The sequence below is a fragment of the Hyperolius riggenbachi genome, chromosome 3 (genome assembly GCF_040937935.1).
Source record: "Hyperolius riggenbachi isolate aHypRig1 chromosome 3, aHypRig1.pri, whole genome shotgun sequence".
In the NCBI taxonomy this organism is placed as follows: domain Eukaryota; kingdom Metazoa; phylum Chordata; class Amphibia; order Anura; family Hyperoliidae; genus Hyperolius; species Hyperolius riggenbachi.
The window spans coordinates 112,605,200-112,677,288 of NC_090648.1; the positions used below are offsets into that span (position 1 = coordinate 112,605,200).

General features: G+C 44.6%; 1 protein-coding gene across 2 annotated transcripts; it reads right to left on the bottom strand.

Annotated features, from left to right (window-relative positions):
* Nucleotides 1-2,528: 2,528 nt before the first annotated feature.
* Nucleotides 2,529-33,175, bottom strand: LOC137561113 (gastrokine-1-like). 2 transcript variants are annotated; one of them, XM_068272369.1, is made up of 6 exons: nucleotides 33,112-33,175; nucleotides 31,149-31,190; nucleotides 28,749-28,886; nucleotides 27,969-28,079; nucleotides 22,847-22,979; nucleotides 2,529-2,675 (listed from the first exon to the last, which is right to left on the bottom strand). In XM_068272369.1, exons 1-6 carry the CDS (start codon nucleotides 33,121-33,123, stop codon nucleotides 2,575-2,577), a joined length of 537 nt encoding a protein of 178 aa, XP_068128470.1. In that variant the 5' UTR covers nucleotides 33,124-33,175; the 3' UTR covers nucleotides 2,529-2,574. The 2 variants fall into 2 exon arrangements, with proteins under 2 accessions (XP_068128470.1, XP_068128472.1); XM_068272371.1 differs by lacking the exon at nucleotides 2,529-2,675 and adding an exon at nucleotides 9,141-9,440.
* Nucleotides 33,176-72,089: the final 38,914 nt, after the last annotated feature.

Below are 72,089 nucleotides of genomic sequence, written 5' to 3' on the forward strand. Positions count from 1 at the left end.
TCCTTTAAGTTAAATTCAACGGATGAGATAAATAATTGTATCAATCCTCCCACTTCTAAAAATGACTTTTGGATATCTCACAAGTTTATGTTACTTTAAAAACGGAAAAAAAGCAGATTTAATGTCGTGTCTTGGCTCAATGAAACTGTCTGAAATGCCCCTTATCACTGAGTGCTAAAATATATGAACTATTGAACTTTTTATCTATACCCTATTCTCAGAGTAGGCCCAGTTCTCTGCCAGGAAAGCTGTCCCCATTGAGGGACTCTATAGTCCAACTGGGTCCCAATTGGAGAAAAACTGTCAGTTGCAATAGCTGAATAAACTCTTTCAGGCAGAGAAAAAATAAAAGGAACACAGCCTAGTTATTTGTGTGCTTGGCACTGTACATAAACATGTCTATCTCATTATGTCACATGGCACTTAGGCTGGTTTCACAATCTGCGTTTGCACAGCATTGCACCGCTAAAAGGCCTTCGTAAGGGCACGCATTGTGTTGCGTTAATGGTGAATTTGGGTGCCAATCCACACTATAAAAAGAGCTCTCTACTGCTCCCTTCCTGTGGCAGCAAGCTGTACTGCAATGAAAAATGTTTAGAAACAGCCATTGGGCCATTTATACCCCACAAACAGGATATGCATCATGACTTAACTGGCATCCGGGCATGTGCACCGCATCACAACCACAAACATATTTTAAAAAACTGTGCCACCATCAGTGGCGTAGCTAGAGATCATGGGGCCCCATAGCAAAACTTTCATGAGGACCTCAGATGGAGGCACGCTTCAACAATGTCACCTGCCCCTATCCTATGGATATGAGTTAATTGGGCAATTTACATTCTCATGCAATGAACACTGCACATAGTTTATGGGCACTGAGACAAAGTTTGAGGTTGGAGAACACAAGAAAGTTAATGGTGAATATATTAAGTACCACCAGGGCCACTTATGCTCTAGGACCCCATAGCAGCTGCTATGGCTATTGCTATGCCCCTGGCCACCATTTACTTACATGACTAACGGTATCGCTGCATCTTCGTTTAAAATGGATACTTCTGGCGCATCGCATTCAGTGTGCTAGACACCATTACACCATGGCTAAGCAGCATCTTGCGGCAGCCAAGAGAAACGCAACGCAGATTCCGACGCACAGTGTGAAAGGGGCCTTAACCACTTGAGGACCACAGTGTTAAACCCCCCTAACAACCAGGCTCTGTTTTGCTTTGCTGAGCTGTACAGTTTTTTTAGCCTCCTGCACAGCCCAGGCCACCTATGGAGCCCAGCGATCGGACTCAACTCCTTTTTTTGCCCCTAAGGGGACATGCCGCCGGAGTTGTCCGATCGCTGTGGCAGTTGTTTTTTTTTTTTTTTTATCAGTCTGTATAGGCCGTTTCTCCCTCCCTCCCCTTCCCTCCTCCCCTCCGTGTACTGTATTGAACAGTACGGCGATCCATCCTGTTCCGCCTCTCATAGGCATCAGCCTATGAGAGGCCGGCGATCCCCGGACAATCAGAGGCCGGAGATCGCCGATCTCGTACAGCGCTGCCGGGGACCGCAGCGATGTACGGATGTAAACAAAGGGGATTTCTTTCCCCTTTCGTTTACAAACAGCCTGTTAGCCGCGATCGGGGGCTAGCAGGCTAATCATGGAGCTCCGCTAAGTGAACTGTCAGGGAACGATTGTTCCCTGGGAAACTGCAGCTCCAGGACTTGATGCTAATTAGCATTAGGCGGTCCTGGGGCTGCCGCCGCGGCCACGCCCATTGGCGTGACGTGGTCGTTAAGTAGTTAAGCTTCCCTCTAAGTGACAACTGATGTTTCATATGAACCTAAGTGACAAACTCAGTTCTGCAGGGGCTTTAGTGACTTCTGTCCTGCTAGTGTGATGCGAGCTACATTACTAGCATGCCTGCGCACAGTCCTTTCACCATCTTTTTGTGATTATGCCCCTTTATGGTATATTTGTTAAACAGCAGTAAAAATAATGTTTGTACACAGTGCACAACATTTTTTTTCTGGGCATAACACAAACTTCTGAATGTACGTTATGTAATTTGCATAGCTTGCGTTATACACATAATGCATCCATTGCTCATTACCTTAGCAGTGTAGATGTTACCTGGATATCACGGGCTGCACTTATTGCACAATGGGCGCTACATAGTAGGTGTATGTATCAGTAAAATTGCAGTGCAATTCCTGCGCACAGAAGTTTTACAGCTATTTAGTGACTGTGGCCCATTATCACACATCCTAACAGGTGAGGGGGTAAAAACCCCTCAGTCAGATAGTTTTACTTCTTTTCTCAGGAAAAACAGGAGGCTTGGTTTATACTTGGCTACTTGCTAGGTCTATGTGTTAGTAGTAGAGGACATAATGTACATGTGTGTCTGCTTTATCCTATGTGGCTCTCGGGATACTGCCCTCAAAGGAAAAGAAACCCGCAGCGTTTTAATAAGCATTTTAATAGAGAAAAATGTCATTGATACAAGCTATTATTAAACAATAACATGTGAATGCCTGTTGGCAATGTAAACAAGAGAGTGGCATCAGAGAGAAAAGGGAAAGGCATTAGAAATTCTCTTGGCAGCTGACAGGTCCTCCGCAAATAGTAATGCCGAATATGTTGATAATTCCATTGGTGGAGCATCCGGTTCCATAGAAGCTGGAATCTGTAAAGCAATGCAAAGTCAGAGCGGATTTGTAATGGTAAACAACGTCAATCTATACATAGAAAAAAAATGAAAATACACACACACACACAACACACACACACATATATTTATAAAGCGCCAACATATGATGTGTCGCTGGACAATAAATATACAGTATATAAAGGCACAATGGTACATGATCTTGCGATATTGGGCTGGTTGGGTAGGCCTAGTAATACAAGTACGAGGCAGACATAGGAAAGGAGCAGAGGATCAGGAAGAATACACTAGGGAAGGGAGGACCCTGCCAAAGCCTTACAACCTAAGGGGAGGGGAGGTGGACACACTAGGTAGGGCTATAAATATATACTGTATGTATATGTATATGTGTATGTATATATATATATATATATATATATATATATATATATATATATATATACATATATATATATACATATACATATACTTGTTATATACTGTATATACTTGTTTGTTTTGTTCTTATCTACGTAAGCTTAGCACTTTTAGCTGCAAAGTTTTTTTTACACTGTGAAGTGCTGAGGAGACTATAGAGTGTCATCCATCTGTTATATCATTTCTGTTAGATTTTTCAATACTGTAGAAGAATTGTACTTATCTATCTGAATGATCTGAAATTGTGCAATTAGCAGAGTAATGCCGCCTGTCTTTTAAAACTGACCTGTAAAACTGCTGCAGAGTGCTCTTCGCCCCTCAGTACTAACAGTGTCAGTTGTGACAATTATTATTATTATTGTGTATTTATATAACACCCCCTGGAGTTGTGCAGCAGCGCCCATCCCATTCCATGTGCAGCCCCCTCTTCCATGTGTATCATCCATGTACATCAGTGCCCCTCCCATTCCATGTGCAGCCCCCTCTTCCATGTGTATCATCTATGTACAGCAGTGCCCCTCCCATTCCATGTGCAGCCCCCTCTTCCATGTGTATCATCCATGTGCAGCAGCGCCCATCCCATTCCATGTGCAGCCCCCTCTTCCATGTGTATCATCCATGTACAGCAGTGCCCCTCCCATTCCATGTGCAGCCCCCTCTTCCATGTGTATCATCCATGTACATCAGTGCCCCTCCCATTTCATGTGCAGCCCCCTCTTCCATGTGTATCATCCATGTACATCAGTGCCCCTCCCATTCCATGTGCAGCCCCCTCTTCTATGTGTATCATCCATGTACAGCAGCGTCCCTCCCATTCCATGTGCAGCCCCCTCTTCCATGTGTATCATCCATGTACAGCAGTGCCCCTCCCATTCCATGTGCAGCCCCCTCTTCCATGTGTATCATCCATGTACAGCAGTGCCCATCCCATTCCATGTGCAGCCCCCTCTTCCATGTGTATCATCCATGTGCAGCAGTACCCATCCCATTCCATGTGCAGCCCCCTCTTCCATGTGTATCATCCATGTACAGCAGTGCCCATCCCATTCCATGTGCAGCCCCCTCTTCCATGTGTATCATCCATGTGCAGCAGTGCCCATCCCATTCCATGTGCAGCCCCCTCTTCTATGTGTATCATCCATGTACAGCAGCGTCCCTCCCATTCCATGTGCAGCCCCCTCTTCCATGTGTATCATCCATGTACATCAGTGCCCCTCCCATTTCATGTGCAGCCCCCTCTTCCATGTGTATCATCCATGTACATCAGTGCCCCTCCCATTCCATGTGTAGCCCTCTCTTCCATGTGTATCATCCATGTGCAGCAGTGCCCATCCCATTACATGTACAGCCCCCTCTTCCATGTGTATCATCCATGTGCAGCAGTGCCCCTCCCATTACATGTGTAGCCCTCTCTTCCATGTGTATCATCCATGTGCAGCAGTGCCCATCCCATTCCATGTGCAGCCCCCTCTTCCATGTGTATCATCCATGTGCAGCAGTGCCCATCCCATTCCATGTGCAGCCCCCTCTTCCATGTGCATTTAGTGTAGCCCCTCTCTTTTATGAACATCTCCCTTGGACACCAGTATCTTTCTTTTCCATATGTTGCTCCCCATTTTCAGCCACTTCTTTCATATGTAGCAACTACTCCTTTATGTTCAGGCGCCCCCTTGGGATGCAGCTGCCCAAGGTCTGGGCCTTTGTGGCCTTTCCAGAAATCCAGATCTGCTTTTTGCCAATTGTTTTGGGGACCAATTAGCCTTTCTGTACATTTTTTAACTGTGGGAGGGAAATGGGGAACCCAGAGGAAGCCCACATAAACACGGGGAGAAAATGCAAACTCCATGCAGATAGCATCCAGGGCGAAGAGTGCTTTCCACCTTTATCTGGCAGCCTCCCTAGAAGCGCACCAGCGTGAAATGGCTGTAAGGCTCTTCACCCCCTGCACCCACCACATCTTTGCACAGTCTTTTCCGGTATGTGTAGATGAATTGTTAATATGTATGCACATATGCAGCAATGTAATGTTTCATGGAAGTTTTGAATGAAGCAAATGACAGCAGTGCCGGTGCTTTCTCTCTCCTTGTATATAGATCAATTTAAACTGCCTGCAGCCTGAGCACGCTGAAAAATTTGCATAACAATCGGGTCATCTGTGTTTCCACCAACCTCTCCCCCTCCCCGCATAGAGGATTATAGCTGTAGTGCCAGCATTTCCATTCTTTTTTTCTATGACATCTAAACCACCTTTATCTGCCCAGCTTCCCCTGATATTGTGCTCTGTGTATGTACAAAGTGTCTCTCCCTACCAGCATTAGGGCCACTTCACACTATGGGCTTCATTCACTAAAGTGTGATAACTGCTATCACAGCAGTTATCCCGGGAGCTGCCATGCGCAAAGGTTTGTGCGTGAGCAGTGTTACGTCGTGAGATAAGCGAAGGTTTGCACGCGATCACATGCGCTTTTCACGTGAAAAGGGCACATGATCGCTCACAAATCTTCGCTTATCACGCAAAGTAACATTGTGCAGAACTGGACCGCGTATGTGCAGTAAGCCCCAACTCATGAAGTTACTGTCCAGATTGCATAGGAATGAGGCGGGGGAGGAGGATGGCGCAGGACCAATCAGCATGAAGGGGGGTAGAGGAAGCCCCAGGTATGTATAAAACTTCTTTTATCCTTTTCTCAGGTTTACTTTAAGTGTAAGTTCACCTTCACATACTAACTGCCATCATCATATTCCAAACTAAAACCGCAACATGGCTAAGAGGGTGTCTTTATCTGCAGCCAGTAACATATGAAGAAAGAGGTTCCCAGGCTTATCAAACTTAATGTAATATGTCATGAAGTACTCTATTGGAAATCTTTCCTGATAGGAGGATTAATGGAAAATATCTGAAATTGTTATTCAATTTAGTTATTTTCTGCTATTACTGTCAATATCTTTGTGAAGCGCTGTTATTCTGTGTTTCCCCAGTCAGAGTTCAGCTTTCTTCACTTGTCAAAATTTCAGAGCATCATAATGTTAGTTTATCCCATCCTCGTATTTTTGGCTGGAACGCAAACTCCCTGCTTGTGCTGAATCAAAACTCTCGCGCACTGTCACTGTCACACCAGTGGGTGGCAACCGAACCTTCCATGACTCAACTCTCATCGCGTCCTTAGTTTTCTTCCTGAATATTTCTGAATAGTTTTACGAAGTAGTTCACCGAAAATAATTTTGTTTATAGCACGGAATCCAGTTATAGAAACTTCCATAAGTGGTCCAAATAAGGGGAAACATTTCTGCTTACTTGTAGTATTGCCACAAAAACATAACTATCAAACAGACCCCTTCTACAATCATTTTCTGGTTTGCTACTAAACAATGTAAAGGGACATGGTTATACCAAATAAGCCCACTCACTGACTAAATCCAGAGAGAGGAAGAAGCAAGCTGTATTGTAGTGACAAGGGCATCAATGCTCAATATTCTGCCCTCAAGTTGACTTCTACACACTGTTTGAATTCACTTATCACCATGAATGCTATTAATATTGGCTATGCTCAATTCTGGTCGTTAGTGCTCATAAAGGGGCATTCAACTTTATTCTTCAGTGACAGAGAAGGCCCTCTACTTTTCACTTTGACAGTTTACAGAGCCACAACCAGGGGTACAACTATAAGGGGCAACCTGAGACCACAGGGGATCCCAGAACTGCAGGGAAGCTGGAGGGGTGGTACTAACCTTCCCTTCCTCCAATACAAATTTCTGTGATTACATTTTTATTTCAGTTGATTGGGGGGGGGGGGGGGGGATCATCTTCATGGAGCTTCCCATATCGTTTTTTTATGGCTACACATTAGGGGTGTGAAGGTGATGATGGCATCTCTTGTTTTATGACCCTTGTAAGATGCGCCCCCAGGCTGTGAGAGTCACCAAGGCAACGGGTGGGAACATTCGGGGGTCCTTTCCAAGTTTAGCTGGAAGGACCCTTAATTTGTAGTTATGCCTCTGGCTACAACCCCACCATTATCAGATATAATGAGCATGATTTATTGTGGTGCTCCCTAACTGGGAGACTTTGAAGAACACAGTGGCTGGATAGCCAGAAGCCTGCTGTTCAGTAAGCTAGTAGCTATTCAGTAAGCAGTCTTTGTGCAAGACACTGCTGGATGTCCTATTAAGTGCCCCTTCTGGTTGCAGCTCTCTGAGTGTCTGTCTTTGACCCTGTCCGAAATAATATTTTCCTTCTGATTGTGCCACTAAACCTTTTCTGTTATGTCCAAATGAGCAAGAAGTTTTGATCAGACATTCACTTTTAATGGCAGCACTATGAAAGGACCACTGAACCTTTAAACCAAGCCTGTATGTAATTAAGTATCCTGTAACTAAGATGCTTTTCTTTCCTGTAAGGGTGCCCATACTTGACTTGGTAGGTGTGATACAGTAGAACTGTATTGTCAAAAAAAAACAAAACAAAAAAAAACACAGACAGTGGGAGCCCACATGGTGAATTACAATAGAGTGTGGTAATAAGTAAGTAAAACCAATAAATTAAATGGATGAGAGGTGGCAAAGAATTTTTAACGTACTCTACAGCAACGCATTTCATAAGTACATAGAACTAACTTCCTCAGGCCAAAAATCAGTGCCAGTTGTATCGTTAAGCCGAGCATCGAGCACTTTATGATGCTGGGCTTAGAGATACAGCTGGTACTGGTTTGAGGATGTGAATCCTATCTACTTTTGGGCACATCTTTCTCCCTGTTACCATACATAACTTGATTTTGTGGGTCAATCGACTTTTCAATTCAATAATTTTATTGAGCTGGAGGAGAATTGATGCCACAGCACGGTCACCCAATCAATCTTTTGATCTTGGTCGCAAGGGCTTGATCAGGTGTACAGGGGTAACGGCATTCAATTTCTGATCCCTGGCCATGGTGAAATCTATGTGAAATCGATGTACAATGTATGGGCAAGCATTAGATTTGATCATAGAGATATCTAGCTAATTATCTAGTTAATAATTGATCAAAAGCAGAAGCAGACAAATGCCAGCTGATAGCCTTGCTTTTCAACAAAGGACTGAACAGGAAGTGCATGTGGTACGCGTACCCCAGGGGTACTTCTGATGGTTCCAGGGGGTACTTGGGCTTGGTATACTTAACCAAGAATAACAAATTTAGAGTTTTAAAAAATGATAACTCTTATTTAAACAACACCAAATTAGTATTTTAGCTAATTCAAAGCAATAGTAAATGCTTGGAAATAGTTTAGAACCAATTATCATGTACTACGATTAAATATATATTTGTCAAGGAGTACTTGTGATAATGTTTACTATGCTAGGGGGTACTTGATGAGTACAGGGTTTTAAAGGGGGTACATACCAATAAAATGTTGAGAATTAATTTTCTACCATTCGTATAAGTTCCTTGAAGTGTAACTGTCGGGCATAAAATAAAAAATCAATTCTTTATTTTTATCTGGTAAAGAAGTAATATGGATGCTAACCAGGCAATTCAAAAGTAAAAATCACTATTACTTTTCTTGTTGATAAATGATCATTCCCCAGTTTACCTGACTCTTATTTGGTGCACACAAAAATGTGGTACACAAAAAGGAAGTTGCAGGGCATGCTGGGTTGTCCTTTTTTGCTTCTCTAGTAGAGAAGTAGAAGTAGAGAAGCAAAAGATGACAACATAGCATGCCCTGCAACTTCCTTTGTGCGTACCAAATTTTGTGTGTACCAAATAAGACTCAGGTAAACTGGGGAATGATCATTTATCAACAAGAAAAGTAATAGTGATTTAAACTTTTGGATTGCCTGATTAGCATCTTTATTTCTTGTTTACGAGATAAAAATAAAGAATTGATTTTTGATTTTATGCCCGACAGTTACACTTTAAACTGTTACGTATACCTATGCTTGTTTTGTAAATGTATTTTGTGAAACCATTCTATGAAAAACTATCTAATTTGGGAATACTGACACCATAGTAAATATTTGCACATCAAAATGTGTGAGAATTATATTCTGAAATGTAGTTTTCACCGGAATAAGAGCAGGGAGACATCTTTTTGTTTATGGTGGCCATTTATTTGGAAACACACCATATACCTTTATACATAAAAAAAACCTAAGCAAATTGAAAACACGGACAATCTGACCAGTGGACAAAGAGATGTGAGTTGAGCAGCGATGAGATGGAGGGTGGAGGGATAGAATCACAGCAGCCAGGCACAATCATTTTCATTAGGAGCAGGGAGAGTGGAGGCTTTAACATCCAACATTGCCACACAGAGAGATGCCCAAAAACCGCAGAATGCCGAGATTAGTGCAGCCTTGTAGAGCGAAAAACATGCCACCAGCACCACCTAAGAAAAAACCAAGAGGAAATGTAACACCAACATACAGCAAGTTGACTGATTATATAAAAGTAATAGAAAATAAAGGTGCAAACGCTTCACCTGATACAATGGAAGTGGATCCTTCCTAACTGCAGTTAGCAACAAAAACTCGTCCTCTCTCTTTATAGTTTGTACTTCGGAAGTAAAGTAAAAGCACAGAGCTGCCTTTATTGCCCAGAATCCAGCAGGCAGGCCATGCGAGAGCATCTAGTTGGAAAATGGCTACAGTGTGACTATTACTAACTACATTGCTACAGGATAAAAAATGTAAGCTGTAAGCTGAATGTAAGCTGTTAACAGCATACAGGATAATTATGACTTGGAACATAACCCAGGTGGTGCTATACCAGAGTAGCACACACAAGACAATCCGTGCACCGCCTCCTTGATACACTGTATTTATTTTCCCATGTAATACATCAGCAGATGGATAGGCAATATTCCAGTGACAGTGTTCACATATACATTTGCATTATGTCAATCTGACCTGTGCCGTGGACGGGTGCGGGGGGGTGACCAGGGGATGGGAGGACTGCGCGACAGCCGTTTCGCGCCGGTGTGGCGCTTGTTCACGTGCAGGTATCCTTGGGCGAATGGCGGCGTGTACGGGCTTCCGTGATGACACTCGGAAGCCCCGCCCATCACGCACGCCATTGGCTCCTGGGTGCTGGGTAGTGATTAGGTGCGAGGCTAGGGGGGAGGAGACCGGCCTGTGACATGGCATTGGTTAAGTGGTTGCTGTGTCAACAAAGACACGCGTATACAGTGATTACAGATCGCCGCAACATGGCGAATTTAAACTGTGCATACATTATAAACATCATACCGTGAATCGATCCAAAATATACAATTATTAGTGCCCTAACCCATTCATTATGGAACTTCAAACACTTGTGCTTTCTTTGTGTCTTATAAAAGACGCGCTCGCACTGGGCCAATGTGACTGCCTGAACCGTGCCTAAATCTCCACCTGCTTTTTACATAAAAAACATTTTATTAGAAACCTCATTTAAAAACACCCTGATTACCCCATTTTAAAATCACTATGAAGTTGGTGAGGGAAGTTAGTGAATAGGGAGACGCAAGCCTCCGGACCATTTACTTGAAGCTTTTACTATAAAGTCCCCTCCCCTTTCTTAGGTCATCCCCATTCCCTTCTGAAGTATACGGGAACACTCCAGCCGGCACCCTTTCATTCTCGGCGCCAACATTGGGGAATGGGGGGGGGAGGGAAAAGTTGGGGGGAGAGAAAGTTGGGGGGAAAAAAAGGTTGGGGGGAAAAGTTGGAGGGAAGAAAAGGGGCCCCCAGCCCAGCCCATTAAGAACGGGGAATATATACTTTGACGTATAAGGGTGTGGGGGTGCGGTGGATGTGCAGGCAGTGCACATATGTCCAGGGGAGGGGGGGGGGGGGGAAAGGGGAAACAGACGCCACCGGAACATGTATCATGTCCATGAGGCGTCACCCACCCCCCCATTTAGCATTAAGGACCATGAACGGGGGCATGGCCCCCCCCATTCTTTTGGCCACTAGGCCTATCACCATCCACAAACTAAATGCACCTACCTCACCCCAGCACATCCCCACCGGTGGTGTACCCAAAACCGTGTGCCTCAGGTCCATGGTATATTACCTTCTAAAACCGGGGGCACACTGTACGGGGGACGCTCCTAAATAGCTATACTCGCCATTCAGGACCCACTATTCCCGGGGGAGGAAGGCAGGGAAAGGGAAAGGAGGGAAGGAAGAAGGGAGGGAGGACCAAACGGGGCTCCCCACCCTCCAGGGACGGGGGAAACCTGAGGAACAGGCACGCGGACACCAGGAGAGTTGAGAGTGGGGGAATCACCTCCCGTCCATCACCTAGCCCCAAATAGATGGGAGAGTCCAGCCGTTACGGATCAAGGAAGCAAGATAGCTCCAGCCTGTCATTGAGGCCTACGGGCCCCATCGCCTCCGTGCGCAGGATTACACGTGATTCACGTCGGGTCAACTCCTGGTCCCTGTTGCCTCCTCTTCTAGAGTTCGCAACATGTAGGAGTCCCGCGAATTTCAGACATTTAGCTTGGCCCCCATGAGATTCCCTAACATGTTCAATAAGGCGTGGACACCCCTTCCCGGACTTGATGGACTTGAGGTGCTCCCCCACCCTCTCCCTCAAGGGCCTAGTTGTTTTGCCCACATAAAAGAACTGACAGGGACAAAAGATGACATAAGAGACAAACTTGGTCTGGCAGGTGATAAAAGCTCTCACCTCCCACTGTATTCCCCCCATCCTAAGATTCGTGCCCTCCAACATCTGCGGACAGTATTTGCATCTCCCGCATCTGTGATTGCCCTTTGGACGTTCCTCGGTCAGCCAGTTGGTTGGTGCTACAGAGCGATACTCGCTCCGGGTCAAGATATCCCCTAGAGTCGGGGCTCTTCTGTACACTACTCGTGGGGGGTCGGGGAAGATTTTTTGGAGCACGGGATCTCTGGTTATGAGTGACCAGTTCTTTTTGATGACTTGTGACACCTTCCTGGTCATAGGGGTATAGTCAAAGGTGCAGGTGATGGAACCACCCTTCTCAGGTCTAGGTCGTCTAACCAGAAGGGTGGACCTCTCCCTCCCCCTGGCCTTCTCCCTAGCTCCCTCCAGTGCAGCCTCATCGTAGTTCCTTGCCCGTAGGCGTGAGGTAAGTTCTCCCGCCTGTGTCTCAAATGTTTCTGGGTTAGTGTTATTGCGCTTGAGACGTAGGTACTGGCCGTATGGCAGGGAAGATTTCACATGTTCAGGGTGGTAGCTGCTCCTATGCAGCAACGAATTCACGGCTGTGGGTTTCCTAAAACCCTCACATATCAACTTTGTCCCATCTGGTTTGATCAAAAGATCCAGGAAACACACCCCACCGTCATTGATCTCAGACGTGAAGCGCATATTTATCCTGTTCACATTGAGGTGTTCCATGAATTCTCCAAACTCCCCGATTGTTCCCTGCCACACGACCAGCACATCGTCCACATAACGCGACCACACCTTGATCTTCCCACGAAACGGGTTCGAAGGACTCAACACACAATCCTCCTCCCAAGCTCCTAAAAAGAGCCCGGCATAGGTACATGCCACAGAGGTCCCCATGGCCGTCCCGGAGGTCTGGCGGTACCACCTTCCATCGAATAAGAATGCGTTGTGGGTTAGGATGTACCTGAGGCATTCACACAGGTAATCCTTGTATCCCGTATCTTTATTAGTTCTATCGAGAAATCGGCGTACCGCTTTCACCCCCTCCTCGTGGGGTATACGGCTGTACAGGCTCTCCACGTCGATCGTGGCGAGCCTGTACCCCGGTCGCCACTCCGCATTCTCAACTATGTTGATCGCATCTAGGGTATCTGCCAGATAGCTGGGAACCCCCCTGAGAAGAGGGCGCAGCAGATGGTCCAAGAAGCGAGATAATCGCTCCGTTAGGGACCCACACCCCGACACTATGGGCCTGCCCGGGGGACTCTCCATAGATTTGTGTAATTTGGGAAGGTGGTACCACACAGGGTACCGGGGGGACACGGGCAACAGGTCTGTGGCCAGCCTCTGCGGCATGTACCCCAACTCGACTCCTCGTCTTAACAAAGTACGAAGAGTCGTCTGGTACTTGAAGGTAGGATTGTGGTCTAGGCGTTCATATTGATCACCGTTTTCCAACTGTCTGTAGGCCTCCCTCGTGTAGGCCCCACCCGACATAATCACAACATTCCCCCCCTTGTCCGCCTGTTTCACCACCAGGTCCCGGCGTTGCTGTAGCCATCTCATGGCCCTTCTCTCTGTGCTACTCAGATTATCAGGAGCCCTGTCATAACAAAGGGCCCTCATCTCATCCGAGACCTGGTGGAAAAATTGATCTATCGGCGAACCAGGGGGGATCTGCACCGCCCGCGTGGACCTACACGCTCGGAAGGCCCCAGGATTACCCAGACCCAAATTGAGGCTGGGAAGGCTCCCCTCATCCATAGAACAGTCACCACCCTCCTCCCACAGCTCCTCCAGTATCCGGAGTGCCTCCATCTCAGCCTGATCCCAGTCCACCATGGGACTGAACCCTAGTGTGGAATCTGGGCTAGCCGTCATCGAGGGGCCTCCATCATCCTGTCCTCGGAGTCCCGTGCCCCCACTGCTGTGTATCTGGTTGAGCATCATCACTCTCGTGGTCTTGTAGAGGTCTATGAAAAAGTCCACAAAATCAAAGTCCCTGGTGGGTGAAAAGCCTAAACCCTTTTTAAGGAGGGTCAAACATGCCTCCGGGATAGTCTCTCCGGTTAAGTTGACCACCTGTAACTCCCCCACGTCATCTCCCTCCCCCCCACCCCCTACTCCCTGGTTCTTCTTTTCTTCGTACTGTTGCTCCCCTGCGTGTTGCTGACCACCACCGGGGAGTCCCACGTCACTGTCCTTTCCAGGCTTGTTCCACCTTCTGCCTCCTCGGCGGACCCGTTTCCTAAAGGGGTCGAGGCACATGGTTTGGGGGTTGGTTGCTTGGGTTTGGAGTCCGGATTACCCTTTTGCTTCTTCTTCTTAAGCTGTTTGGGTCTAGGGCGTTTCGTTCCTCTCTCGTCCTCCGTGTCTGACCCAGAATCTGTTGTCCAATACCCCTTCCCTTTCTTGGAGGGAGCCCCCTTGTTAGGAGTGCCTCCCTGACCCCAATGGAATATTTTCCCTTTCTTAAAGTCGTCCTGGTCTCGATGGAATTTTTTCAATTTCCTCGCCTTCAGCTCGTTTTGTATAGGCAAGATCTTTTTTTCAATCTTTGTAATTATCGTGTCAAAGTTCTCCTCCGTTGTGGCCTCCTGTAGCAATTCTCTGGTCTCTTGCAATTCTCCTGACACCTTATTGTGTTCTGCTATAGTCCGCTCTCTCACAATATCCTGCAAGGTCCTGCAGTAATTCAAATGGGCCGTCTCCCACTTCTCCATAAACTGCCTATCCTCCCGATACTCCGAAGGCTCCCTATAGGATCTGAAGCCTCGGGCGATGTATCCTGCTTCCTTGTACTTGTTAAGCGTAGTAGCAGTCCAGAAAAGTTTGGTCTCCCTCTCACAAAGGCCTCCCAACCTCAATTCCAGCACCCTGGTCACTACCTCCCGGTTGGCTGATGCAGGACTAACGCCGTGGTCAAATATGGTACTTGCTCCAGCGCGACCTTCCGAAACACCTTGGCTTATGAGTGGATAGTCCAGGGAGGAATCACTATCACTCTCTGACTCCTGTAACTCCACATCTGGTGTTCCCCCTTCAGCATGCATCAATGCGACTGGTGCTCTGGGCTAGTAATTCAAAGTGGTACACAAAAGATGCTGGTTGGCCCGGCACTCAGTAAGGGGGAAGTTGTTAGGTCTGCTGCACCATATACAATATACAGTCCCCGTCCTAATCCTTGCTGCAACTGGGATCTTAGCGTGTGGAAGCGTGCAGACAGATCTTTCTCAAACACAGGTTCATATGCAGCACACACAAGACAATCCGTGCACCGCCTCCTTGATACACTGTATTTATTTTCCCATGTAATACATCAGCAGATGGATAGGCAATATTCCAGTGACAGTGTTCACATATACATTTGCATTATGTCAATCTGACCTGTGCCGTGGACGGGTGCGGGGGGGTGACCAGGGGATGGGAGGACTGCGCGACAGCCGTTTCGCGCCGGTGTGGCGCTTGTTCACGTGCAGGTATCCTTGGGCGAATGGCGGCGTGTACGGGCTTCCGTGATGACACTCGGAAGCCCCGCCCATCACGCACGCCATTGGCTCCTGGGTGCTGGGTAGTGATTAGGTGCGAGGCTAGGGGGGAGGAGACCGGCCTGTGACATGGCATTGGTTAAGTGGTTGCTGTGTCAACAAAGACACGCGTATACAGTGATTACAGATCGCCGCACCATGGCGAATTTAAACTGTGCATACATTATAAACATCATACCGTGAATCGATCCAAAATATACAATTATTAGTGCCCTAACCCATTCATTATGGAACTTCAAACACTTGTGCTTTCTTTGTGTCTTATAAAAGACGCGCTCGCACTGGGCCAATGTGACTGCCTGAACCGTGCCTAAATCTCCACCTGCTTTTTACATAAAAAACATTTTATTAGAAACCTCATTTAAAAACACCCTGATTACCCCATTTTAAAATCACTATGAAGTTGGTGAGGGAAGTTAGTGAATAGGGAGACGCAAGCCTCCGGACCATTTACTTGAAGCTTTTACTATAAAGTCCCCTCCCCTTTCTTAGGTCATCCCCATTCCCTTCTGAAGTATACGGGAACACTCCAGCCGGCACCCTTTCATTCTCGGCGCCAACATTGGGGAATGGGGGGGGGGAGGGAAAAGTTGGGGGGAGAGAAAGTTGGGGGGAAAAAAAGGTTGGGGGGAAAAGTTGGAGGGAAGAAAAGGGGCCCCCAGCCCAGCCCATTAAGAACGGGGAATATATACTTTGACGTATAAGGGTGTGGGGGTGCGGTGGATGTGCAGGCAGTGCACATATGTCCAGGGGAGGGGGGGGGGGGAAAGGGGAAACAGACGCCAGACAGTTGGAAAACGGTGATCAATATGAACGCCTAGACCACAATCCTACCTTCAAGTACCAGACGACTCTTCGTACTTTGTTAAGACGAGGAGTCGAGTTGGGGTACATGCCGCAGAGGCTGGCCACAGACCTGTTGCCCGTGTCCCCCCGGTACCCTGTGTGGTACCACCTTCCCAAATTACACAAATCTATGGAGAGTCCCCCGGGCAGGCCCATAGTGTCGGGGTGTGGGTCCCTAACGGAGCGATTATCTCGCTTCTTGGACCATCTGCTGCGCCCTCTTCTCAGGGGGGTTCCCAGCTATCTGGCAGATACCCTAGATGCGATCAACATAGTTGAGAATGCGGAGTGGCGACCGGGGTACAGGCTCGCCACGATCGACGTGGAGAGCCTGTACAGCCGTATACCCCACGAGGAGGGGGTGAAAGCGGTACGCCGATTTCTCGATAGAACTAATAAAGATACGGGATACAAGGATTACCTGTGTGAATGCCTCAGGTACATCCTAACCCACAACGCATTCTTATTCGATGGAAGGTGGTACCGCCAGACCTCCGGGACGGCCATGGGGACCTCTGTGGCATGTACCTATGCCGGGCTCTTTTTAGGAGCTTGGGAGGAGGATTGTGTGTTGAGTCCTTCGAACCCGTTTCGTGGGAAGATCAAGGTGTGGTCGCGTTATGTGGACGATGTGCTGGTCGTGTGGCAGGGAACAATCGGGGAGTTTGGAGAATTCATGGAACACCTCAATGTGAACAGGATAAATATGCGCTTCACGTCTGAGATCAATGACGGTGGGGTGTGTTTCCTGGATCTTTTGATCAAACCAGATGGGACAAAGTTGATATGTGAGGGTTTTAGGAAACCCACAGCCGTGAATTCGTTGCTGCATAGGAGCAGCTACCACCCTGAACATGTGAAATCTTCCCTGCCATACGGCCAGTACCTACGTCTCAAGCGCAATAACACTAACCCAGAAACATTTGAGACACAGGCGGGAGAACTTACCTCACGCCTACGGGCAAGGAACTACGATGAGGCTGCACTGGAGGGAGCTAGGGAGAAGGCCAGGGGGAGGGAGAGGTCCACCCTTCTGGTTAGACGACCTAGACCTGAGAAGGGTGGTTCCATCACCTGCACCTTTGACTATACCCCTATGACCAGGAAGGTGTCACAAGTCATCAAAAAGAACTGGTCACTCATAACCAGAGATCCCGTGCTCCAAAAAATCTTCCCCGACCCCCCACGAGTAGTGTACAGAAGAGCCCCGACTCTAGGGGATATCTTGACCCGGAGCGAGTATCGCTCTGTAGCACCAACCAACTGGCTGACCGAGGAACGTCCAAAGGGCAATCACAGATGCGGGAGATGCAAATACTGTCCGCAGATGTTGGAGGGCACGAATCTTAGGATGGGGGGAATACAGTGGGAGGTGAGAGCTTTTATCACCTGCCAGACCAAGTTTGTCTCTTATGTCATCTTTTGTCCCTGTCAGTTCTTTTATGTGGGCAAAACAACTAGGCCCTTGAGGGAGAGGGTGGGGGAGCACCTCAAGTCCATCAAGTCCGGGAAGGGGTGTCCACGCCTTATTGAACATGTTAGGGAATCTCATGGGGGCCAAGCTAAATGTCTGAAATTCGCGGGACTCCTACATGTTGCGAACTCTAGAAGAGGAGGCAACAGGGACCAGGAGTTGACCCGACGTGAATCACGTGTAATCCTGCGCACGGAGGCGATGGGGCCCGTAGGCCTCAATGACAGGCTGGAGCTATCTTGCTTCCTTGATCCGTAACGGCTGGACTCTCCCATCTATTTGGGGCTAGGTGATGGACGGGAGGTGATTCCCCCACTCTCAACTCTCCTGGTGTCCGCGTGCCTGTTCCTCAGGTTTCCCCCGTCCCTGGAGGGTGGGGAGCCCCGTTTGGTCCTCCCTCCCTTCTTCCTTCCCTCCTTTCCCTTTCCGTGCCTTCCTCCCCCGGGAATAGTGGGTCCTGAATGGCGAGTATAGCTATTTAGGAGCGTCCCCCGTACAGTGTGCCCCCGGTTTTAGAAGGTAATATACCATGGACCTGAGGCACACGGTTTTGGGTACACCACCGGTGGGGATGTGCTGGGGTGAGGTAGGTGCATTTAGTTTGTGGATGGTGATAGGCCTAGTGGCCAAAAGAATGGGGGGGGCCATGCCCCCGTTCATGGTCCTTAATGCTAAATGGGGGGGTGGGTGACGCCTCATGGACATGATACATGTTCCGGTGGCGTCTGTTTCCCCTTTCCCCCCCCCCCCCTCCCCTGGACATATGTGCACTGCCTGCACATCCACCGCACCCCCACACCCTTATACGTCAAAGTATATATTCCCCGTTCTTAATGGGCTGGGCTGGGGGCCCCTTTTCTTCCCTCCAACTTTTCCCCCCAACCTTTTTTTCCCCCCAACTTTCTCTCCCCCCAACTTTTCCCTCCCCCCCCCATTCCCCAATGTTGGCGCCGAGAATGAAAGGGTGCCGGCTGGAGTGTTCCCGTATACTTCAGAAGGGAATGGGGATGACCTAAGAAAGGGGAGGGGACTTTATAGTAAAAGCTTCAAGTAAATGGTCCGGAGGCTTGCGTCTCCCTATTCACTAACTTCCCTCACCAACTTCATAGTGATTTTAAAATGGGGTAATCAGGGTGTTTTTAAATGAGGTTTCTAATAAAATGTTTTTTATGTAAAAAGCAGGTGGAGATTTAGGCACGGTTCAGGCAGTCACATTGGCCCAGTGCGAGCGCGTCTTTTATAAGACACAAAGAAAGCACAAGTGTTTGAAGTTCCATAATGAATGGGTTAGGGCACTAATAATTGTATATTTTGGATCGATTCACGGTATGATGTTTATAATGTATGCACAGTTTAAATTCGCCATGTTGCGGCGATCTGTAATCACTGTATACGCGTGTCTTTGTTGACACAGCAACCACTTAACCAATGCCATGTCACAGGCCGGTCTCCTCCCCCCTAGCCTCGCACCTAATCACTACCCAGCACCCAGGAGCCAATGGCGTGCGTGATGGGCGGGGCTTCCGAGTGTCATCACGGAAGCCCGTACACGCCGCCATTCGCCCAAGGATACCTGCACGTGAACAAGCGCCACACCGGCGCGAAACGGCTGTCGCGCAGTCCTCCCATCCCCTGGTCACCCCCCCGCACCCGTCCACGGCACAGGTCAGATTGACATAATGCAAATGTATATGTGAACACTGTCACTGGAATATTGCCTATCCATCTGCTGATGTATTACATGGGAAAATAAATACAGTGTATCAAGGAGGCGGTGCACGGATTGTCTTGTGTGTGCTGCATATGAACCTGTGTTTGAGAAAGATCTGTCTGCACGCTTCCACACGCTAAGATCCCAGTTGCAGCAAGGATTAGGACGGGGACTGTATATTGTATATGGTGCAGCAGACCTAACAACTTCCCCCTTACTGAGTGCCGGGCCAACCAGCATCTTTTGTGTACCACTATACCAGAGTAGATTGGCATTTTAGAGAGTGAAGGAGTTATCAGTAAAGTGGGCTTAAACTCACAATTTAGGAAAGTCTAAAGGTGTGTACACTCTGTTCTTTTGGTAAGTTGAAGTGGAGAGAGGTCAGGGATGTTGGTTGGTGAGCCCCTTGACATACACTAGGCCTCAGGCACCTGCCTAGGAAGCCTGGTGAATGATCCTGCTCTGGTATGCTTTGATAGCTGCTGGACCACCAATGATAAGTGTTAGGTCTGAAGCACTAGTCAGACTGGGAAGTAGGCACTACACAGGAGCAGTATTACAATTATGAGAGGGTACTTGCAGCACTGCAGAAACTCTCCATAGTAGTGAATGTAAACGTCCATCAAGTTCAACCAGGAAATGATTCATGAATACACAGGGCAGTTTCTAGGCTAAAAGGCACCCAGGACGAGGGTGTAAAAATTGCGCCCCCTACCCCCATGGACTCGTGAAACCTTGCGCTTTAGGGACATGCCTACCTACTAGTGACCAGCAGCTCATCCAGGAGGAAGCAGGGACCAGGAGAACACACAGGCGAAGAGAGCCCAGAAAGCCGACTCCTCCATGGACGTCGCCCACTGACAGCCTGCCAGGGGTGCCTCTAGGCATAGGCAGTACTGGCTATTGCCTGGAGTGGCATTGGTCTTGTGGGGCGCCATGTTGCTGGATTAAGCCCCACCACAACATTAAGCCCTGCCCCCTAACTAGGTCCCGCCCCGTGGGTGTTCTATTTCTTGCTTCTGCTGCATCTACATAGCGTAAGTTGCATGGAAGCTGCGACCTCTGTGCATTGTGCATCCTTCTTTATCCCTTTGTGTCTCCTTCAGTCCCTTGTGCCATGTCTGAACCTGTTTGCCATTCTGTCTCCATGTGCCTCCTTCAGTCCCCCTTTGCCACATCTGCCTCCTTCTGTGCCTCTTTGTGCCTCCTGCTGTCCCCCTGTGCCTCCTTATGTCCCCTTTGCCTTTATTTGTCCCCTTGTGCTACCTCTGCCCCCGTTCCTCCTTCAGTCCCACTCTGCCTCCTTCTGTCTTCCTGTGCCTGCTTCTGTCTCCCTTTGCGCCTCCTTCTGTCTCCATGTGCCTCCTCTGTCCCCTGCGCCTTCCTCTGCCCTCGTGTGCCTCCTTCTGTGTCCCTTTGTGGCTTCTTCTGTCTCCCTGTGGCTCTTTCTGCCCCCCTCTGCCTCCTTCTGTCTGCCTGTGCCTCCACAGGTTTTCTTGCCTTGAGTGACAAAATGGCTAGCGGTGCCTGTGCAGCTCGCTACAGGACAGGAGGTGTTATCATGTGATGGTGACGTGATGATGCCTTGACGTCGGACACACGCAGCCCAGGAGGAGTCAAGGAAGGTGATCGCGCTGGTAATTTTCTTTCTTCTTCCATTTGGCTGCACCGTGCATCACCAGCTCCCTACCACCTGCACCCCCTTCTTCTACTTGCCAGTCTGCACCCAGGGTGGTCGCCCTACCCGCACTGACCAAGAAACGGCCCTGTGGATGCACTTTAGGAAGCTAACCAGAGCTCCACTTTGTGGCATCTCCTTGTAACAGCCTTACTTTGTTGCAGCTACACATACAGTACATGTATTTTTCTATGATTTAATGCCTATTTATTTTATTTGACTTCAAAACCCAAATTCATAAAAAAAAAAGTCTCCAAACCTTCCTTCTCTTGTTTGTATTTATTCAACATTGGAAAAAATAAATAGTACCCCAATGTTCCTATAATTCAACTTACAAGTCAGTCCTCTAACTGCTCTTATCTGCTGGTTCTGTGTCTCGGACCTCCATAAAGCAATGTGCTGGGACGGAGGTCCAGGACACACCTTCTTATTGCTGACATTGTAGATGTTAAAGGAGCACTTCACAATTTATCACTTTCAAAACAACTTTACTACCAGGTATTCTCTGAATCACAAATACTGTACATCAAGTGAGTTTTCGTTTTTCCTTGTGTTAACATAGGATGATGGAGGGAGCAAAGTCAGAGAAGATATTTTAATACAAACGGAAAGGGCTTTAACCAGTTCAGCCTATCTGGACGAGCATGTTCGTCCAGATAGGCTCTGCTGTTGCTGCTGCGCGGTGTGTGCTCCCGCCGCCTTCCGCTAGCCCCCGATCAGTGAATGGAAATATAGTTCCCATTCACCGATCTATGTCCGCCGCAGAAAAACCGACGATCTCTCATCAGAGACCGCCGTCTTTCTGCCCCCAAAAAATGTCCCCGTACTCTTTCTAGTTCCTGGATGCGAGATCGTTCGCATCCAGGACTTTTTTGACTGTGTGGCCAAATAGTAATCTACACCCACATACATTTTTTATTAAACAATGACATTTTTTTACATTTAAAATTAGCTGTTTCCCTCCCACACCAAAAATTACCCAAATACATTTTTTTTATAAAAAATAAATAAAAAAAAATGACAATTAAAAAAAACAAAAACAACATAAATATTTACCTAAGGGTCTGAACGTTTTAAATATGCATGTCAAGAGAGTATATCATTATAATATTTTAAATTATAAGCTTGTAAATAGTGATGGACGCAAATTGAAAAAATGCATCTTTATTTCTAAATAACATATCGGCACCATAAATTGTGATAGGGGCATCATTTAAACGGTGTAATAACCAGGACAAATGGGCAAATAAAATACATGAGTTTTAATTACGGTAGCGTATATCAATTTTAAACTATAATGGCCAAAAACTGAGAAATAATGATTTTTTTTCATTTCTTTTTTAATCTTCCTGTTGAAATGGATTTACAAAAAAAAAATAATTCTAAGCAAAATGTACCACCCAAAGAAAGCCTAATTAGTGGCGGAAAAAAACGAGATATAGCTCAATTCATTGAGATAAGTAGTGATAAAGTTATTGGCGAATGAATGGGGGGAGACCATTGCTCAGATGCTTGAGCTTTTTGACACTGTGGGGCTGAACCGGTTAAGTGCCTCCCTTTTTTATTTAAAGGAGACCTAAATGATGAATTTGATTTGTTCCCAGTAATATAGCAAATTAGCATGGTGTGGTCTGGTGTTAGTTGTGTCCAGCTTTTCTTTAGGCATGATACTTTGATTATAGTTCTTTCCAGCTCTGTATCAAGCCTGAAGAAGAAACATGGCTTTTGAAAGCTTGCAGTTCTAAAATGTTTTGGATAGTAACTTAAATTAATCAAAAGCTGTATAGTAATTTAATATTTGACTCAAAGACATGTAAAAACAAACAAAGATAACTATTACATTTAAAATTCAAAATTCAAAAAAATATATATATTAGAAATTAAATTATACCTTGCATCTCCTGGGCAAAGAAAGTTGGCACACCCTTGCACAAGGCTTCAATATGGTCTCCATACTGAGCTACATTCTTCACACGTGTCTGGGAGATGGTGTAGGTCAGTGATTTGGTGGGAGCCTGGGGTTCCTGAGAAACATAAGGAACTTGTCATAAAGGATATTAAGGTAACTTACCAAAATCAGAAATTTTTGTCTGGACTGTTTCCTCCCAAACCATCTGTTTGACATCAGTAGAGCTCATTTTGAATGCTGATGGGGAGGTAAGGTTGGCTAGTATGCAGCCCTAACCCCTCTGCCTCTTTTTTGGAGATGCTTCATGGTTGCTTTAAACCAGCGGTCCCCAAACATTTTGGGTTGAGGGCCAGGTCAACATACTATAGACTGCTGGGGGGACAGACAGTAAAGCATACTCAGGTGACAACCTGCAGTCCAATTGGACAGTACAAAAAAAACAAAAACTTTTCTTCAAACCTTGGGAAATAAACCGGTAATATTTCCGGCCAGCCGGTGCACAGCGTCCTCAGGCACACCACACCTGTAGTACATAGAGCGATATGAAAAAAAGGACACGGCACTCTGGGGCTGAAAGCAGCAACAAGCTGTATTGGAGCACAATGGTAGTTACACAGCCCCAGAGTGCCGTGTCCTTTTTTTCATATCAGTCCAATTGGACAGCAGTGTCACCTGATGTGGAATTTGATTGGAAACCAGCGAATTACTGCTTTCTGGCTTCCATGTGGATGGGTGGTGCCAGCACTGCTATTCTATATGCGGACCAACAATATTTAAAGATGTAGCTGACCGCATCTATAAGGAACACATTTTTTGTGTTGGGGAGCCGGTAAGAAAGCCTCAGGGGGCCACATTTGGCCCACGGGCCTTAGTTTGAGGACCACTGCTTTAAACAGACACCGTGTTTATTTATTATATTCCTACTAAAATATTAAAGGAAATCAGAGAGATATACAATGAGCTATAGCTGGTTCCATTTTGAAAACTGTACTTTCATGACTTGTATTGTGGCTTTCCTGGCTGTATTTTCCTTGTTTGTGTTGGTCCTCTGACTTTAAATGTTCTGAATCCTTATCCCAAGCAATAATGGAGACCAGGAGTTGTTACTCAGCTGACACATGCTTGTTCTAAGTGTGCCACTCAGGAAATATTAAAGGAGAACTGTAGTGAGAGGTATATGGATGCTGCCATATTTATTTCCATTTAAGCAATACTAGTTGCCTGGCTGTCCTGCTGATCCTCTGCCTCTAATACTTTCAGCCGTAGCCCCTGAACAAGCATGCAGCAGATCAGGTGTTTCTGACAAATTTGACAGATATGACAAGATTAGCTGCATGCTTGTTTCTGGTGTTATTCAGACATGTCTTCAGCCAAATAGACCAGCAAGGCTGCCAGGGAACTGGTATTGCTTAAAAGGAAATAAATATGGCAGCCTCCATATACCTTTCACTGCAGTTCTCCTTTAAGGTCAATATATCACCATAGGTAGATATTAGGCCCAGATTTACCTCACAGGAATCTTTAGACACAAATGCCCTGGCAGGGGCGTAACAATAGACCCTGCAAGGGGGGGGGGGCCTAGAAGCCACAGGGGGCCCCATCCTGAGATTCTGACAACTAAATGCAAGGAGAGAAAAATCTTTCTGCTGTCAGCACAATTGTACTAATGACTGCATCAGCTCAGCCACTGATAACAAATCATACAAAGTTTTGTAAACAGAGATTTGTACCACCATCCCTATTCAGTGTGTAGGGGAGGGGGCCCCATCCAAAGTTTTGTAGGGGGGCCCAGTGATTTCTAGTTTCGCCCCTGTGCCCTGGCACCCTAGGATTCACCCTCCATGAACCTACAAAGCCCCACCGAACTGCACCACAAGTGTGCTGGCTGTCCCAGCTGTCACTTCTCCCTTACCAGTCATAGGTAGCTACAGGTGCCCCTTAGCATTAGGCAGCCAGAGCTATCTTCAGTATTAGGTATCTAGAGGTACCCCCGACTGAAGAGAGATCTGGTCAGTGGAATGCCGAGACACAGGTGAGTAACCTCCCATTTACACTCCACTCTGGACTCTACATAGGTGAGGTAGTAGGGATGCACTCGGGGAGGGAAGTGAGCCTCCTTTCCATCATCAGCCGCCTGTAGGCACGTGCCTACTGTGCCTTAAGGTAGATCCAGCCCTGGTAGATATAAACTAATATTTTCAAGGATTTCATGTGTGTCACACAAAGTCATTAGGTGGCTTTCTTTGTGGTGTGTGTTATCAATCAAATGGGGGCGCGGCCTCAGCAGAAAGAGCAAAGAGGAGATAACCACTCTGATTTGGAAGAAGGCTGTTGGTCACTGATGAAGAGATGACAATCTAAAACTAGGATTTCCCTTACAAAACTTGCCATAATGTCATATTGGCCTCAATTCACTAAGCTTTATCAAACACTTTATCAAACGTTTGATAATTTACCTCATGTGTAAAATCTAATTTTGAATTCACTAAGGTGTTATAGATTTATTGAATGTTATATCGATAACACGCTCAATAAATCTATAACACCTTAGTGAATTCAAAATTAGATTTTACCCATGAGGTAAATTATCGAACGTTTTTGATAAAGTGTTTGATAAAGCTTAGTGAATTGAGGCCAATGTGTACAAATAAAAGCTGTACTTATTCCTGCCTCTATGCATCTTCAATAACTGATGTTCTCATCAATATATACAATCATTCCAGCCTATCCCAAGCCTTCTAGAATTTCATAACAAAACCGTAAACATGAAACAACACCATGTACTTATTATGGTGTTATGGGCTTCTCCTCATCATTTACTCTGACTAATCTGCCTTTACATTCACATTCAATGAGGAAAATGCGTCCAGATCAGAAGCCTCCACCCATTTCCCCGCAGCTGGCTGTGATACATATAACCAGCCAAGCTTAAAGATAATATAAAGAACAAATCACATGTCCAGTTCTGTGGAAACACAAAAAACATTTCTGGCTTGATGCCCGGGTACACTTGTATACTAAACTATGTTCACCTCAGAAAAAAGTCAGTTTTCAATTACTCTGTTTTGAAACTGGAGAACAAATATGTTCAAAAGTACATTGGTGTATTGGAGAGGTACAAGATGGCCGCCCTCTGCAGATTTATGATCTCACGTCTCAATAAAGAAATATGCACTGCAGGCCTCATATCCTTTTGAGGTAACGTGCGATGCGAAGGGGTTCATTACAATCTAATCTACATTTTCCATACTACTGTGTACTTGGTGCATAATTTTAAACACTGTTTTTACTTGTTCATGGCCAGTTGCTTGGCTTACTGGGATCATTTGCATGAATGTAAACCTCCTTCCTGACATCTAATCTAACATGTGGGTCCTGAGCTCTCTGGTTGCCTTGAGAAAGCCCAGTGATTGGGTGAAACATGTAGACATGGAGGAGTGGGAATCGGGCCGACCTCATGACCCACGTGTGACACAGCACCAGCTTGTGTGTGGCTGCACACCACATGACATGCCACATCCCTGGAGGTTTAAGACACCATGTACCATTAATCCAGTAAGCCGGTCACTCCGGCCATATGTTCACACACTGTCACGCAGCATCTTACAAATACTGGACTATCAGTTAAGACTAAATGCTGGCCAGCAAGTGTGCATGTGTGCGTGCAATGACTGGGGCCAAACCATCTAGTTAGGCTATTGGCGGGTCATCATGAGGTCCAATGAGGTTTATCAATTCAAAAAAACACACTAATAAAAAGTCACACCCACACAATGCTGCCAATGATCAACACTCAACCACTGCACCCATAACCACATTCATCCACTCCTAACCAGGATCACCTAGTGTGATCAGGGATCTACAATGTTAGTAGGCCTAGAAAGCAAGCAGCAGGTAGCAAGGGATGTTAGTCCAACTTCAAAGAGCACTTAATAAGCTGCAGCAGCTTCAGCTAAGCAGAGCATGAGGAATCATATTAGCCCCAAATGTTCATAGGTAAATGAAAAAGACCACACTGTACCGACTCTGCCTAAATGGTTTGCTCCTGTTGCATGCAGTGCAGTATGGGCACAGTGAGCGGTGCCCCATACATTGTATTTTTTGTCCATCCAAAATTATACCCCTACATTAACTCTCCTAAATAACCTTTATTGTAAACTGACAACGTTCTGTGGTCTTCAATCCCGCAGCAAATCCAGCCTGAAAGGTTAATATCTATATATCTTAGGAGTTAATAACAATAATCTGAACATTTGTATAGCACTTTTCTCTTGTCAGACTCAAAGCGCTCAAGAGCTGCAGCCACTGGGATGCGCTCAAGAGGCCACCCTGCAGTGTTAGGAAGTCTTGCCTTGAACACCTTACTGAATAGGTACTGACCCTAGCCAGGATTCAAACCATGGTCTCCCATGTCAATTGTGGTACCCTTAACCAATACACTATCCAGCCACTCATACACTATCCAGCCACTCATACACTATCCAGCCACTCATACACTATCCAGCCACTCATAAACTATCCAGCCACTAGTGGTAGTGCTGTGGCTATTTAGTAGCCACAGCACTGTAATGTAATCCAAAGCCCTTGTGTCCAATTTACAATCTTACAAGGATTAGGCTCGGTTCCTACTTGCAATGAGCTTGTACAGCACAGAGCAGAGCAGACAGTTCAGTTCCCACCCATTCAGTTTTCTCAACGCGTTTGCATCTGGGGCAGATGCATTGCACTATAGGTGGCTATGGGCAACGCATCCACTCATCCGGAAAACAAACAGGTTGGGACTCTGCGTTCCGTTTTCAGGAATGCAGCAAACAGGTCCTCTTTTTTTCACAAGTTAAATCAGACCCTATTTTTACCAATATACTTCCTGCATTGCTCAGAGCTATAAAAAATTGACCGAATGGGTACATTTTTGCAGGAAGTGGGAGCTGGGCCTTATGAGACATCTACATGTGTTTGAGGCCATCAGTGTCCATCCATATTTACACACTTCCTTACCTTGTACACCGTGTCTTTAACTAATGAATGCTTTGTTTCATGTTCTCATTCAAAATTGCATCCAGTCATTCAGTCACCAATTTAATCACAGCCGATGCTTGGTTACCTGTGCACCCTGTGTAGCTCTGCTGAGCTGTTCCAGGCTGGGCATCACATTCCTGTTCATCCTGCTCACCACACAGTATCTCTTGGACACAAGTCGGGTGGCAAAGAGACCCTGTAATTCAGCAAACACAGTTTATTAAACGCAAGTCAGATGATGCATGTGAACAAAATTCATTCCTTGCTATACATTCACAAATGATCTAAATCAGCGTATGCTGATTATTCTACACATGGCACTGGAAATAATCAGTGTCCTTTAAATGCAGTGCAATCCCTAGTTCAAAAAACATCCAGATGATCTGCACACTCTGATTCAACCAAGTTCAATGTTTTAATTTAAGTAAAGTGACACATGCCATTCCATAAACCACCGACTAATTGTTTCGGGGCCCCGTGGGGTCCCCTTTGTCAAGGTAACAAGCACAGAATGGTCACCAATTATGATAAATTCCACACAGAACAAATAACAAAAACAATGTAAGCCTTAACTAGGCTTCAAGGTTGCCCCTCAAGGGAAGTAAGCAGGGAAGAGGAGGGAATGGGAAGGTGGTGGAAAGGAACCTCACGGCAAGCCTGCCTCTTCCTGTCTGAAATTGTGGCTTTAGCAGAAAGTTAACAAAGAGGACAATGGACAATGCACAGAGGTATGCGAATCCAGCAGGAACATACCTCTGTGCTTAACTTAGGTTGCTTTCCCTTGGGTCAGGTATACTTTAAGTCACATGACTCCACTAAGAGTATCATAGTTGAAGCAGCATGGGTGTGTATTGAAGGTACTTACTCTCTCGTAGTCCCAGACTGAGTTCCAGGAGTTCCAGCCATTGTACTGGTTCACGTTAGCAATTCTGTCCTGGTTATTGATATTTACTGTCTGGTGTACACTCCCGCCATCATTGCCCTGATTGCTGATCCTGATATTCTGAGATTTAAAGATAGTAGAGAGTTAAACACTTTAGATCATAGTTTTGGCATTGCAAGTCATGTAGATATCCACATATTCCAACCTGCAGTATACGTATGTACTTCTCAATATCTTTAATCAATCACATTTTGGAGAAAAATATGCATATAGATACATTTATGAAAGTGATTTCTGAAATGACCAGAATTAAAGTGAATCTGAAGGGAATTTAAAAAACTAACAAAACAGATACTCACCTAAGGAAAGGGAAGGCTCTGGGTCCTAACAAGCCTTGCCGTTCCTCTCATGATCCTCACGTTCCAGTGCTGGAACCCCGGTTCAAATCTCCCCACGCCTGAGGCTTCGGAAGTCTTCGTACTGCACATGCACAAGTGCAAGAGACAGTGTGGCCACGCATGTGCAGTACGGAGTGGCCCGTCTTTAGGAGCACTTGGGCTCCAGAAGACTTCCGAAGCCTCGGGCAGCGGCAGTGAGCAGTCTCCGATTCATTGGTCGGAGACTGCTATCAAGGGAGCCATCGGTGGAATGCAGGGACTGTAGGAGGAATGAGAAGGCTCATTAGGACCCAGAGCCTTTCTCTCCTTAGGTAAGTATCTGTTGTTTTTTTTTTTTAATTCCCTTCAGACTCCCTTTACGAAACCGTGTAGAGATCCACAATTTTGCTGCCTCGCCTAAGCTGGAAGTTGGGTCTCAGGTGTCTTGAGATTCCTGTCCTATAGCAGTATTTATTGACCTGTCACACAATATATATTCCCCATCCAGAGCTTATTGCCAATCAGTGCTGCCCACTATTACCCTATGTAAGTTTAATGAAAAATTTCTGGCACTAGGGAATCCAGAAGTTATTACTAGAGATGGACAGCGAGATGCAAATATTTCCAGCTTGCATGCAGTTTTCATGCAAATTGTAAAAGAAGAATAGAACTCTTGCACAGGACAGAAGGAAAACGGAGAAATGCATCCTGTATGTACTTATTTAGATAGCTTAGCCTGTCTATTCCCCCCTTATCTGTGACTTATCGCATTACGCAGCGCTGAATTTAGCCAAAAATAGGTGAAGCCATGCACCAGAATGTGGGTGTGGTCGTGGGTAGAACCAAATTTATATGAACTCAACAGTGGTATAAGTAGGCCTGCCCAGAAAAATTTTGGATGAAGACCCCTTCTCCAGTTAATACAAAAACAATGCATGCTGGGTGCTGTGTGGCACCATGCTGGGTGCTGTGGTGCCATGCTGGGGGCTGTGGTGCCTCTATGGGGCATACTGGGTGCTGTGGTGCCTGCTGGGTGTTGTAGTGACATACTGGAAGCTGTGGAGCCTCTATAGGGAGCATGCATCTTTGTGTGTGTAGCACAGCGGGATAACCTACTCATTTCCTCCATCCACTCTCCAAGTTTGGAGAGATCCTCTGTAGCTGGCTTTTCTCTCCCCCAGCATCCAAGAATCAGACACTAGGAGCTCTAATGTCTGATTCCTTCTCAGACACTAAAGGCAGAAGCCCAAAAGAGATGTCTGCAGAATCTGGAGACCAAGTGGCCAGAGATGGGTACTGCCACCCGCTGTCTGGGGACACTCCAGAATAGATCCGGGGCACGTGCCACTGATCTTTGGGGCTAGCATTGGCAACGCCTCTGAGGGGCTGGTTCACACTGAAAATCACCCAAAAATGCTAATTTTTTCATCCATTTTGCTGCAATTTTCATGCTCACTCCAAAAGCACTACCTGCAGCACTTTTGTGATTGCTACGCAGAATCACCCGCAGCTATGATAGAAAAATGTAGAGGTGATTTTCAATCAGGAATTGATAGAATGTGAAAGTGAAATGTAGTACATATATACAAATATGGGAAAAAATACTATATGTATATATATATATATATATATATATATATATATATATAATATATATATATATATATATATATATATATATATATATATATATATATATATATGTATATATATATATATATATATATATATATTTATATATATATATATACCAAACAGAGAACACACATATTAAATTCACAACAAGCAGATTGGTCTTCTGGGATTAATAAAACAAAATAGCACACTAGTCAGTGGTAAAATGTGAAAAGCATGTTCGTCTCCTAACAGCGATCATCTGATTAGGTTAATGTTTCATATATTTAATCTTGGTCATTAAATCGTTACTGTGAATGCCGAGTCATGTCCAATCAATCTCTTACAGTGAGTTTTACGTTTATATAAACTTAAATGCTGTTTAACTTACATCATCGGCAAAGGACACGCCGAGAATGGCAGCAAGGAGGATCTGTCAAGAAACAAAGACATAATTCCAACTGTCAATATCATGAATAAGATACATTACATGTGATCAATGGGCAAACATACATTTCCAATTGCTTTTTATTAAAATACACATAATAGGGCTTATTTAAAAAGAGCTCAGCCTAACAGTTCAGCTGCCATATGGTTAAAGCAGTCAAAATAATGAAATACTATTTTCATTTTATATATATATATATATATATTTTTTTTTTCCTTACTATAGCTAGCCAATGTGACAGGTAAACTTTCTAGAGTGTGAATATAAATGAACATTTTTTCTAAAAAAATAAAAATAAAAAAAAATGCAGAAGGCTTTTTGGACTTGCAGGAGTGCACAGATCAACACCAGCAGTGGGGAATATAATTGTTATTAGAAAACTTCTTCAGCATAGTAAACAGTATGGCTGACAGCTCCTCTTTAAGTTAAGGAGAGATCTCTAAAATTAACGTTTCAATGCTTAAAATAACTACAGAATGCTAAAGTTAAAGACAGGCTGTTAACTGCAAGTAAAAATAACTACAGAGGAGGTAACTTCAGGACTGAAGTGATACGTTTTCAATGGTGAGAGAGTTATCTTATCTCTACATCTTAATAAGGCAAGTTGCTTTATGCTAGGTACACACAATGCGTTTTTTCGGTCGATTTTCAGTTCAATCGATTTTCGATTTGATTTTCCGGTTGATTTCCTGCTCGATTCTCTTATCTTTTCTTATCTATTTCCATTCACTTCTATGAGAAATCGACCAGAAAGACGTTCGAAAATCATGTCGGTCTTCATGGAAATGATCTATTGAACCACCTATCTAACACAAAATTGTATGATATGTACCTAGCATTAGTGAATTAACACTGAAAATACAGATCGATGTGTGGTGGTAAGTTTTCTCTTGTCTTTTATTACCAGCATGATCTTAGTGAATTGAGGCCAAAGAGTCCTTATTCTAGAAAATACCAGAGGCAACGGGGCAAAACTACAGGGGAGCAGCCCCTGTGACCGCGGGGGGGGGGGGGGGGGGGGCAGGGCTGTAAGGGGGCCCCAACTACTTCTTCACTCCCTCCCGATAAAGGGTTTTATTCTGAAGATCAGGTGTTTTTGTGGCTACAGATATTATATGTGGGAAGATTAAAAAACCCACCCTTGTTTTATTACCCTTGCAAGATGGGGCCCCAGGCTGTAAGGGTCATCAAGGGCAGGCAAAGGAAACAGCATGAAATTTGGGGGGCTCCATCAAAGTTTTGCTGAGGGCCCCATGATTAGCAGTTACAACCAGAGGGCTTACAAAAGAGGACTTATGGGGAAATATTCAAGAAGCAGTTTTATAAGCTGAAGAATCATATAGTTGCAGTAGTACAAGTAGGAGGCCAATGCATCCTACGAGAAGTTATGAGTGGTAGAATAAAAAGGGCCATGTAAGAACAGCAGAGATCCTAATGCTTGACACATCTACATATAGAGGAACTCCTCTCATACCACAGTCAGTAAAGTTTTTGGACAGGGAATAGAGTAACCAAGAAACTCGGGGTGACCCAAACCACTAGGAATGTCTAGGGGGCTTAAAGAGAACGAAAAGCCCTCCTACTAAAAAACAATGCTTGGTGTAATTTGCTTTCTTAAAACAGAAGGAAACTTGCAATAATTCAGCTATAAATTAACATTTGTGGTTACCCACAATGCACCACTACTGAATATGTAAATTATGGACAGGGAAGAAACTGAAATATGTAGAAAGCTTCAAGCCAACCAAGCAATTAAATGTGTACCTATTATTGTTGTTATAGTTAGTTTGGCCTAACATCAAATGAAATAATGCATAATCTAGTCTACATAGCGGATTGAAAACGTAAGGGCTTTTATAATATAGTTCCAAAACTGTGCTATAGAGTGTAAAGGACAGATACTTACTAAAGCCTTCATTCTGCCTGGTGGATATGACTAGAAGCAGGGAAATCTCAGTGTTCCGTCTCCCATTTATATGTTTCATAATAAGTCTTTGTTAAATGGGCAGGACCCAGTTCAGTCATCATTGGAAGAGGTCCATATCAAAGTGATGCATTGCCCTGATAACATTATCACTTGTTGCCCAACACCACAAATTTATTTTATGGGTTATAATTTGGCCAGGCCAAACCAAATAATTCATCATATGCATACTGGACATACCACTGTGATGTTAAAGTGCTCATGTGTGTGTGTGTGTGTTTGTTCGTGTGTGTGTGTGTGTATACCGTGTGTATATATATATATATATATATATATATATATATATATATATATATATATATATATATATATATATATATTATGCACAGAAGATGTGTCAGTGTGCAGCAGGCAGGGCCGGTTTAAGGGACCCTGGGTCAAGCTGAAGCATAAGGCCCCCTGCCCACTCCCCCCCATTCCCGCAGCTATTACCCCACTGCTCCCTGAGCCCTGCAAGTGTAACAGTAATTGCCTATCTGTCCCGGCAGGCAGAAGCTGCACAGTCCGTGCACTCTGAGGCACATTGTGTGCCTCCTTCTCTATGACTCAGCGAGTGTTTACACTTGACAAGCCGGGTCACAGAGAAGGAGTCAGACAGCCAGGACAGATAGGTAATTACTGCTGCTGTTACACTTGCTGGGCCCCAAGGATCAGTGCGACTGTGAGGAGAGGAGAGCAGCGTTTAGCAGGGACAGTGGCGCGGGGTACCATGCAGAGGTCGAGGCCATGGGCAATTGCCCCTTTTGCCTTTCTGGCAGCGCCGGCCCTGAGGGTACATGACCTCAGTAAAATTGGCCCAAACCTGCGATTTTCGGTTCGCGAACCAGGATCGCGAACTTCCGCAAAAGTTCGGTTCATGTGAACTTTCCTGAACCGCAATAGACTTCAATGGGGAGGCGAACTTTGAAAACTAGAAACACTTCTGCTGGCCACAAAAGTGATGGAAAAGATGTTTCAAGGGGTCTAACGCCTGGAGGGGGGCATGGCGGAGTGGGATAGACGCAAAAAGTCCCGGGGAAAAATCTGGATTTGATGCAAAGTAGCGTTTTAAGGGCAGAAATCACATTGAATGCTAACTTGCAGGCCTAAAGTGCTTTAAAGGGTCACTTAAGCCAAATAAAAAAAATGAGTTTTACTCACCTGGAGCTTCTACCAGCCCCATGAAGCTGTCCGGTGCCCATGTAGACTCGCTCTGATGCTCCTGGCCCTGCCGGCAGCCACTTAAGGTTTCGGCGACAGGAGCCGACAGGTCGGGAACGCGAGTGATTCTTCGCATTCCTGGACGTAATAGCGCCTTCTATGCTGTTGTATGATATATGCTATATGCTATAACAGCATAGAGGGTGCTATTATGGCCAGGATCGCGAAGAATCACTCGCTTTCCCGGCCTGTCGGCTCCTGTCGCCAAAACCGGAAGTGGCTGCCGGCAGGGCCAGGAGCATCGGAGCGAGTCTATGTAGGCACCGGACAGCTTCAGAGGGCTGGTAGAAGCCCCAGGTAAGTAAAACTATTTTTTTTATTTGGCTTGTGTCCCTTTAAAACATCTTGCATGTGTATACATCAATCAGGGAGTGTAATTAGAGTACTGCTTTACACTGACACACCAAACTCACTGTGTAACGCACCGCAAACAGCTGTTTGTGTAGTGACGGCCGTGCTGGACTAGTGCGCACCATGGCGAGAGTGCAGGCCGTGGCGGTTTTCAAGCCCATATGGTCATCGGGCTGAGGTAGCTGAATGACAGAACAGTGACTGTCCAGCTGATCAAATTTGGTCTGTCCACAATGAAGCAATGACCTTATTATCGTGGGTGTGCCCCCCCCCCCCCCGACACACTCATATAGCCATCGGTCATTGCTTCGGTCATTGCTTCATTGTGATACGCAAGCCCCTTCACCGCGGCAAGGTAATGATCACGAAGGGGAATTGGCACATGTACATGCCTTTTGTTTTGTTGTTGCAGCTGCAGTGCAGCCAGAAAAATTAGGCAGGCATGTACACCCACCAGAAAAATTATTATAGCGGCGTTAAAAATTCAGGAATCCGCCTGGAGTCCTGGACCCTGTTGGTGGTGGTGGAGAAGGCAGTCAACCGGCCTGCGGGCAGAGATGATGTGTGGGGACTGACTTAGTCTTGGGTCAGGCAGTCACACAGCGTGCAGGCAGAGATGCTGTGTGTGGGGACTGACTTAGTCTTCGGGCAGGCCTGAGCATGCTTTGCAGACCAGGCATCCATGGTCAAATGGACCCTTGACCCAACGCTGTGTGCCAGAGATGTCACCACTTGCCTTTCAACATCATGGTACAGTTTAGGTATCGCCTTTTTTGAGAAAAAATTGCGGCCTGGTATCTTCCACTGCGGTGTGTGGCTTTGCTTTTGTGTGCTGCTTTTCCTCAGGTGGTCATCCCATTGCAGTTTGTGCTTTGTAATCATGTGCCTTCGTAAGGTAGTTGTCCCTACACGGGTCTTGGTCTTTCCACGGCTCAATTTTCGGTGGCAGAGAGTACAGATGGCATTGCTCTCATCTGAGGCAGACACACACAAAAAATTCCACACCGCTGAGTCCTGGGGTGATGGCACTTTGGTGGTGGTGGCCGACTGAGTGTTAAGTGGAGTGCCAGAATCAGAGCAGGAGGAGAAAGATATGTCACGCTTCCGTGCGGAAGCTGAGAAAGATGAGGTGTTCTGCATTAAATAGTCAACTACGTCCTGACAATATTGGGGGTTGATGGCACGTGCCTTCTTCTGAACACTGAACTTTGGTTGAGGGCCACACAAAATCACGACAGCGCGACCTCGAACAGACCTGCCAGGTGGCCTGCCTCTGCCTTTTGTTTTGTCCATATTGGGGAAGGGGGGGATGAAGTGAAAGGTATGCACTGACTTGACTAATACAATGTGCAGTCCACAGGTGCAGTTAACAGGTATGCACGGAGTGGTATATCACACTGCGTGTGCTCACGTAGGTAGGTGGGTGCACAGTCAACAGGTAGGTAGGTATATGCAGTGATGGGTATTACAATGTGCACCTGTCACATACAGACAGGTAGCGGACAGGCACAGTGACACTGCGTGCGCTCAACTCACGTAGGTAGGTGGGTGCACTGTGAACAACAGGTAGGTAGGTATATGCAGTAATGGGTATTACAATGTGCACCTGTCACACACAGACAGTAGCAGACAGGCACAGTGACACTGCGTGCGCTCAACTCACGTAGGTAGGTGGGTGCACTGTGAACATCAGGTAGGTAGGTATATGCAGTAATGGGTATTACAATGTGCACCTGTCACACACACAGGTAGTCACTGAATGTGCTGGGCCTGGCAGTCGCACACACACAGTAGGAATTACCAAGGCTGTCTATGCAACACAAGTGTCAGTGGGACACACAGAAAAAAAAATAGATCACAAGAACAAGATTAGCTCTCAAAAGAGCTGTTGTGGGGTGCTATTTTAGCAATAAGAATCAGCAAGGAGCAAGCTAAGAAGCCTACAAGAGCCTAACTAATCTTTCCCTATGACAGTCTGCAGCAGCAGCAGTAGCAACTGTCCCTTCTCTATTTACTGCAGGCACACGAATGGGTAAAATGGCCAGCGATGCCTGCCTTTTATAAGGGGGGAGTGGCTCCAAGAGGGAGTGTAGCCTGATTGGCTACAATGTGCCTGCTGACTGTGATGTAGAGGGCCAAAGTTGACGCTAATGGTGCATTATGGGGGTGAACCGAACTTCCGGAAAAATTTGTAGTTCTCCGCGATCGCGAACCCCCGGAAGTTCGCCGGAGAACCGTTCAGGCCATCTCTAGACCCCAGCTACTCTAACAACGACACAGGAATCTTTCATCCTTGGTTCAATTCAAGTAATAATTAGAAATGTATAATTTTCAATAACAAACAATAGCTTAGTAATCAGAATTCTCAAATATTTTTATTTTGCAAAAGAGGCTCATACAGCTACAAATCTTAAAAGTTTGATTATTTGACCAATAGCAGCTAAGTTATGGGAGTAAATGGGTGGGGCCGCTCTCTCCCTGAGAAGATTGCAGCCTATAGCATTTGGAGTCTCTATTGCAGGAGGTGTCCAGTATCTGGGCTTGATAAGGGGTTATAAAAGTGATTTATTTGACATCAACCAGTCAATGAACTTTTACACAGATACAAATACACAGACCTAGGAAACGTGTGTGACAGGAGGAGTGGGGCTTTAATACTGTCCCACATGTTCTTTCACATTGCCTTCACCTGGTCACTTCTGACGCATGCAGCATGGACAGTCTGTACCCATTCCCTGGAATTCTCTTCTACCCAGGTTTTGCCAATAATTCTAGACAGGAATTCTAATGATCAGCATTATACAGCACATGGACAGACCGTATATTAGAAAAATATGTTCCTTTGTTGTCCTTTAAAAACTCTTCACTTCATTAAACTTTATGTGACAAGGTAATTGAAATCCACATAGCTTTAGGCTTTAGGAATAAAAATGGTGCTGCTTTTAATCAAGCCTATAACCTGCATATGCTGTAGGTAGCTTCAGGCTATGGGTAACTTCATTTAAGCTCAGAAAATAAATGTATTTTCATTTTGGTGTCTGGTTTTAAGCAATGGGCTGTGAAAATTAGGTGTGACATTAGGAAAGTGAACCTTTTCCGCTCCACCGTCGGACTTGGTCTGAACTATGTCCACGAAGGAGCATATTCGGGCTATCGCTGACCATGCCATCATCGGTTCTAGTCAGGCCCTTCTAATCAAAGTGTGTCCTCCGGCACCGTGCTGTGCCCACTAATACAAATATTACATGGTATATAAGGGCTTCTGCTTACCACGCTGCAATCTAGTCTAACACAGCATCAGACCCTTCTGATCAAAGTGTCCAACTAAGTCTGACACTTTTATCTCCTTTGGCACCACGCTGCCCCACGTAATGACACATTATATTGGCACGTGTGCATTGTGGCGTGGCCCTAGAGTGTGATAGGGATAAGCTCCGGATGAAATCCGAATAAGTTTCATTCAGATTTCATCCTCCTAATTAGTGCAATTAGTGCACCTGAGCCGGTGTGTGTGGGGCGGTTAAACTTACCCAGCAGCCTTCTTTTTTAAATAATTACTCTGCCCCCTCAAACAGGTGGGGTGGCAGCGGAGAGAGAAGCGGAGAGAGAAGAGGGAGCGATGGGCACAGCGGTGGGGAAGGAGGGAACGTCTCCACCCCTTCCCTCACCTTGGGGCTCCCCCTCTCTCTCGCTCCCCCCTACAGATATCAGCGGCTGGCAGCGGTGGCAGGAAACTTCCTCTCTTCCCAGAGCGGGAGAGCAAGAGATCTGTGCGCCACTACTCTGGTCTAGACTAGACCAGAGTAGTGACGCACAGATCTCTGTCCCGCGCTGGGAAGAGAGGAAGTGTTCTACCGCCACTACCAGACGCTGATATCTGGAGGGGGGAGGGAGAGAGAGAGGGAGCCCCAAGGTGTAGGAAGGGGCGGAGACGTTCCCCCCTTCCCCACCGCTATGCCCATCGCTCCCTCTTCTCTCTCAGGCTCCGCTGCCACCTTACCTGGGGACATCCATACACCTGGCTATACTGGGGAGTCGGGACACAGTAAGTCCTGACCACATATACTGGGGACACCTATAGACCTGGCTACATAGACTGGGGACAACTATACCCCTGGCTACATATACTGGGGACACCTATACACCTGGCTATACTGGGGAGTCGGGACACAGTAAGTCCTGACCACATATACTGGGGACACCTATACACCTGGCTATACTGGGGAGTCGGGACACAGTAAGTCCTGACCACATATACTGGGGACACCTATACACCTGGCTACATAGACTGGGGACAACTATACCCCTGGCTACATATACTGGGGACACCTATACACCTGGCTACATATACTGGGGACATATACTGGGGACATCTATATACCTGGCTACATATACTGCTATGCTATTGCTAGCAGCCACCAAGATGACATTTGTCATCTTCTGAGTAGATGCCCTGGTATGAGGAAGGGGAAGGCCAAACACCAGAGTCCACGGATCAAAAGGAACATTTTTTCGAATAGCTTTACTAACCAGATCTCTTATCTCCCTTCAAAATTGTTCCAGCTGTGGGCAAGGCCTGGAAATATGATGTATTGTACCCATTCCCCTACAACCTCTCCAACCCCCCCCCCCCCCCACACACACACACACTATGCAAAGGGTACGGTCAAAAATTGAGTTCAATGGATGAATAGCCTATCTTACGGCAACCAAAAATATCACTGTGGCAGCTGTTGAAAAAATCTGGGATTTTTGGGACATTAATGTGGTTATAGCAGAAACTGATTCTTCATGATCCGGAGTCTATGGTCTATTGATTATGGAGAGGTTTGGAAAGGTGCCTAAAGGTCTGTCATTTCTATTCACTGTTAGGCTTTCAACCCTTTGACTTGAGCCATTCTGAACTGTTTATTCTTGTTGTTATTAGTTTTGTTTGTCGTTCCCATTTGGCGCTAACTCATACTCTATATACTTGAAGTTTATAGTCTGATCTAATCTCAGGATTTATGTACCAATGTGGACTCTTTGGCTCTCTTCCTGAGAAAACATTTAAAACATTGAAAAATCCTTGTGGCCTTGATTATAAGACTTTTGCAGTATATTATACTCTGTCAATTGTTATTGTTTGTTATCTTGATGGAATGTATTTGGTCATGCCAATGTTTTCTCACTCTTTTCTGTATCACCTTACTTGCCCTCAATAAAACTTTAAGTACAAAAAAAAAAAAAAAAGTATACATAATCAATAATAAAAAAACAATAATAAATAGATACATAATCTTGCTTAATGGAGTCTATTTATAAAACGAGTGTTTGTATTTCCCCAATGGGTTACATAAGTATGGATGCAACCGGAAGGAAAGGATATTCTGATCCGGGGGGTGTGTACACTAAAAAGTAGCTATCCCTCGGAGCAGAATTAAGAAATAGTAGAATAATATAAGCTTTATATCTAAGCGTAGATCACGTGAAAACAATACGTACATAAAAATACACATAAAATCAGCAACATAAACAATCATATAAGATCCTTCCTGATACATATATTTCTAAAACGGACACCTGAATGACTTTGCACATTGTAAAGAGAGGGACATGACCTGGGCGTGCTGGAACATTCAACAGTCACAGCCCAGCTATAAAACCAAACATGTCCCCAAATGACCACTTTTAAACTGAAGGTACCAGAAATTAAACTTACTGGTAAAGGAGAGGCCCCCAAAATAATTTATTTACTTTACATGAAATTAATATCCCCATATGACAACGAAAAATGCCCCTACCAGAAAGCCTGGGAACTCGACCTAGGTAAGCAACTAGATAGATAGATAGATAGATAGATAGATAGATAGATAGATAGATAGATAGATAGATAGATAGATAAATACTGTATATAGTGGACAATGGATGAATAAATATAATACATATATTATAGTGAACAATAAATAAAAATACATACATATGTGTATATGAGAAATGAAAAAAATTTACATAAATGAATAGACTGTTAGTGGGACTGCATACCGTATCACATTGCTAATGTGAATACCAGTGTGATATCAATAATCTGGCCATACCTGTTTCAATCAGTAGATGATATGTAAAAAGTGAAAAAAGAGCATAAGTATATAAATATAAAATTATAAATACATAAATATAAATCCTATAAATTATAGAGCATAAGGTGGCACAAAATAGTTCTATACATATGTGCGTATAACATAATATACCCTAAATTAAAATAATAAAGAGGTATTCATGTAAAGGCCTGGAACCGTATAAGATGTGCTCATACAGAGAGAGGTAGTGTGGGCTAGCTGAATGTGTACAAAAATGTGTTAACTGAAACAGCACCTCTGGTGGGTCTAGTATGGACACATAGTGCTTTATTCACTAAAGCGTTCAAAGTGTTAGCACACCAGTGAAAAGCCACTTTGCACATGCTAACATGCTTTGCACATGCTAACTAGGGTGCTAAGTAGTTTTGCACGTGCAAACTACTTAGCACCGTAGTTTGCATGTGCAAACTACTTAGCACCCTAGTTTGCACATGCAAGGCTTTTAGGCGTGAAACTGAGTTATCACGCTTTTGTGATTTAAGCCCATACTGGCAAAAGGATCTGAAACTTGAGAAAATAAGGACAAGGGGGCACGCAAGGGAAGGGGGAACAGAGGCACAAAAGAAAAGGAAGAAAAAGAGAAGGTGGAGGGCGGGAGGGAGGGACAAGAAACAAAAAGTGACAGGAAGTGAGGTGGTGTGCATGAGGTGGGAGATTAAGGCTGATGGTGAGACTTGGGATAAAGGTGGAATGAAGGAGCGGTACGGCCCCCTGGTTCCAACGGACAGAGGGATTAGTAATTGTGTTCCAAACATGCATTGAGTCCCTCACACCTCAGATTTACAGGCTGATCCAGCTTTGATTTAATGTCCTTAAAACAAGACAGTACAAGACAGGCTCAGTAGTGTGTGTGCCCAGCACGTGCCTGTATGACCTCCATACAACATCTGAGCATGCTCCTGATGAGGTGGCGGATGGTATCTTAAGGGATCTCCTCCCAGACCTGCACTATAGCATCCACAAACTTCTGGACAGTCTGTGGTGCATCATGTCTCGCTCCATGGAGACATCCATGGAGCCATCATGTCTCACTCCATTTCCCTAACGGCATGTTGGGCAATGGAGCGAGACATGATGTCCCAGATGTGCTCAATTGGATTTAGGTCTGAGTGAAGGATGGGCCAGTCCATAGCATCAATGCCTTCATCTTGCAGGAACTGCAGCCACATGAGGTGTAGCATCATCTTGCTTTAGGAGGAACCCAGGACCAATCACCCCAGCATATGGTCTTACAAGGGGTCTGAGGATTTTTATCTTGGTACCTAATAGCAGTCAGGCTACCTCTGGTGAACACATGGGGGGCTGTGCAGCCCTCCAAAGAAATGCCACCCCACACCATTACTGACCTACTGCCAAACCGGTCATGCTGGAGGATGTTGCAGGCAGCAGAATGTTCTCCACGGCATCTCCAGACTCTGTCACATGTGCTCAGTGTGAACCTGCTTTCATCTGTGAAGAGCAGAGGGCGCCAGTGACGATGAGTTTGCCAATCTTGTTGTTCTATGGCAAATACCAAACGTCCTGCATGGTGTTGAGCTGTAAGCACAACCTCCACCTGTCAGGCCCTCATACCACCCTCATAGAGTCTGTTTCTGACCATTTGAGCAGACACAAGCACATTTGTGGCCCACTGAAGTTCATTTTGCAGGGCTCTGGCAGTACTCCTGCTGTTCCTCCTTGCACAAAGGCAGAGGTAGTGGTCCTGCTGCTGGGTTGTTGCCCCCCATGACCTCCTCCACGTCTCCTGATGTACTGTCCTGTCTCCTGTTAGTGCCTCCATGCTCTAGCCAATAGCTGACAGACACAGCAAACCTTCTTGCCCCAGCTCTTATTGATGTGCCATCCTGGATGAGCTGCACTACTGGAGCCACTTGTGTGGGTTGTAGACTCCGTCTCATGCTACCACTAGATTGAAAGCACTGCCAGCATTCAAAAGTGACCAAAACATCAGCCATAAAGCATAGGAACTGAGAAGTGGTCTGTGGGCACCACCTGCAGAACCACTACTTTATTGGGGATGTCTAGCTAATTGCCTATAATTTCCACCTATTTTCTATTCCATTTACACAACAGCATGTTAAATGATTGTCAATCAGTGTTGCTACCTAAGTGGACAGTTTGATTTCACAGAAGTGTGATTACCTTGAAGTTACATTGTATTGTTTAAAGGGATACTGTAGTGGGGTCAGGGGAAAATGAGTTGAACTTACCCGGGGCTTCTAACGGTCCCCCGCAGACATCCTGTGTTGGCGCAGCCACTCACCGATGCTCCGGCCCCGCCTCCGGTTCACTTCTGGAATTTCAGACTTTAAAGTCTGAAAACCACTGCGCCTGCGTTGCCGTGTCCTCGATCCCGCTGATGTCATCAAGAGTGCACAGCGCAGGCCCAGTATGGTCTGTGTCTGCGCAGTACACTCCTGGTGACATCAGCGGGAGCGAGGATACGGGCGTGCAGGCGCAGTGGTTTTCTGACTTTAAAGTCAGAAATTCCAGACGTGAACTGGAGGCGGGGCCGGAGCATCGGTGAGTGGCTGTGCCAACACAGGATTTCTGCGGGGGACCATTAGAAGCCCCGGGTAAGTTCAGCTCATTTTCCCCCGACCCCCCTACAGTATCCCTTTAAGTGTTCCCCTTATTTTTTTGAGCATTGTAAATATCTTGGATCATCTGTGGCCGCCTGCTGGCTTGCTTGCGTTTAGTCATACTGGTTGAGAGAAAACTCTGCTGTGCGTGGCAGCCAGGAGGGGAGGGCTTCCCGAGGGCGTGACGAACGAGAGCTGCTTTAATTGTATTCAGAAGGATACGGGACACAATTTCAGCATCAAAACTGCAGGACAGACTGAAAACAATTACTACTAACAATATGCTATTGGATTTCAGCCTAGCCACATGGAAAGCAATCTTGTCCTCTTTCTTTGAACATGCTGTAGATACATGTTTACCTTTTACCATACTTGCAGTGAATTTACTAAATCAAGAATGTTGGGTTTTTTCTTAAAGGAAACCAGAGCTGTTCTAAATAAAATGATTTATACATACCTGGGGCTTCCTCCAGCCCCATACGCACGGATCGCTCCCACGCCGCTGTCCTTAGCCTTCTTGCAGCTCCGATACCGGGTTCCTGCACTTCCGTAAGTCGGGCTAGTCTACGCAGGAGAAGTGTGCCCTCTATGTATCTCTCCAGCAGCTGTTGGAGAGAAACGCAAACAGCGCACTTCAGGAGGAAGCCCCAGGTATGTATAAATAGTTTTATTTAGAACAGCTCTGGTACACTTTAAATACATTTACATTATCATTTATATGGTGGTAGAACACTGGAAAGCAATGCAGTGATCCAATGAACAAAAATCTATTCAAAAAAACATCAATGAAAGCTTGTCTAGTATACCCTGATAGCTGCTGGACCACCAATGATAAGTGTTGGGTCTGAAGCAGAGCAGCCACTATGCAGGAGCAGTATTACAATTATGAGAGGGTTACTTGCAGCAGAGACTCTCCAAGGTGGTGACTGTAAACAATGAACTATCTATCATAGGAACTAAAAGATGAAGTGAATAGAGCAACAAAGGGCACGCTCTCATAAGGAGGAGAATGGGAGGAGAGAAAGCGGACATATGTCATTACGATTTGGACATGCAATTGATTTTGTGTAATCCATTAGGAATTTCACATAATTTTTACATCATTTAGCGCCATCTTTAACGGTACATAGCAAAGCTCTCAAGCATGTGTGTATGAAATAGAGGCGTGAGAAAAAATGGGGGCGGGTGGAAGACAAAATCGTAATAAACAATAAATATTGTGGCTAACTGGGCGCGGGTTAAAACCGAAAAGATTGAAATGATAAGTACCGTTTAAAACAGACAGGAAATGAAAACGAAAGATATTTACTTTAAAAATGTTTCATAATTCAAAAATACAGCAAAAATACCGCCCTGGTGCTGCCTAACTCTAAGATCCCCCCTCCCCCGTGGTGCCTTACCCTAAAACTCCCCACCCCCCGGTGGTGCCTAACCCTAAGACCCCCCTGGTGGTGCCTAACCCTAACACCCCCCCCCTGGTGGTGCCTGACCCTAACACCCCCCCCCCAGTGGTGCCTAAAACTAAAACCCTCGGTAGTGCCTAGCTTTAACCACTCCCCTGCACAAACACCCTTACAAACGTAGAAACAATAACATTTTTGGAAAAACAAAATATTACAAGGAATATAACATTGCAGGTGTCAAAACGATAACATATTTCAAAAACTTTAATGTTTTAATGTTGAAAACGATATTTGTCGGGCGCCCACATTTCTTCTTTGGGCACCGTATTAACTATACTTGCATAAGCACCTATGGGGCGCCCAAATCGCCCACCAACGCCCAAATTTCCTCTTTTCCCATACAACATATGTAGCATGTTGTCACCAACATGCTATATATGTTAAAGGGAACCTGAAGCGAGTAAAATTATTTAAAATAAACACAAGACGCAGCTGCAAATGAATATTACATACTGACCTCACCGTCAGTTCCTCTCAGAGGCTCACCCTTTTCTTCTTACAGTGATCCCTTCCAGTTCTGACAATATTTTGTCAGAACTGAAATATACCAGTTGCTGTCAGTTATGCATCAGCAGCTGTGAGTTACAACTGAATGTGCAAGGTAATGTCCATGTTTCCCTATGGCTCAAGTGGGTGATATTGCAGTTTACCAGTATGCTGACCAGGAAGCTGTTATGGGGTACCATAATTGCCTTTTTTTTTTCTCTTCAAACTCAGCATACCGGATTAGGTATTCACCCAACTAAGATAGGCTTCACTGCAGCGCTCTTTATGTTAGATAAAGTTAGCATCATCGTTTGAGAATCTTATATGGTCTTTATTAACAATATCTTGAAAAAATAAATAAATACTTAACATATGGAGTTGAAATAAACAGTGATACCTAATCCACAACTCTCCATACATCATCACTACCACTCATGCTTCTGACATACTGCTGTCTAGAATCTCTTCTTAGTCACACATACACTGAAACGTACTAGTGGGCTTACACTTACCCATTCGCTCTTCCATTCATTCACACACCTAAGGAAAGGCTATCTTAGGGCTCAAACATTTCCTCTCACTTCACTTTTTACACCTCAGAGGAGACTACTGTTTTCTCTTATAGTTACTAGTTGTTTGTATAATTCCGTATTGGCATCTGTAAATGACCACTCACATAACTCATCCATCCGAGATATCCACTTTGAAAAGGATGGAAATTTGGGGTTTTTCCAATGCTATGCAATTAAGCTCTTGACCAACAGTGTACCCACTTCCTTCAAAAAAATAGCACTAGGATTATCCCCCTGTTCAGCCAAACTAAATAGTGCCGTTGTGGGTGAAATACTAAAGTGGGGATCTACGGTTCTTTGGCCAAAGTCAGAAAACTCCTTCCATAATTTTTCTGCAGAGGGGCATTTCCACCACATGTGGGTCTCTATACCGGCCTTTCCCCCACATCTCCAGCATACTCTTCCCACCTTAGGATCAAATTTCCCTGCACATATTGGGGTAAGATACCATCTTGCTACAATCTTATACTGTAGCAATTGCAAGTCACTATCAGTGGTTTTCCAAATATTTGCCCAGATTTTAGGCCAGTTTTCTTCAAGGGGTTTATTCAGTAATAATTCCCATTTATGACAGTAAGGCGGAAGGTCCTTTTGGCTACTGGATGCTAGAAATTCATACATAACTGAGATTGTCTTGGGGGGCCTTTTATTTATAAAAATGAGTTTTTCTATAGTATTTAGTTCACTCCTAATATGCTTATTTCTTGTTACAAAGCTTTGGACTTGCAATTGCCACCATTGCGTCATATTTTTACACTCCCCTACTAGTTTAGGGATTTTAAATTCTTTATTACCTACTAGATGTATTCGACGGGTGTCTTGGTGGAGACCACTTGTGTTGAACCAAAGTGGAGACGATGCTGGTGGGAAATCCGGATTTCCCATCAAGGATGTCATAGGGGAGTGACCAGTTTCTTTCTGCCACCTAATTAATAAGCCAAGAAGGGTTCACAAAGTAGGTTTTATGAGTGGGTGAGATGTAGTTTTTATCAATTTGCTAACAATTAATGGATGCCAAATGAAAACCGAGACTAGGTTTAACCCGTCCCTCTCTAGTAACGGCCGTAGTTTATGTCTAGTTTTTTGGGACATTTCTACTTTCCAATCTATCACTCTAGCTAAGTGTATATCTGGTGCTGACATTCCTCCCATTTTTTTGTCCCTGCTAATTGTTTTATACTTAATTGTACGTTTAGACTTAGCCCAGATAAAATCCTGCAATAGCGTATGCCAGTCCTTAAACCAAGTGCTGGGAAGGGTAATTGGGAGACACTGCATAACAAAGAATACCTTCGGGAGCACCAGCATTTTGATAATCGCCACTCTACCCAGAGGGTTAAAAAAGGGTCGGTCCCATCCATTTAATTTTCTTCTACTTTCCTTGATCAAGTTTTTGTAGTTAAGTGTAAATAGATTGTTTAATTCTCGACATAAGTATATTCCCAAATATTTAGCAGTTCTTCTCCAGCTGAACTTATTACATTTTCTAATTTCTTCCTTAGTTATCTCTGTGCAGCCCAAGTCCAAAATAGTACGCTTATCTTTATTTATCCTAAAGTTGGAGGAGGCCCCAAACTTGTCAATGATTTCCTGACACTCCTGCATAGAAGTTATGGGCTCACTTAATACTAGTAATATATCATCAGCGTAAGCTAAAATTTTGATATTTTCTTTTTCTGCTATCACTCTGGATTTTTTTGGATGAGGGGTTCTAAACATAAGTTAAATAAGGTTGGCAATAAAGGACAGCCTTGTCTCACCCCATTAGTAATGGCAAACTTTTTATTTGTACATGAATTAATAATTACTTGAGCAGTTTGATTTTTGTATAGCATATAAATTCTATTGATATAGCCATCCCGAGCCCGAGTCTCTCCAGGCAGCAGAAAACAAAGTCCCACAATATACGGTCGAACGCTTTTTCTGCATCTAATGCTATTATGACAGACTCCTCCTTTTTTGACATTTGTATATAATGTCAATTGCGGCATAGATGTTTTCTTGTAAATGTCTATCTTTCCTAAAACCTGTCTGTTGCTTGCCTATAATCTGATCTGTAACTTTTTCAAGTCTACTTGATAAAATGTGTGAGTATATTTTGACATCAGAATTGATCAAAGATATTGGTCTATAATTAGCACAATCGTCAGTTCCTTTACCTTCTTTCGGTATAAGTGTAATCAGAGCGTTATTTGAGATACCTGAGAAGGTTACATCTTTCCCAGTGTCGTTAACCATTCTACAGAAAAGGGAAGATAGCTCTCTAGAATAATATCTATAAAATTCTGCCGGAAAGCCGTCTGGACCAGGACTCTTTCCATTAGGAATCCGCTCTGCCGCTTCCAGAAACTCGGCCTCCGAGATGAGAGTGTCCAATTTCTTATTGTCTTCTGGTTGTATTTTTGGTAAATTGACCTCATCAAGAAAAATAGCAGGCTTTTTTAATTCATGAGTTCCTAAGTTATATAATTTTTGATAGAAATTCGTAAGTCTTGCCTATTTCCTGTTGATCACAAGAAATATTTCCTTCGCTATTCTTTATTCTTTCTATATATCTTGGAGGTGGCTTTTTTTTAAATAAGTCAGCTAATACTTTCCCTGATTTGTTCTTCCTTTTTTAAACCTTCTTTTGAGTCTACAGTATTCTTCTCCACACTCTCTGTCTGTTAGTTGATTTAGCTCCATTCTAACTTTGTTTACGCAATCTACGGGTTTTGTCGATATTCCTTTTTTATGCTCCTGTTCTGCTTCTCCCAATTCTTCTAATAATTTGTTAATTTTTTTCTTCCTTTCTTTATTTTTCCTACTTTTTATGCTGATTAGTGAACCTCTAATGACACATTTCATTGTATCTCATATTGCATTGGGCGAGAGCTCCAGAGTGTCATTCAGTGCAAGGTATTCCTTTATATTATTTCTAATCTGCTCTCTGATTTCCTCATCCTCAAGTAATCTGGTATCAAGTTTCCATCGGGTGTTTTGGGGTTTGGTGTTTTGTAGGTCGATTTCTAGCAGGACTGGGGCGGGATCTGAGAAGGTAATTTTACCTTTTCGTAATTTCTTTAACTGTCAGTATTTGGGATTGTTGTACAAGCCAGTAATCTATTCTTGAGTAACTGTTGTGTATCGGGGAATAGTAGGTGTAGTTATTTTCATTAAAGTGCTTAACTCACCAAATATCGACTAATCTCTGTGATTGAATTTTTTTTCTTAATGTGGTCAATCCCTTCTCTTGTGTGTACCTTATGCCCTTTGAACAGTCTAAACGCAGTTCAGAAACTAGGTTAAAGTCACCTCCTATCAACAAAACACCTTTCCCCATTTCTTTTACTTTTTCTAAGAAATCACACAAAAATTTTGTTTGACCTTTGTTAGGTGCATATACGTTCGCCAGAGTCACCTGAACTCCCCTTTTCCTTCCCAGCACAATCGGGATCCTGACTTCTTCATCCCTATATATTTCCTCTGAGATAAAGTCCAAATTAGAGTTCAAGATGATCGCTACACCTCCTTTTTTTTTTTAGTCTTGTTATCATTAATTATCCACTCCTTGTATCTATTATCAAAACAAATTGGTAGATTCCCAGCTTTGAAGTGGGTTTCTTGTATAAAGGCAATATCGGCCTTATTTCTTATAAGTTTGTTTATAATTCTGCTCCTTTTTGGGCCAGAGTTTGACCCTTTCACGTTTATTGTTGTTAAATTTAAAGATTCCATTAGAGTTTGTTTATTTATTTATATTTTTCCCTTGCTTAGATAAGAGGCCCATATTAGAAAAATAATTTCCTGCTGTGGAAGTAACCAGCTGGGCAATATCTGCCCTCTGTATCCTAGTAAAGCCATTTCCTACACCCCACACACAAACACACATACATACAAAGCCCAACTTTAGGTCCAGTCTGACAGACCGAATAAAACAAAGTATTCAATCTGTTTTTTCAAACGTCCTGTCTTGTGGGGGGGGGGGGGGGATTTGAATCGCAGGGCAGGACCCGTGAGGCAGGAGCTCCTCCCCATCTAGCCCCGCCTTATTTTGCAAGCTCCTATTTTAGCTAAGAGTCCTCCCAGCCTTCTAATTCTATGGTTGGTAAGTTAAGAGTTTTCAGGAAAAGTGCCAAAGTTCGCCATCTTTTAATGAGCTCGTTTTCCCAGCAACTGTTGTTCTTAATAAAAGCGGAAATCCCCATTTGTAATAGCCTTATTTATTTATTTATTGTATTTATAAAGCGCCAACATATGCCTTCTTTCTTTGTAATACTTTCAAGAACTGGTTTTAGTAGTCTTCTTCTTTCAATAGTCCTTTTGGATAGATCTTGAAATAATTCTATTTTCCAATCTTTGAATTTTATTACCTGTTGAGATCTTGTTTTGATTAAGATCTTTTCTTTTGAGTTAAATAAATGTAGCCTGCATAGGTAATCCGTGCTTCTGTATTCATGGTGAGTTTTTTCTTTTCCTACTACTATGTATTCTGTCGATAACAATATCTGGTGGGGAGTCTTCTCCTAATACTTCTTTGAATAGCTGCTGAGCAGTTTCAGGCAAGTCTTTTTGTTGAATGCTGGAAGGAAGGCCACAGGTTTTTATATTGCTTCTCCTACTTCTATTCTCCTGGTCATCTATTTTTTTACTCAGATTGTTAATCTTTTCTTTCTGAGAATGAATTTCCTCTATAGTACTGGAATGTAGCTCCTTTACGTTGGTTTCCAAAGTTTCCATTCTTTCCATTAGATTAGTTATTACGTCCTTCAAAGGTTTTATCTCTTTACACACGGTTTCTTGAATCGTTTTTTGTACTGTTCCAACCATTGTAACATATTCCTCATTTTTTCATCTAGCTTATCTTCTGTGACTCCCACTCTTCTCTTTGCGTCGTCTGCCCGCTGCTTTCTTCATGTTTCGATTGAGATTGCACAGTCGCTACGTCATTCTCTATAGATGCGTTCGCTTTTTAAATACGACTAGTAGCTTCTTCAATCTTCTTAAAGTGTTTTGAGATATCTGTCGGGGTAACGTTACCCAATTGTGCAAGAGCGGTTGCATTCTGTCTTGTCGGAGTTTGGCACCTGACTTTAGGGCCCTCTTCCTCCATGTTTCCATTAAGGGTTTTCTTAGCACTCATGCTTGTCAGAAAGTTATCCAAATTTCTCTCTTTTTCTAATTGAGGTCCTCTGTTTCTATTCCTGGTACCAGATGCCATACTATCTTCGAGACATTTTCTCTCTTTCCCTTTCTCCTCTCTTTCTTTTTCCTTCTCTCCTCCCTACTCCCTCTCCTCTCCTTGCGCCAAGGCTATATTAAACCTGTATATGTATATGCATACGCTTCTCCAGAACAGACTAAATTGCGCACCCTTTTACCTTCAATTGTAAAAGAGATATATAGATGTGCCGCTAGGATAGGGCTAGTGACCAGTGGTGCAATACAGATACTCAGAATCACTTTTAGAATATTGCAGGCAAGAGCATGACAGTATAGTGCTGTGTAAAAAAAAACAAAACAAAACAAAACAAAAAAAACAACTCTGAGTGGATCTCACCAGTTTCAATGTAAGTCTTGTGAATCTTGTAACCCAGTGTCTACAGTCTTGATTAGCATCGATGAGGATGTACCAGGTGTAGATGTGGTACCAGCCAACTTCAACAGCAGCAGCACTGAAACAGCAGTTATGTTGCTATGTTTATGGTAAAAAAGGGTTAAGCTTGAATCAGAGCATAGAGCACAAATATCATATGCAGCATCGGCAAAGCAGACACAAAGCAAAAGGCAGTGGGGTCACAGCTGGGGAATATGGTAATTGCCATTTTTAACATGGAGGATAGAGAATTCCATTGATCACAGTGGACAAATGGAACACAGGAGAGGAAAAAGAGATTGAGGCGTAGACTACACAGGAGGTAAGTATGATCTGTGTATGGTTATTTTGACTTTTTATTTTCAGTTCAGCTTCTCTTTAAGGAGAAAAGTGGGAATAATTAATATTTTTTTTTAATTACCATTTTTCTGAGTTTAAAAACATTTTTTTTGCATTTAGTTTTAAAATTGATAGGCTCAAAAACGACAAGGTCTTTTTGAAAAACTCTTTGCTTGACCTTTTCTCACTCTTCTCCTTAACCTACATACAGCTTTGGTGACAATGGAATGTATGAGGGCTTTCCTATTAACTGCTAAACCCTGCACGAAATTATGCAAAAATTATGCGAAATTGAGAAATTACAGTTCCTGTTTCAGTTTACAGCCGAAGCTCGGGACAAAATTAGATACTTACCAAAAGAGAGGGAAGCCTAAGGATTTTATTGAGGCTTCGTGATACTGCACATGCGCGGGCCGGCTCGCGTGGCTATAGGGGACAGCGGAGTAGCGAGGGAAGCTTAAATAGGATTCTGAGGCTTCCCTTCCATAAGGTAAGTATGTGATTTTGATCCGAAATGTCAGCTCAGGATCACTTGAATGCATTTTCCACAGAGCTTTGTAGGTAGTGAGACGGGCACATTACACATATTTCAGTCTTCCTTCGTATACACAATTTGTGAGTATTTGGATTTTGGTAACTCAAGCGCTGTTGTTTATGTTTATATTTACTATTCAGTAAAGGTGTTCATACTTAATCGTTTGATCATTTTATCGCAGAGAATCCACTATGTTCCCTCCTGATCGATTAATGGAAATTGTCCGACATCTGCTCAAATCGACAAATTTCCTTGATGAGGCAGGATGAAAAATAATGATTAATGGTAAAGGAATTGACTACTGTGCACATGATTTTGATCCACACAGAATCAATTTTTTGTTTCTAGAGCATGGAGTCACAACATCGGTCAGATCGATTAGTGAAGGAGAATCTCGCTTGAAGTGTGAGGGCCGCTTAACGGTGTAATCGTTCAATGGAAGGTCAAGTAATGTATGGATACTTTAACTCTTCTTTGAGATGGATTTTTGGGTATCAAGGATGATGATTGCTGTTTGCAGAACTGAAGAGACCTTTCCCTTTACAGGGCATAGAGTCACTGCTGTCTCTTACCCATCAGAAGTGTACAATGATGAGTAATTATTAGTATTTCCCTTTCAGCTTTCCTTTTCATGTGTCACTCTCACTTGCCTCACTAGTCAACATATGGGCAAGTGGTGTCCCGGGAGGCTGGGTGTGATGTGTACCTCATAGACATGGCTCCACCAGAGGAATCCGGTCATAATGGCACACCCTGCTGACAGGGGATTAATAACTCAGGGAAACACATTGGTAAAGGCTTGTTCAGCTTATTTCATGTTTATATCACAGCCATTATGTAGAAAATCAGGAGATATATTTATCTTTAGACTCATTATGTTAGTTTAACAGCACACCCTCAATGGCAAGCATTACTGTAATAGCAAACACACAGCCATTGGATTGTGATAGCTGAGGAGGCTTCAGATGAATGTGGAATTGGTACACTACTTCTTCCTAGGCGTGTTACAACTCTGTGTATTGCACACAGACCTGACTATAACAGTCTTCTACACATCATATTTCAAATACAATGCTGAAAACATCTGTAATTGTATTCATGTGCTGCAGATCACAGTGTCAGTAACACTAGGGCCCCAGGGCAAAGTTAACCCGGGGGGCCACCAACAGACACCCCCCTGACCAAAAAGTGGCATTAGGGGCCCTCTTTTGCAACCATATTTCCCTCCTGGGACCCCGAGCTGGCTGCTGACCCTCCTTCCCAATCACCTCCCACCTTTATGGTGCTCCCTGAGGCCCCTGCAGAGTCGTTGGCATTGTAGCATCTGTTACGGATGAGCCATGAGAAAATGCAATCAATTGTTTTTTTTGATTGTGTTCCACGTTACAATCCAAAATTCTTATCTAGTTATAGCACAGAGCAAAACCCTGGGGTCTGCCTATTCACATGGCTGTCAGCTGTTATCCTGGGAGGGCAATGTTTTTCTTTAATCACCTGAACAAAAGGATGATCTTGCATCAGGCACCTCACAGTTAGGTGTGAACACTAGACCTCTGCAGCCAGCAAGCTTCAGCTCAGCATGGAACCAGACTTGGTGGAACCCCTTTGGCCATATTTAAAATAACTGCATTGCATGATATTTGCCTTTTTAAGAGGTACTGTACTTATGATTTAAATGAAAATTATATGGTTTGGTTGCTAGTAATGCTAAGGTCATTTTCATACCTCTTGTACAGGGCTGTGGTAAGCCGCCACCCCGTTATCCCACTTTGCATTACCAGAATCTCCTACGCTATTCAAGTCTGGCATTAATGTGGTCCATATTCTTTGGGGATTGTGAATTTGCTATTATTATCTGTGTGCAATGAATGTGGCCTGAGATATGGGAATGTCAGAATATTTGGGATTGAGGTTCCCTCTACAATTAAGAGAATGTCCAGCAGAGGCAGAGCCTCTATGTATAAAAGGACCAGGGCATTTTCAGCAAACTGTCCTCCCTTGTGTAACATAACCTGACCGGAGCCAGCCAGAGGACTGTGCGGCTGGCCTCCATTTTGACTGAACTTTTGAAATAAAGGAAGCCTCCATTTTGTTTGGATTTCCACACAAAGGACATACCTCTTCCAAAACTTTAATTCATTCTCTTTGTTTGTTCCTTTTATTTTATCTGGGCGATGGTCTCATACAATTGATACTTTTAATAATTTTCTGTATACATTAATTATTTATATTCCAATTCCAATAAAAGACTTGAGGTCATTTTCTTCAGCTACTGACCTGGTTTACGCACCGCGGGGCCAGTTTGTTAGACGGTAGTCCACAAAGTAGTACGTTGCAGTAGTCCAGACGAGAAATTATGAGAGCATGTATTAACATTTTAGTTGTGTCTTGAGTGAGAAAGGGACAGATGCGAGATATGTTTTTGAGTTGAAGATGGCAGGAGCTGGTTATGGAGTGAACATGAGGAATAAAAGAGAGAGATGAGTCGAATATCACCCCCAAGCACCGAGCTTTGGGAACTGAAGTTATGGGAGTGTTATTAACATTTATTGTTACTTCAGGCAGGGAGGCGACAGAGACGGTGGAAAAATTATTAGTTCTATTTTACTCATATTACGTTTTAGGAAGCGAGAGGACATGAAGGAGGATATAGCAGACAAGCAGTCAGGAACACGTTTAAGGAGGGAGTTAAGGTTTGGGGTAGAGAGGTACAGTTGTGTATCGTCTGCATAGAGGTGGTATTGAAACCCTCGCATCATGGCGCCGTGAGGCTGCCTCGGCTCACAGGGCTCCTGTGTTTGTGTCCCTTTAGTTCTTTTTTTTTGTTGTTTTGTTGTTTTTCCAGCCGTTTTGTTAGTAGCATTAGCTACTGACTCAGCTTCCCCTGCAAAGAAGCTAAGAAGCCTCCCTGGACTCCCGTACACTAGCCGGGGGCCCTGACTCGTGGCCCCGACCACCCACGCTGAGGACTCCCTCCACCGCCTCACCTCCATCAGCTGGCTCCCCGTGACCCACATCGGCTACTTTCGCCGCCATCCTGCCGCAGCAAGCACACTATCGCTGATTCCTGGCTGCCCCAGGACGACTCCTGCCACGGATCCCCGCCTCACATGCGCTCAGAGGAAAAAGGTCACCCGACACCACCGCAGACCACACAGGATCCCGGATTGATGCTCCGGGTGTCGCCGCATCTCTGGCACGGCCCCCTCATGCGTGATCGGCTCCACCGCTGCCAGGCACAGGCCGATCTGCTCCTCCACCGCATCACCATCTGAGGCCTCCACTCCAGGCCTCCTCCGCTGCCGGGCACAGGCCGATCCTCCGCTGCCAGGCACAGGCCGATCCGCTCTTCCACCGCAACACCATCTGAGGCCTCCACTCCAGGCCTCCTCCGCTGCCAGGCACAGGCCGATCCGCTCCTCCACCGCATCACCATCTGAGGCCTCCACTCTAGGACTCCCCACGTGCCATCTCTGCCTGAACACGTGGCCAGGAACATCCACTGCAGACCTGCCCCTCCACCACCAGCTGCAGTCTCCACAAGTCCCTAAGCCTCAGAACTGGGACAGAGGGCAGCCCACTGCTCCATCCATGCACACTGGGTTGACCAGGTGAGAGTTTTATGTGCTTTCTGCTTGCTGCTGTCTGCTGCTGAGAAGCTGCCTGCATGCCCCCCTGTGTCCCATACCTTCCATCATCTGCACCGCTGAAGGGCCACTTGCTTACTTCCCTAATGACTGCCTTTGGTCAATTTGCCACACACTACTGTTCTGACCACTGCGAAGGAGTCTACGTGGTCATAATTTTGTTCATTTGTATTGATCTGCGTCTGGGTCACAATACAGAACTGGGTAGGACTGGTTCTGGTCACAAATGGTTGTTGCACTGTTACCGCAGGAGGGTGATGACCTATGACCTGTGACAAATTGCTACTGTAACGTGTTAAATATGGACTCTGTGCACTGTTTATGATCTCACAATGGGCTGTGTCCCATTGTTACCGTAGAGGACTGTGGCTGCCACAATACCTGAAATGGGTTGCTCTGTACTGTAGCTGGGCCGCAATATGGACTATGGTGCAATGGACTGTGAGGTCAGTTGACGGCCTATGTTGTACTGCTGAACTATTATTGCACGAGGCCCAGCGACCGCGTGGCGGCTCCATATCCTTGCCTCCCATGCCCCCTCAACCCACACGCTCCACCTACACCAGATCACAGCTACTAAAATGGGAGCCCAGCGCAGCCCTGCACCCAGAGAACAGGCTCCTGTTTGACTCCGTCTGGAGCCATGTCCAAAAAATCACTGCCCCTAGGTCAGGGCCCCGCTGGGGCCAGCGACGGAGAGGCTGTCGTGCCGGCGCACAATTGAGACTAAGAAGGAAGGGACTGCGTTCTGCCATCCCCGCGGTCCTCCTGGCAAACGTCTGCTCTCTCCCAAACAAGTTGGATGAACTGCGGCTCCTCAGCAACAAGAGGGAACTTGGCAACAACACCCCAGTCCTCTGCTTCACAGAATCATGGCTACACGACAACATCCCCAACAATGCCCTCCACCTCCCTGGTTTCAGTATCATCAGGGCAGACCGTGACAGCGTGCTCTCTGGGAAAAGGAGAGGGGGCGGCATCTGTTTCTACATCAGCTCTGCGTGGTGTCCCAACACCTCTGTTCTTGCCAAGAGATGCTCCCCAGATCTGGAACTCCTTCTTGTTAACTGCAGACCAGTATACTCGCCCAGGGAATTTTCCTCCTATGTCCTTGTCAGGGTGTACATTCCTCCAGACGCTGATGTCAAAACGGCCCTGCGCGTGCTCAGCGATACCATCACACAGTGGGAGTCGTCCCTTCCGGACTCGTTATTCATTATCTTGGGGGACTTCAACAAGGCCAACCTACGCCAAGAACTGCCGCACTACCACCAACATGTCACCTGACCCACTAGGAACGCAAACACTCTGGATCACTGCTACACGGTCCTGAAAGACGCATACAAGGCAACCCCGTGGGCAGCACTCGGCTCATCAGACCACTGCATCATTCACCTGATACCCACCTACAGGAGATGCCTGGAATCTGCAAAACCAGTCCTAAGATCCAGCAAAGTATGGTCGGAGGAGGCTAAACTACAACTTCAAGCCTGCTTCGACTGTACGGACTGGAAGGCTCTGGAAGCACCGAACTTAGACGAGTGGGCAGACACTGTATCCTTGTACATCAGCTTCTGTGAGGACCAGTGTGTACCAACAAAAATCTGCAAACACTACCCGAACAACAAACCATGGTTCTCCAATAAACTTCGGCACCTGCGCAGAAGCAAGGAACTGGCGTTCAAGTCTGGCAACCATGAGGAGTATAGGAGGGCTAAAAACACGCTAAACAAGGAACTGAGGGCCGCCAAAAAGAACTACGCTGTTAAACTGGAACAGAACCTCTCCTCAAGGGACACCCGTACTGTCTGGAAGGGGCTCAAGGCTGCCACAAACTACAAGCCCCCACCCCAGCATGCAACTCCTAGCACCGAGCTTGCTGAGAACCTCAGTGAGTTCTATTGCAGATTTGAGAACCTGCCAGCCCCAGCAAGGCCCCCAGAGCCTCCTGTCACCTCCTCCGACTTGGCACCCCCACATCCAAGCCCACACCCTCTAGCGGTGGAGGAGGACGATGTCCGGAAACACCTGTCAGGGATAAATGCAAGGAAAGCCTCAGGCCCAGACGGAGTGTCACCAGCCTGTCTGAAGACCTGCGCGCAGCAGCTTGCTCCAGTTCTCTCATCCATCTTCACCAAATCCATCCAGGAAGGCAGGGTCCCTGCTTGCTTCAAGCGGTCCACAATTATCCCTGTCCCCAAAAAACACGGTGTCTCAGACCTCAACAATTTCAGGCCGGTGGCTCTCACATCGGTCATCATGAAATCCTTTGAAAGCCTGGTTTTGCCTCTCCTCAAGCTATCCACTGAGTCTCGGCTGGACCCGTTTCAGTTTGCGTATAGAGCAAACAGGTCTACTGACGACGCCTTAAACATCTGCCTGGAACTCGTAAATGAACACCTGGATAGACCTGACTCATACGCCAGGATCCTTCTACTCGACTTTAGCTCGGCTTTCAACACCATCAGCCCCCATATACTTCAAGAGAATCTGGCTGCCCTTGGGGTCCACCCTACTCTCCGCCTCTGGATCACAGACTTCCTAAGTAACAGAACCCAGGCCGTCAAGCTGGATACGATCATGTCTCAACCAAGGACCACCAACACAGGGGCCCCCCAAGGATGTGTACTGTCGCCGTTCCTATTCTCCCTATACACTAACAATTGCAGGTCCACTGCGAACTCCGTCAAAGTCATTAAGTTCGCTGACGACACCACCATAGTTGGCCTCATCACTGGGAACGATGAGCAGGAGTATCGCCACCAGGTTGACAGAATTTGCCACTGGTGCAGGGAGAATGGGCTGGTCCTCAACACTGCAAAAACGGTTGAGATGACCATTGACTTTAGGAAACACGCTGCCACTCCACCCCCGATCAGCATTGATGGCACAGTAGTTGAGAACGTTCCCTGCGCACGGCTCCTCGGCACGACAATCTCTAAGGACCTGACTTGGAAAGCCAACACAACCTCCACCCAGAAAAAAAGCCCAGCAGAGACTATTTTTCCTACGCCAACTAAAGAAGTTCGGTATGGCCCGCGAGCTTCTGACGAGCTTTTACACTGCCACAATTGAATCTGTCCTCTGCTCCTCCATCCTGGTCTGGTATGCCGGCTCCTCCGCCAGCGACAGACACAAACTGCAGAGGGTCATCAGATCAGCGGAGAGAATCATTGGGAAACCACTCCCCTCTCTAGACCAAATCTTCATCTCTAGACTGCACTCCAGAGCTCATAAAATCGCTAAGGATCCATCCCACCCAGGCTTTCGCTTCTTCAGTAGACTTCCCTTAGGCCGGAGATTCCGATCCATCTACACCAGGACCACAAGGCACAGGAACAGTTTCTTCCCCTCAGCCGTAAACTATCTGAACTCTTAGGTCTCTCTACTGGTACTGCATGGCTGCACACTACATGTATACGTGTTCAAATGTATCCAATCGACGTAACTCGTATCCTGTATATTGTCTTGCTGCTTACTATGTATTTGTATTGTATGTCTTGTTTCTTTGCACACTAGCCCTGTATTTGCCAAATCCAATTCCGGGCACGACCCAGTTGTGCTTGGCAAAATAAAGTATTCTGATTCTGATTCTGATTCTGATTATATCACCAAGACCATGCATGTAGATGGAAAAGAGGAGGGGACCAAGGACAGAGCCTTGGGGAACCCCGACAGACAAAGCATGAGGAGAAGAGATCTGATCTGAGTAGGAGACTGTGAAGGACCTTCCAGAGAGGTAGGAAGATAACCATGTGAGAGCAAGGCCCTTTATTCCGACATTTGAAAGTATTTGTAGGCGTAAGGTGTGGTCGACAGTATCAAATGCTGAAGACAGGTCAAGAAGGATGAGTATGGAAAATTGACCTTTGGATTTGGCTGTAAGAAGGTCATTGGCCACTTTGGTAAGGGCTGTTTCCATGGAGTGGTTAGAGCGAAAGCCAGACTGGAACTGATCAAGTAGGGAGTTAGCAGATAAATAATGGCTTAATTCTGCATGTATATGGCATTCAAGTAGTTTGGATGCAAATGGGAGAAGTGACACTGGGCGGTAGTTGGCAAGTGTGGTAGGATCTAGAGAGGGTTTTTTAAGTAGTGGTGTCACAACAGCTTTTTTGAGTGGGGACGGAAAGATGCCACTAGAGATTAAGGTGTTGGGGGGGGGGGTTAATGGCCCTGGGGCGCCTCTTAGTCTAATAGTAATCAGTGTGTGATGTATGGGGTAGAAGGGATGGAGGGGCGCACTTTGGTGCCTCAGCCTTGCGTTTGTGAGTACCTTGTCCTGGCTCTGACATCCACGAGGTTGGATGGTCTGTGGGTGGAATTAGATTGGAAGGCATTGAGTGGTCCTGCCACTAAGGGACGTGTGAAAATGTTTCCAATGCCCACCAGCACAGGTGAGACACTACTGTGCCAAAGACTCTGTTTAGGCCTCAGGAAGAAACGGTTAAGATGGGGGAGGCACCTTGGGGTCCCTACAGGCTCTGGGGCCCTGGGGCAATTGTCCCACTTGCCCCATGGTAATGCTGGGTCTGCACAGTGTACATACAAGTAATGTTCTTTATAACCATATACCAAGTTTACAATAGTCTCCATATCATAGCAGCATGAATAGTTGTCCATTCATTCCAAGTGTTTCGCATTAGAGTCCTCTAATGGTCATGTTTGGGTAATGAAGTCTTTACATAAAAAGCCTTATTTGTGAGTAAAATCAAAATTAGGTGCCCATTTATGGTACAATCTTCTGAACAATCGACTGTAAAATCAATTGGATCGGGTGTTGTTAATGCTGTTCAACAATGATCTATTGATCGTTCTGTCAATCCGAATTTTAGGATGAGTCTTTTAAGGTGGCCTCTAACGGTCCTGGTTTTAACAAATAATCATTCATCATATCAGATAATTGTGATCGGATTGTGAGAAAATAAACTCTGTTGATGTTCCCTAATCACTGCAAATTATTCTTAAAGCGATTACTAAACGGCAATTCTGACGTTCGGAAAAAAATGTTTTTATAATATATAATATATTCATTATATATGTGATGGATAGGAGGTACAGATTGTTGCCAACTCCCCATTCCTGCTACCCAATCACCCGCCTGCCAACCTTCTTGTCAGGAATGGATGCCCAGGGCAGGAAGAGAGCCAGGACTATGCGCACTGCCAGGATACTTCTTAAAGGGAATATGAAGTGAAAATAAACTTATGGTATAATGATTTGTATGTGTAGTACTGCTCAGAAATAAAACATTATTAGCACAGATGTGAGTCTCATATTGTTTCCAGAACAGGAAGAGTTAAGAAACTTCAGTTGTTATCTATGCAAAAGAGCTTCTTTGAGCTCTTCATCTTTATAAAGTCGTGGAAAGCACTGTCTTTTGAAGCACTTATCTCAACTGTCTCTCATTGTTTCTTCTTTGTTTATGATTTTCCTGCAGAGAAAAGTTCTAAGGGTCACTAGCGTGCTCTGTGAAATCATTTAACCACTTAATGACAAGCAGACTTATAACAATGTCCTGCTAGAGCCTCTTAACGGCTTTGGGACATTTTTATAAGTCAAACAGTGCTGCTGCCTCTGTGTGCTTGCACCTGCGTGCGTGCAAGCCCCCGCGTGCTCTTGCCCCCTGCCGCGCATGCACGTGTATTCCCGTGCGCGTGAACGTGAGATTAGTGGGGGATAAAACACCATAGAAAAAGTACACCTTAATTTCCAAATACTATATTGTCACCATACTTTGTACTAGGGGCATAATTAAAATCTTGTAATAACTAGGGCAAATAGGCAGACAAAATGTGTGGGTTTTATGTAAGTAGCAGTGTTTATATTAAAACTATAGGGGGTGAAATGTTTCCTTGTTTTTCCCTTTAAAATGCATAGAAAATAAAGTAATTACTGAAAACAAATATCAACCCCAAAAGGCCTAATTGGTGGTGAAACAAAACAAGATATAGATCATTTCATTGTGATTAGTAGTGATTAAGCTATTGGCAAATGAAAGGGATGAGCACTGAAAGGTGAAAATCGCTCTTGTCCGTTAGGGTAAAAAACGCTTTGGGGTGAAGTGGTTGAAATGCTGAGTGTAGTGTGGAAACTGCAATTATTAGTAGAGATGTGGCGAACGGTTCCCGAACCGTTCACCGGCGAACATCTCCAAATCCCTGGGGCTCTTACTACTTCCGGGTCGCACTGACCCGGAGTAGTACGCCTGCGCTGCCCGGCGGAGCGCGTTCTAGATCGCGCTCCTGTTGCCGGGCACTTTCTGCGCGTGTGTGTGACGTCACGCTCATGCACAGAGAGTGCCCGGCAACAGGAGCGCGATCTAGGACGCGCTCAGCCGGGCAGCGCAGGTGTACTACTCCGGGTCAGAGCGACCCGGAAGTAGTAAGAGCTCCAGAGATGTTCGCCGGACGAACAGTTCGCCACATCTCTAATTATTAGAGAATGATGCAATGTTATAAAAAAGAGCTATATACCTGAAAATAGAAATATGACACTATTTTCTTCGCTACTAATATTCTATTAATTATCCGTATTACACAACCAATTCATTACATCATGAGGTTTTTTTTCGCTTCAGTGTCACTTTAAATGGTAATCTGGCTCCCCCATGGGCTTCTGTCATTTTTATTAACCTCAGTTCAGGGGTACTTTAATAGGTTCTCTTCATCAACCTGACTTGTTTTAAAATCAGATGATGTTTTAGGTCATGTTCATATAAAAACATAAAAAAAAAGTTTAGAGGGTTCACAAACTTAGAAGATCACTGGAGATTCTGTCCAAAAGAGAGTCAATAGGATTAAACATTAGGGTCAGGCAGCTGGACAGAGGGCACTCTCACAACAGCATGTGCAAGAACATTCCAAGACATAAGGCAAAACCCCATCTAATAATAGTCTTATTGGATGTCTGCCTGGCTGTATGGAAGGCAATACTATTTCTGTGATTGGAGTTATGCTTTGACTAATAATTTGGATTGAAAATTATTCTGAGCCAAGATCAGCCGACTTATTCAGACCCTTTGCTTGTATAGCGGTAATTGCAGCCATATTGTAGTATTCTTGAGCTTAAGAGGTCTGCCATATAATATCTCTGTGATCCTGTAATATTTGCAAGGGCCAAGGCAGCAGGTGGAGACAGGTTTAAGATGGTTTTCACTGTGGCTGAGCTTAATGAGATCAAGATGAGCCCCAAATAACCCTCAATGCAGGCAATTTCTTTACATAAGGTCTGATCTCGTTGTAATAGATATTATTTCACGTATATGCTTATTTGTTGATTTATTTGTTGTTATTTGTTGAGAAAACCCAAGTATTTTCTGTTTAGCTCTGTATACCGCAAGGATTAATGGTGATTATTATTTCAGCTTGATTACCTTCTTTTTAAGTGCATATTAATCACAGCCATGCCATGTTGTTGCAGATGTGATTGACAAAGTTTGCAGGCTTATTGTCTGCTGTATAACGAGTTCAGTCATGTTCTCCCCAATTAATAAATGCATGCATGTCTGCCATATAGGAAATGCAATTTAACAAAAGCACTTACAAAGCTCTGTGTGTATTAACTGCAGCTCTAATGTCCCACTCATAACCGCTATAGGTCTCCACCCACTCAGAGTTCTTGCATAGAAATGCACTGGCTTAGGCATATTTTATTATTAAGGAAAACAAGTTCTGGGCACCAGTAGAGTTGCAATGCAAAATCACTGTATTATTCCATCCTCAGTAAAAACAGACAGAAGAGCAGTGTAAGCCGCCCGACGGCCGTTTCGAGAGTCACACTCGCTTCCTCAGAGACACCAACGGCCATATGCAATTCACTTTTTCTCCTGAGTTTTCTCCTAGGAGATAATTTTTCATCTTCAGTTTTTAGCACTTTGCAATGGAAAAAGTACCAAAAATTGGTGAAAAAGTACTGTTTAAATAATTTTGAGCATGTGTTTGCTTTCTGGTGGTTGAAAGAGCATGCTTGTTCAGGGTGTATGGCTAAAAGGTTACCCAAAGTGACATGTGACATGATGAGACAGACATGGGTATGTACAGTGCCTAGCACACAAATAACTATGCTGTGTTCCTTTTTTTCTTTCTCTGCCTGAAAGAGGTAGATATCAGGTATGTAAGTGGCTGACTCAGTCCTGACTCAGACAGGAAGTGTCTACAGTGTGACCCTCACTGATAAGAAATTCCAACTATAAAACACTTTCCTAGCAGAAAATGGCTTCTGGGAGCAAGAAAGAGGTAAAAAGTGGAATTTCTTATCAGTGAGGGTCACACTGTAGTCACTTCCTCTCAGGACTGACTCAGCCACTTACATAACTGATATTTAACTCTTTCAGGCAGAGAAAGAAAAAAGGAACACAGCATAGTTATTTGTGTGCTAGGCACTGTACATACACATGTCTATTTCATCATGTCACATGTCACTTCGGGTATCCTTTAAAGTATTAGAGGCAGAGGATCAGCAGAACAGCCAGGCAATGTGCATTATTTAAAAGGGAATAAACATGTCAGCCTCCATATCCCTCTCACCGCGGGTTCCCTTAACTAGGTAATGTGTATTGCATTTGCACTATTTGCGCAAAACTGGCATCAGTAACAAAAACAATAGCCTTAGCAATGAACTGCTGGAGAGGACCTGTGTAGGGCAGAGATGAATTAAGATGTTATGGGGCCCTAGGGCAGGCAAGGTAGTAGATTTGAGGCCCCCTTGTGGTCCTTTTGATAAGCTTAAGTGTAGACAGGTCAGAGAAGATGCCAGGTGGGCCCCTTGGCATCCACTATGTCCCAGGCACCTACCTAGGTTGCCTGGTGGATGAGCCTGCTCTGGTGTAAGGCAGAGGTGAGTTCACATGTCCAGTGGAGCACACTGGGGTAACGGATCATAGCAAACAGTGGAGGGAGATGGGAAGGGAATGACAATGCAGCACTCTTGCTGCTTGCTTAGTCTGCTGCTGCCCTGAAACAGCCCTATTGTCAGTAGGAAGGCATCATAAAAAATCCCCTTTTCAATACTAGTAGAAAAGGTGCTCACTGTGTAGATACCACGGTCACCTATATGACAAGGAGAGACCAGGAGCCAAATGGTGCAGTATTGTGGGGTATTAGATGTTAGGTTGTAGTACAAGAGTATTTATACTCACAATGGTGGGTTGCAGTCCCTGCAACCACTGTATATACCACCAATGGGGAAACAACCATCCCCGCTCGGTATTCCAGGTCCTACTGGTACTGGATGGTCGCACTCCTGGATGGTCTTTCTTGGTTGTAGATAACACCACACCCAGAAAGTGAACACCTCCAAAGTAGATGTAATGTATAGCACTGGGGGTGGAGGCGCCCAAAGATAGGTAATGTGATGAAACAAAAAATAATAAGGTGGAGGGAGGTGTCTTTACCACTCCAGATGGAAGAACCCAAACCACAGGGTAATTGTAAAAAAATTAAATTATTTATTCAGCACAATTAAAAGGACCAAATCGTGCTGAATAAATAATTTAATTTTTTTTAATTTGCCCTGTGGTTTGGGTTCTTCCATCTGGACTGGTAAAGACACCTCCCTCCGGGTACAGCTAAGAATGGCGCCTGTAAAAAATGGCACAGGGTGATGCAGATAATGGCATCTTTCTGCTAAAGTTATTTAACGTTTCAGAAATGTCCTGAAACGTTAAATAACTTTAGTAGTAGGATGTCGTTATCGGCATATCTCATACATTACCTGGTTCCGGCTATGCCATCTTCTCTCCACTTCCTGTTTAGTTTGCAAGAGTCCTACAGCCAGCCAATCACCATGCGGGAACTGAAGCTGCGCGGTAATTGGCTGGCTGTCGGATTCATTCAAACTAAGTAGGAAGTGGAGGAAAAGACAATCATCGGGGACCAGGTAATGTATACAAAACCCTCTGCCTGTGTCTGCCTCTCACACTAAACCCTCCCACTGCCTAACACTCTCCCCCTCCCAGGGGCAAACCCAGGATTTTCAAGGGGGGGATTCCTGAAAGGTCTTACTCAGCCACGCACAATTCAGTATAATAATATGGTAGGACATCTTGCTGCGTACACATAATGCAAATTCCCGTCCGACTGAGTAGATCTGACAAATATTTCCCAAATGTGCGATCTGCTCCCGATCGACAACTGGATCAATCAGGAGCAATTTAGATACAGATAATAATGAGGACAGCCGACATTAGTAATGAAGGGGAAAGTGAAGCATTCACACAGCAGAAGCACAGGGCTGTGCTCATACCTGGCTCTGTTAAGTTCCCCAGAGCTGCTCCATGATCTGTACACACACTGCTGTTCCATGCTCTGTACACACACTGCCGCTCCATGCTCTGTACACACACAGCTGCTCCATGCTTTGTACACACACTGCTGCTCCATTCTCTGTAAACACTGCTGCTATATGCTCTGTAAACACTGCTGCTATATGCTCTGTACACACTCTGCTGCTCTATGCTCTGTAAACACTGCTGCTATATGCTCTGTACACACGCTGCTGCTCCATGCTCTGTACACACACTGCTGCTCCATTCGCTGTACACACTGCTGCTCCATGCTACACACAAAGTCAACTGTAGCAGGGAAAGAAAGGGAACAGTGCTGTGAGCTGCAGGATACCTGCAGATATTCTGGTGTCTAAACTTGTGCCTGTCCCCAGACACTGCACCGGCCCTGGTCTGAGGGGGGATTCTGGGCAGCAGTAATCCCCCCCTGCGTTTGCCTATGCCTCCGACCCCCGCTGCCTAACACTAAGCCACCGCCTGCATTTTTTAAAACCTATAACGCTATTTAGCGTTATATAATGTAAGTCAATGTGGCGCCATATTCATCCCCTTAGCGCTATGCACCATTTGTATCTGTCCAGCCTCCCTCCACCTTATTAATATTTTTTGTTTCATTACACTAACTATTTTTGGGTGCCTCCACCCCCCAGTACATTTTCAATTCTGAATGTTTACATTATGGGAGGAAAAGTATCATCAATCATTATGGTAAAATATAAGCATTCTCGTCTATAAGTAAAGCTTATGTATTCTCTGAGACCTCTTGGGAACGATGGTAACAGCCAATGACTGTACTTTAGAAGTGATCAGAGGCAGCAGATGTATTGCTACATGTGGGCAGAGAAGTCCTGACAGCGGATTATTTAGTGGGCTGGTGGTGCTGCTCTGTGAGGTCGCTGTGTTTCTGCTGAATGCTGTGGCGTTCAGCCATTTGGCTTGTTTGGACAGTGAAGGTACAGCATGGGTGCTGGTGAGAGGGTCTGTTGTTGCTAAATCTAATTGCTCAATATGTGTCCAGAACTTGTGCACAGTGTGGTAACTGGAAACATATGAGACATCTGGATTACAGTTGGGGATGTTATTACTTGAATAAGGATATCCATATAGAGGTACAATATGAACTTGGAGCAGCTGGGATAATAGCACCTATGGTCATTAACTCCTTTCCTGCCAGGAAACAGTGCAAGGCTTTTGAACCCAGGCAAAGCTTTTTTTTCTGAGGTAATAAAACAAAAGTCTAACAACATTGGGTACACTGTGGTGTAACACAGAACTCAATGGCATTGATAGATGTAGGCATTATGGCTGTTTTGTAAGCTTCATCCAGAACTGGATTTGTGTTTTGGGTTTAGCACTATAGAAAGAACATACAGTAATTGTCAATGTTTGTAAGAAATATCTAAAATAACAGTATGGCATAATGCAGAACAGACGAGTATCTATACATGTTGGGGTTGTTTAAGGAGCTTTGCTCAAAAATGTATCACTGGGAGGGAGAAGGCACCCCAAAAAATAACAATGTATTTAATAAATGTAAAATGACTTACCTCTAAGAAGAAGGGACAACGCCAATATTACAAAGAAATTTTAATAATCAGACGCAAAAATGATAACGTGTTTTGTGGAGCACAGTCCGCTTCCTCAGATCAAATATAGCAGTGTCTGGGTAGCCAAGGTGCAGAGATCGGAGCGCCTAAAACTTTGATTAATATTTCTATCTAATATTAATAATAATAATAATAATAATCTGAACATTTGTATAGCGCTTTTCTCCTGTCGGACTCAAAGCGCTCAAGAGCTGCAGCCACTGGGACGCGCTCAAGAGGCCACCCTGCAGTGTTAGGGAGTCTTGCCTTGAACTCCTTACTGAATAGATACTTGACCTAGCCAGGATTCGAACCCTGGTCTCCCATGTCAAAGGCAGAGCCCTTAACCAGTACAATATTAGCGTTGCCCCTTCTTCTTAGAGGTAAGTCATTTTACATGTATTACATCCATGGTTATTTTTGGTGGCACCTTCTCCCTCCCAGTGATATTGTTTACAGTCCCATAGCTATTAGAGGTTGCTGTCAATTGTTTGTTTTGTGTACTCAAACAATTGTTTTTTCTAGAGTGCGACCCATACATGTGAAGACAAAGAACCCGAGTGGGGATGGGATTTCCTCACTGCTTTTTATACTGTGGTTGCTGGTCTTGCAACCCACCTTTGTGAGTACCTCATCACTTTGTATTTATCCAGAACCTGACGTTAATATACTACTCCATAGGGGGTTCCTGGTCTCTCTGTGTTTTTCCTGTATCTGTAAGAAGTCTCGGGACTCCTCTGGACTACACACCTACCCGAGTCCCCGTTTCACTCAAAAATGAATTTGGGTTTTATGTTAAAAGGAACTTGAAGTGAGAAGAACATTGATGCTGACATCTTTATTCTCTTATAAACAATGTCAGTTTCCTAACTGTCATGCTGAGTAGTTTTTGCAACAAACATGTAAACCTCACAGTCAAAGCTTCTGATCCGCATGCTCATTCTGGGCCAGTGACTTATAGCATTAGAGGCAAAACATTAGCACAGAAGTCAGGCAGCTGGCATTGTGTTTATTAGAAATGGCAGCCTCCGTACTACTCTCACTTCAGGGTCTTTTTAAAGTGGGATAAAACTCTGACATAACATTCAGTAAAAATGTGTTTTTCTACTTTTTCTTACCCATACAGTTATTATATTTGCTTTTGTGCACAAGTAATATTGTCTATTAACAAATTAAAAATTCCTAAAGTACAGTTTGTCTGCTCTGAAAGCTGCCATTGCATAGCTGCTGTATTTATATATTAAAATCTATCTAGTGATCACTTCTCAGCTCTTTCTGCTTCTCATGTAAGTACAGCTCTGTTTCGGCAGTTTGGTAATGTTTACTAAATGTATCTTACAAAAGAATGTAAACAAAATATACTGGCTGAATGTTGTCACTTTTTTGGATGCTGCCCGCTGAAGCAAGGAGCTTTGCACTGAAGAACTAAGTGCTGTGTTTAACTGTTTGAATGCTGTTCTGCTACAGTTTTTGTTTTTGTTTTTTGGTGGTAGTAGATTTTTTGCTGTAAACAATCTTTTAGAACAAAGAGGAAATGTTGAATTTCATACCACTTTAACTACTTGCCGATTGCTCCATGCCAATTGGTGTGAACGTGGTGGCTCCCCCTCCCCCAGGACTGCTCAACGCCAATTGGCGTGAAGTGCTGGGGGCAGGAGATCGCATGTGCATCTCCGCTTGAATGACGGAGGTCCACTCCGTCATCGGCCGCTAGGAGACTGTTAGACGGCAAAACCCTTGTCTATTTCCAATGTACAGTGCTGCGAACTAAGGCAGCGCTGTACTGGGAGGCTCAGAACTGATCGGCTCTCATTGGCTGATGCCTATGACAGCCGATCGCTGTCATTAGCTGGCAGGGGGAGGAGGGGGGGGGGGGGGGGAATAAAAAAAAAATAGGTAAATTCATTTAAAAAAAACACTGCAGCACCAATCTGAGCCCACCAACAGAAATCTCTGTTGGTGGGCAGAAAAGGAGGGGAGGATTCATATGTGTGCGAGGTTATATGGCGCTGCAGCGAGCTCTTAAGGCTGCAGAGCCCTAAATTGTAAAAAATAGCCTGGTCACTAGGGGTGTGTAAGCCTATGGTCCAGAAGTGGTTAAGTACCGTGAAAAGAATTTGAAATAGAATGCACCCACCACAGATGATGCAACACTCTTCCATCCACCAGCAGTGTGAGCCATTCAGCCATCTCCATCCTGCAGTTTTCAATCAGGTCTGATGAAGGTGGCACACTTGTGGCCACATGGAGGACTGGTCAGCATCTATACTGCTCTCTGTCTCTGCTCGGTATAAAAGTAATGTAAGTTGGTTTAGCCCCTATGGTATGTTGTTTTCCATTAGAAAATGTTTGTATTTGTGTAGCTTATTTGCTTAATTGTAATTTGTGTGGACTATTCATCATTTATTGATGATCTCCACTACAGTTTTGTACTTAGTATAGTGCTGCAGAAGGTGTTGCTGCTATCTAAATAAATAGATGATTAATTAGAATTACAATTGTTCTCACAAATTAAGCTTTAAGGTGTTAACAACATATATAATAAAACTTGGCTTTCATTCAGTATTAAAGATAATATATAATTCTTTCTAGATGTTCACAATAATTGTCCTTTTTAACAGTAATCGTGTTTAAAACAAATGTCCATGAATCAGAGCTTAGTTTGCATAAACTGTGCTTGATGTGCGTTTCACGGTCAAGAAGACTGTATCATCAAAAACACAATAAACTTCTATCACGCTGTGTTCTTGTAAACATAAACAAGTTCAATCCAGCTGAAAAGGTGGTATCAGGGGAACCAGATGTAGCAGGAGTGCAGTAAACACAGGCAGGCATATGACCCAGTGGTCAAATGGTACCCATGGGATAATGAGGATCCACTTCCATGTTGGCCACAGTGTGGGGTCCATGTATATCGGGATATATGTTCTCTGGCACTATAATGTTTTCTATTGGCGGCTGAACCTTATTACAGTAGGACTGAGCTTGAGCACTTGTTGACATTTTTTGTTTTTAACCACTTTGCATCCAGACCTTGTTTCCCTCCTTATGGATCAGAGCAGTTTTGACATTTTAGCTATGTCCCTATTTAATCAGCTACGATGTTATCCCTACTTATGACACCTAAATGAAATATGTATTGCTTTTTTCAAGACTAACTAGGCTTTCATTCTATGGCAATTTTTTCCTCGAAAATTTATTTTTTGTATGCATTTTAATAGGAAAAAAAGGACAAATTTAAAAAACACATTATTTCTCAGTTTTACCAATTCCAGTTTAAAAATAAAAATCACTATTGTAGATACAAAACACGAATTTTGTTTGGCTATTTTTACTGTTTATCACAAAACATAAATTACATTCCTGTCACAATGGGCCATATGCAATTCCCTTTTTCACCTGAGTTTTCTACTCAGAGATAAGTTTTCATCTTCAATTTAAAATAACTTTCCAGCACTTTTCAACTAAAAAAATACCAAAAGTAGGTTAAAAAGTACTATCAAGATTATTTAGAATATTTTCTTGCTTGCTGACAGCTTAAAAGGCATTTTATTGACAAGTTTAAAAATGTCACCTAGGAGAAAACTTAGGTGAAAAAATGTAATTGCATATGCCCCAATGTATGGTGAAGATATTTGATTCTGAAATAATGCTACAGTGTATTTTTCACTATGAACTGAGAAAATAAAAGTATTTTTAATGGTAAAAATCTATCTTATTTGCTCAGGGAACATATATTCGCTTTCAAAAAAACAGAGTATTACTCCTGCGCACTCAAAACCAATTTAATACCATCAATTAAATAACAATAAAAGTCATACCACACATGAGTAGCTCCTCTAAAATCGCAACCACACTGTCACTGACATCCAGACAAATCTGCAGGTATGCAGAGATCTTACACATCTCTCACACTGAAAAGTCCTGCAGGATCCTACTAATGAGCCTGATGGTTCAGAGCGGCAGTTTGAGGATGCAAAAATATGCGACCAAACACTTCAGTGGCAAATTAAGGATCCAATAAAAAATTCCAATAAAAAATTCCAAATATTCGCTTTCACCAATTAGTGCTGCAGCAGATGGTGCCAGAGGTTTTTCACAGGATCAAGCCCAATCATGCACAGCTGTGCTTCAGCTACACGACTTATATCTATGTCCTT

Bases quoted from the DNA above. Each gene is read 5' to 3' on its own strand.
- LOC137561113 (XM_068272369.1), bottom strand. The intron at 28,080-28,748 runs GTAAGTACCTTC...GCTGAATTACAG, and splicing joins CAGTCTGGGACTACGAGAGA to GGTCTCTTTGCCACCCGACT. The intron at 2,676-22,846 runs GTATAATTTAAT...ATTGCTTTACAG, and splicing joins CTTTGCCCAGGAGATGCAAG to ATTCCAGCTTCTATGGAACC.